This window comes from Leptodactylus fuscus, chromosome 5, assembly GCF_031893055.1.
Source record: "Leptodactylus fuscus isolate aLepFus1 chromosome 5, aLepFus1.hap2, whole genome shotgun sequence".
NCBI classification, from domain to species: Eukaryota; Metazoa; Chordata; class Amphibia; order Anura; family Leptodactylidae; genus Leptodactylus; species Leptodactylus fuscus.
In genome coordinates this window covers 190345375-190417463 of record NC_134269.1, presented here as the reverse complement: position 1 = coordinate 190417463, position 72089 = coordinate 190345375, and the positions used below count along the sequence as shown (strand labels likewise).

Below are 72089 nucleotides of genomic sequence, written 5' to 3'. Positions count from 1 at the left end.
TCTATCTATCTATCTATCTCCTATATTTCTATCCATCTCCTATCTATCTATCTATCTATCTATCTATCTCCTATCTATCTATCTATCTATCTATCTATCTATCTATCTATCATCTATCTATCTATCTATCTATCTATCTATCTCTCTCTTATCTATCTATCTATCTATCTATCTATCTCCTATATTTCTATCCATCTATCTATCTATCTATCTATCTATCTATCTATCTATCTCCTATCTATCTATCTATCTATCTATCTCTTATCTATCTATCTATCTATCTCCTATATTTCTATCCATCTATCTATCTATCTATCTATCTATCTATCTATCTATCTCCTATCTATCTATCTATCTATCTATCTATCTATCTCTTATCTATCTATCTCCTATCTATCTATCTCTTATCTATCTATCTCCTATCTATCTATCTATCTATCTATCTATCTATCTATCTATCTAATATCTATCTATACATCCATCCATCTATCATCAGACATATATGTGGAGATTAATCTTTGTTTCTGGTGGTCTTCACTGTATATAAACTGGGTAAGAAATATACAAATAATACTTCATCAGTGAAATAGAGGAGTTTGCTTTTAGGACCATTATGTGGAAGAAGCTCCCTATAGACTAATACCTGGTTTGGAAGACAAGCCTGTATGTGTCCTGCAGAGTTTCTGCCTATCAGCAGTGCGGAGCAGGGTACCGGCTGGTTGACAGAGGTCTCAATGTGGGTCAGAAGGGGTCATGTCTCTCATTAGGGAGAGAAGGAAGTACAAGAACTTATTAGACCATGCATATAATATGCAAATAAGGCCTCATTGGTGAAACTGATGAATTTGCCTTTAGTGCCACCTTTTGGACCTTGTAGTGCACTCTTGCTGTAATACACTGAGGCTTTGGGGCAATTTAACCCTTGTATATGTGTCTGTCTATCTATCTATCTATCTATCTATCTATCTATCTATCTATCTATCTATCTATCTATCTATCTATCTCTCCTGTGCCCCGGCCGCTGCTTGAACCTGCCAGAATGTTCCCAGTGATCTGATATCAGGTAATAGTGACATTTCCCCAGCTCTCCATGAAAACCAATTAACCTTTCCTATTCTGGTGCGTGGTCCATGAAGCCATTATCATAGGTGACCTCATTAGCATGTCTGCTATATACCAGAGGAGGGATGTAGTGCTGGGGCTGTATCACACCACATCAGCTTAGATATATCAAATATAATATTACATAATAAGAAGTGTACTGCTCTGCAGACAGTATCACACATGGTAGGATTAAAGTGTCACACATGATAGGATCAGATACAGAGCTTTGCAGGCAGTATCACACATGATAGCATTAGATACACAGCTCAGTAGACAGTATCACACATGGTAAGATTAGATACATGGCTCAGCAGACAGTATAACACATGGTAGGATTGGATACACAGCTCAGCAGACAGTATCGCACATGGTAGGATTAGATACACAGCTCAGCAGACTGTATCCCACATAATAGGATTAGATACTTGGCTTGTCCTAAGGTCGCGGTGGATGATGGGGGTTGTCTCCCCTCTTGCAGGTAGGTTATTGCTGGGTATAATTAATGTTGGATCCTGAGAGCTTTGTTAAATGAACATAATAATGATTCTCCGGCACATTCACCTCTCCTGCCTGCCACGTCTCACATTTCACATTTTGTCTGTTGATGAAGCCATAAAACACCAAGAACAATGTCAGATCCCGCTGTATCCGAGACTGCAGATTAGATTTTATTGTGCGGCTAATGATACCGCGTTAATTAAACCTGACAGAACCAGCGCTGCCAGCGGTACAGAGCTGTGTACAGGAGATGAGCCGCAGGGCGCAGCCACACAACTAAAGGCTGGAAGTTCAGCGTCCATTAAGCTATAATACCTGATGATATAGCAGGTACTTCAGAGCTGTACTCACTATTCTGTTAGTATACAATACATTCCATTACTTATCCTGTACTGATCCTGAGTTACATCCTGTATTATACTCCAGAGCTGTACTCACTATTCTGCTGGTACAGTCACTATGTACATACATTACATTACTTATCCTGTACTGATCCTGAGTTACATCTTGTATTATACTCCAGAGCTGCACTCACTATTCTGCTGGCACAGTCACTGTGTACATAAATTACATTACTTATCATGTACTGATCCTGAGTTACATCCCGTATTATACTCCAGAGCTGCGCTCACTATTCTGCTTCACTAGTCACTGTGTACATACATTACATTACTTATCCTGTACTGATCCTGAGTTACATCCTGTATTATACTCCAGAGCTGCACTCACTATTCTGCTGGTACAGTCACTGTGTATATGCATTAAATTACTTATCCTCTACTGATCCTGAGTTACATCCTGTATTTCTTTTATTAATAAAATTATAAAACATAATATTAATAAACATTAAAAATAACAAAAATAAAGCACAAACACAACAAAATAAGTAACTATTCTATAATACAATATATACACTATATACAGGTTAGTACCTTGCCTGGTCCAGCCTCACTCAAACCAAACACTCCTCAACTGCACTAATCCCAGTAATGCACAATCTCTCCAGCTGATCCAGCTGCCCATAACACCAAGAAACAAAACACAAAAATTATATTATAAATATAAACTTATACAATACTATATATACACACACAAATAAACCCCCTTTTTTCCCCCCCAACCTAAGACATGTGCACTGGTCCAATGTTCAAAGTCTGCGTTATAGTCCAGTTCATGCCAAGAAACCCCCTCCCCACCATACTGTTATCCCCATATATACACTGTGCAAAACAAAGTTTTTATCACCCTTCCCCTAAACTAGATCCCATACCCACACCCAACCCAGTTCATTAAATCCAAATTCCCCTCCCCCTTTGACCTACCTCCCAACCTAACTACTATACACATATCCCTCATCATATCACACAAAAACGGTAAACACAAAGCCCATGTTCGACACCTTCAAGACGTACATCCCACTATACCAATCAAAACAAAACAAAATCTACAATGCTAACACCAGCCCATCACCAGGAGCGGAGATGAGAGGCTAAGGTAGAGTAAAAGAAAACCCCCCTCCAAAAAAGAGAGGCCCTCCCCTTCCCCAGCGCCTCATACTCCAGAGAGCGCACCTTCACCAGGTGACAAAGGATGTTCCTAACCACCTCATCCACCTGGAGGATTTTCCGTTGCATCGATACTAGACAACATGCATTCCACGTGTGGTACCTAACCATTAGACTGACTAAGAATAAAGTGCATCGGTCTCGACCACCCAGGTTTCTGAAGTTCCATAGGCCCACTCTGCATAAAAGAGACTGGGCAACCTGGGCCAACTGATGGAAGTGCCCACCCTGTTGTACACCTCTGTATTAAAGGGACTTGGAAGCAAGACGTGCTTCATGCTTTCCAGCACATTGCTATACTCCTTCCGGGGACAATCCCTTTCCTCAGAGCTTCTAGACTTCAGGTTGTCCCTCGCATACAGTTTCCCATGGAAGCAGCGCCAAGACAAGCCCCAAAACTTCAAGGGGATCCTGATGGAATTTAAAATTATCAAACCTACCCCGAGATTCCGGCTTGGGTAATCCTTGAGCACCAGTGGGTTCTGAAAATGAGTCGACAGGACCCTCTTGTCAACTAATTTCCTTGGCAGGGTCCTGATCTCCCACACTCCCAGACCCCACCAGTGAGCTACCTTCAGAACCAAGGTAACGTAAGACGGAAGATGCCCGTGTGGTGTGCGAAGATCCTGCACTTGCCCTCCTGTCTCCAATTCCTAGAACAAAGGCTGAAACCATCCCCTACAGGAGAAAACCCACAGAGGAGCCCTCTCTTGCCAGAGGTTTACAATGTTGATCTTAAAAAAGGTATTCACTAAGAAAACCACAGTTTACCATACACAACCCCCCTTGTCTCCTCCAACAGTAAGTAACCTCTCTGTTGACTAGGTTCAGTCTATTCCCCCATAACAACTGGAAGAACACACTATAGACCCGAGTCCAGAGAGGTTCCGGCAAGATGCACACACTACCCAGATATATCAGCAAAGGGATCAGGTAAGTTTTGATCGGGTTTATCCTTTCTCTTAGGGTCAAAGACCAACCCTTCCATTAGTCCACTTTCTGAGCAGTGATCTTAAGCCTGCTGTCCCAATTTTGCATGGGGTATCATTACCTTGACCAAATTCGATACTGAGAACTTTCGCAGATTGTTGGGGTCCTGGAAGGGTGTCTGGGAGATCAAAACCAAGATCTCCCCCTCCCAGCCAGAGACTCTCACACTTATCCTGGTTTATCTTGGACCCAGATGCTTCTGAGTAGCGATCAACCTCAGACATCACCCACTCTTCCTCCCTCTGTGAGGACACAAAGGTAGTGACATCATCAGCATACGCCACTACTATCTATTCGGACGTGCCAATAAAGCTTGTTTGATTCTTGATTCCCATGTGAATCTCGCAGTTCAGTAATGTTCATGTAAAGAATGTGGTGTATTCTATATAACAGTAATAATCCACTTTCGAGCACAGACCTCGTCTCTTGCTTAGACACAACTGGTTTCGGCCTCCACTGGTCTAATCCCTTGGCGGCCGCCCCGTACATTGTATTAGGGTAGTCATTGACCCCTAGTTTATTATTATTTCTGTCCGTGTAGACTGTAGCATGCAGGATACAGGAGTGTAATATGGACAGCTGTAGTACGTCATTGTTCAGATTCTACAGAGAAGGATAGCGATGCAGAGCTGTGCACATTGTGTGATGTGTAATTAGATCAAGGCTACACACAATATACAGGATACGTTATGTAATATGTCTAGAATATTCCTTCGCCAGGCGGTAATATCTAATGTCCTCACTGAGCTTCTACATTCCATGTGTATAAATTAGGTGGCAATAATGATTGTTTCCCTGCTAATAACAATATATCAGGGTCATTACTGGGGAATTTAGCTAATAGCATGGACATGCAATAATACTGCTACATAATCACTGAATAATACTGTGAAGGATCTCGTCTCCGCCCAAGCCACTTTTACCCAGCCTCTGGCCTACCTGGCCTTGCCACGGGCAAAACTGCGATCACCTTCTTACCTTTACCATTCGCTCTCACCATGAGAGAGGGACCGGGTCATAGGATAATATGAGACGAGCTTTGTAAAGTTTTATATTTATTAACCCATGAGGGTTGATACTAGACAACCAACATACATAAAGATATATGCTAGCGGATACAAGCTTGTATGGTTACAGTATGTTACAGTACAGTAAGATAAGAAGAATAAAAGAATAGAAACAGAATTATAATTGGGTCTCCGGAGTTCACCTCATGAAATCCAGGGCACAGTTCTTTAGAGTCCATAGAGTCCTCCCACGATGAGGTCAGCAAGGTGGGCAGCTTTCCCCCTCACCTTGTACCAGTATGACCATATACGGTCATAACTCTTTGAAAGTCTCCTATGGAGTCAGCTTGTCTTGGATAAATAAAACTGCCATACTGTTGTTCATTAATACTGCCTTATTGTCACTGAATATCATTGCTAAACATTGAGTGAATAATACCACCCTATGGTATCGTAATAACATTTCTATAAGGTGACTGAATATCATTTCAATAGAGTAACTGAATAATAACATAATACAATGGATAAATAATAATGCCATACTGTTATTTCTTAATCCTACCATATGGTGACCAAACAATGACACCTTACACTGACTGAATTATAGCACCATGCAAGGATTGAAAAATACAACTATACATTGACTAATAAATACCACCATATGGCGACTGAATAATATCACTATATGCTGACTGAATATTATCACAATGTAGTGACTGAATAATGCCATTAAACAATTCATGCATAATACTACCGTACTGTTATTAAGTAATACTGCCACATGGTAACCAAATAATAACATCTTATACTGACTAAAATATATCAATATAAAGGTATTGAAAAATCCAACTATACACTCAATGATAAATAACACAATACTGTGACTGAATAATGCTGCTATACACTTACTGAATATTCAGTACCTGAATAATACTTCCACATAGTGTTTGAACAATAACACCATGATTAATATCGCCATACCAATATCACTCTAGTTTCTGCGTAATACCACTATAAGGTGGCTGAATAATATCACCACACATACCTTGATACAATGTCTGAATAATGATGCAATACTGATATTTAGTAATACTACCATATGGTGACCAAATAATAGTACCACATACTGACTGAAGTATATCCCCATACAGTGACTTGATAATGGAACAATACTGTGATTGAATAACACTGCCATTTGGTGAGTGAAGTGTACGATTATTATCACCATATAGTGACTGAATAGCACAGTACACTAAATGAATAACACCACCACAAAGCTTTTCAATGATAGTTATTTTAGTGACTGAATAATACCAAGTATAATTGCCCAAAGGACAAATAAATCCCCTATGCCCCTATGAATATATAATTCTTCAGTCATAGCAGTATTGTTCAGTAACTGTATGTATATATTATTCATTCACTTTTTTATTCAGCATCTGGTGGTAGTTAATCTTTGTATGGTGTTTTCTACTTAGTCATCATATGACAGTATTATTTATTTTTATATAGTGCCATTACTAAGTCACTGTTAAAAAATAAAATCACAGCATCTCTGTTTGATAAACTGTAGCTTGTAAAACACAACTGTTTGCTTCATATTACAGATTTGTTTTCACACTTTAGCAACATTGTTTCCCTAACTCCTGCTTCTGAACCCTTGAGGGCGCCGCTTGTTGGCGAAGCATGTCATGAAAGTAGTATTTGCACTTTTAAATGTCAGTCTCTCTGCCTGATATTTGTGCCGTTTAGACTGCAGCTAATCGGCACAGATGAGGAGTAAAACACCGCTGGGGAAAATAACACGCAATCTTCTTAAAAAATTTACTTTTAATGAATAATACCACTATAATGTGAATAAATAATTCCACTATACAATGAATGAATAATGCTGACATATGGTGACTAAAAATACTGCCACATGGTGACTCCGTTATAACTCCATATGGAGGCTAAATAATACAGTGACTGTATGCTACCATACAGTGAATAAATATTATAGCCGTACAATGATTGAAGAATACAACCAAAAAGTGACTGAAAGCCAGAAGAGTGACTGTATTTCAATAGTTCCTGATAGGAAGTGTTTTGTTTGGGAAATGATGCATGGTATTATTCAGTCAACAAATGGTGGTATTATTTAAAAACTGAATGGCAGTATTACTCAGTCAATGTTCAGTGGTATTATTCATTCAGTGTATGGTGATATTATTCAGTTAGTATATGGTGGCATTATTTGGTTAGTGTGTGACAATATTATTCATTCAGTGTATAGCTATATTTTTCCGTCAGTGTTTGGAGGTATTATTCAGTCAGTGTAAGGTGATATTATTCAGTCAGTGTGTGGAGGTATTATTCAGTTAGTATATGGAAATATATTCAGTAAGTGCACGGTGATAATAGCATATGGCGGTTTTATTTAGTTAGTATATGACAATGTTATTCAATCACTATATAGTGTTTTTAATCAGTTTATGGAGGTATTGTTCAGTGTGTATTGTATGGCGATATTATTTAGTTAGGGTATGTCAGTATTACTGTATGACTGTATAATTCAATCATTGTATCATAGAGGTATAATTCAATCTTTTAGTATAGTGGTATATCAGTATTATTGTATCTTTTATATTATAATTCCTAGACTTTTTTGGATACTGTACTTTTAACACAGTGATTGAATAATGGTACTATACAATGAATAAATAATTAAGTCATATAGTAATTAAATAATATTGCCATATGGCCAAAAAATGCAGTGATTGAATAATACTAACATATAGTGACAAACATATACTGCTATATGTCAACTGAATAATACTAATAAACCGAGATAGGATAATAATGACATACAGTGATTTAAAGGGGATTTCCAGATTGTAGATATATTTAACGGATCTTTAGAATAGATCTCTAATATCATATTGGTCATGGTCTGATCGCAGAATATCCCTTTAAACTAAAATCATATTTGAAAAAACATAATTTAGTTTGTAATATATAATCCTGTCTTCCTGTAAATACCTCACAGAGCTAGGCCTTATAAGAGTCGTATGTCGCCCCCTACCCCTCATTACAGTAGATGGGAGGTCCTGTATGGAGAAAACTTCACCTTTTTTAGATTTTGGTTTATATTATACAGACAATCCAGAAACATCAATTCTAGACAGTGCACAGCAATGAAGTGGCCACTCCAATATATGAGAGGCTAAATATAGACCCAGGAGCACAGTGAGGAACACTATAAATGTTTACCGCCATAATGAGAGCAAGGGCTCGGAGCAAACACAAGAGAAGCGGGTCAGCGACTAACCGTAAGAAACTGCGAGACAGACAGAAAGAAGAAAAAATTATATAAATGCACAAGTGTTAACAATCCATGTCCTCATATAGAGCTGTATTATAGTAGTTATATTGCTGTACATAGGGGCAGTACTATAGTTGTTATATTGATGTATATAGAGGGAGTATTATAGTAGTTATATTCTTATACATAAGGGCTGTGGTATAGTAGTTTTATTCATATACATAGAGGCTGTATTATAGTAGTTATGTTCTTGTACACTGGAGCAGTATTGTAGTAGTTATATTCTTGTACATAGGAGCAGTATTATAGTAGTTATATTCCTGTACATAGGAGGCAGTATTATAGTAGTTATATTCTTGTAAATAGGATCAGTATTATAGTAGTTATATTCTTGTACATAGGAGCAGTATTATAGTAGTTATATACTTGTACATAGGAGCAGTATTGTAGTACTTGTATTCATATACATAGGAGGCAGTACTATAGTAGTTATATTCTTGTATATAGGAGCAGTATTATAGTAATTATATTCTTGTACATAGGAGGCAGTAATATAGTAGTTATATTCTTGTACATAGAGACAGTATTATACCAGTTATGTTCTTGTACATAGGGGCAGTATCGTAATAGTGTTTTCTTTATTTTACAGGTAACAGGTCAGCATTTGGCGGTTCCTTCAGCTGGAGTCTGCGCACTTACAGATAATTATGCACAGTGATAAGATGTTTTAGGCTGTATCACCTGATGCAGATATGAGCCGGGTATCGGGGTGTTCGGCTGCTGCAGACGTTACCTTAGAATGCACTTTGGTATTAAGAAGACGTTGTTCATGACATTCTCTGCTCATGAATTTTCATATCTGCACAGCTTGAACAACGGCTTGTAGAGAAAACAACATTATAGCTTGCCTGCGGCTGTTATACAATGTCTGTGCTCTGCAAACCTGATTATATCTCAATACCTCACTTACTAACTTGAGTTTACTACCTGTAACATGGAGGGTGTAAGAAGTGGGAAGGGGAAATATGCTGCGGGCAGTACTGGGGGAGAAGAGTCCTGGACACACTACAGCTGTGATACTGGCCATAGCCAAAATCATAATAACCATAACCATAACAGAATCCTAATATACTGTACACATAGCACACTACAACCCCAACATGTATAACCACTGGACATAACCTTAATACAATCCTAATATACGTTATACATAGAAGACTACAACCCCCAACATGATCTAAACATTCGACATGGCCATAATGCAATCCTAATATACTCGATACATCGCACACTACAAGCCCAGATGTGAACGACCACTGGACATAACCTTAATACAATCCTAATAAATTGTACATATAGAGCACTACAACCCCCAACATGACTGACCGTTGTACATGATTATAATACAATCCTAATATACTTTATACATAGCAGACTATAACCTCCAACATGACCGACCACTAGACATGACCATAATACAATCCGAATATACTTTATACATAGAGTACTACAACCCCCAACATGAATGCCCAATGGACATGAGGATAATACAATCTTAATATACATTATACATAGAGTACTACAACCCCCAACAGGACCGACCACTGGATATAGCAATAATACAATCCTAGTATAGATTATACATACAGCACTACAACTCCCAATATAAACGACCACTAGATAAGTCCATAATACAATCCTAAGATACTCTACACATAGAAGACTACAACCCCGAACTTGACCACAATACAATCCTAATATACATAGGAGACTTCCCCTTCCCTGCTCTCCTGCTGACATGTTATGTTTCCCGGCCACAGAGCGAGTAATGCAATGGGTGCTCACCGCACACTCCCAGAGCTCTGCAAAACATGATCATGCAGGGGTTGGGGGCAGCCGTAAGGGGCCATTATACTGTATGAGATTTCTGGTAAACCTAAAGCAGATGTGCCACAAAACAAGCCACTCAGTTTCAGATGTTTTTTTTAATGTGGTGGTTATTAGAGGAACAAACAGACAGTACATGAATTGTGCCGCATACAGGCCTTGTCACCCAAGGCCCCACACAAATCTGGAGTCAGCTCTGCTGATGAAGACTGTAAACCGTTGTCTAGTACACTATATGATGGTATTATTTATACAACTAGCCTCTGCCCGCAACTTTGTCTGCGTGTTGTTGGTTGATGATCCGCCGATATTCAGCAAATTGCTAATGTCAATGGTTCGCCTGCTCCAGCATTACGGCAGCTCTCAAGCTGTCCTGCTGCTGAACTCATTCCTCACACCGTGCCTGTGATTGTTCTGGCATCTCAACAGCTCGCTGGGATGCCGTATAATGAGCGTGTTGTTGGTGTTGATGATCCGCCTGCTCCGGTGTTTCAACAGCTGTCAAGCTAGCCTGCCGCTGAACTTGTTCCTTGCACTGTGCCCATGATTGTTCCGGCATCTCAGCAGCTCGCTGGGACTCCATATAATGAGTATGTTGTTGGCGTTGATGATTCCCCGCAGCTCCACTTGAGGAGAACTCTGTGACTTTTGGCTACCTTCATAGCTCTCATTGTTTGCGACAAATTAGATTTTCTTTTTCCCAGCATGTTTAAAATTGGCAAACTCCTAATGTGGATTAAAGGTATTTTCCCATCCAGTGTGTCAGCACTGCCTGGAGTAGATCAGATAATATGCAAATGCATGTACACAATGGACTCAGGGTTAGCTGTGTGTTAGAGATAACAGACCTGACTTTATCAGAACCTGAGATAAGATGCTGCCAAGAGAGTAATATAGTATGTGAACATAAATTCATAACAGTCGTGAAGCCATGTCATTTACCTGGATAAAAAGGGGCCTATGTGTTAATCGAGGTTAGAAACTATCTATGTGCCAAATTTAATTCAAATCCATACAGCTGTTGTTGTGCGATTGAGGAACAAACAGCCAAACATCCAAGGTATTTGTTTATACACCGTATGGTAGTAATTATACAATGTATGGTGATATTATTTATACACTGTATGGTAGTATTATTTATATGCTGTATAGTGGTAATATTTAGGCACTGTATGGTGGTATTATTTATACATTGTATGGCGGAATTATTTCTATAATGTATGGTGGTATTTATACTATGTATCTTGATATTATTTATACAATGTATAGTGGTATTATTTCTACATTATATGGTGGTATTATTTATGTAATGTTTGACGGTATTATTTATACATGGTATGGTGGTAATATTTATACACTGTATCATGGTATTATTTATACAGTGTATGGTGGTATCATTTATGGAACTTTAAGGATCTGACATTTTTTGGGAAAACTTTTTTCCTATACTGCATTGCAATCCAGCCAATGTAAAACCGATTATAAGATATTATAAAATTTTAGTATAATGTTATGTAATCACATTGCGGTATAATAGCGTGCATTTGTAGTGGTAGTGTGCCATAACATTAAATTATCTTTTGCAATTTTGGAGACTATTTGCCAAACCCGGTCCCTCTAGGGTTATGCACAACACACAGATAACAAGGATGGGCGGTAGGATGAGCACTCGTATGGAGTGGTGTGTTTTTTTATAATCTGTGCGTTTAAGTAGCTGTATTTTGTAAAGAAGTGGATCTTTGGAATATATTCCCGCAGCCCCGAGCGGCCATTGTTATTTCGGCGGCTCAGCCAAAGCTTCTGATCAAATTACTCTCATGCTGAAGGCTTTTCTTTTCAGAGAAGAACAAGAAACACAAAAAGCCTCAGGAAGAGAAAAAACATTCAAGCTCCGAATCGTCTCCATATTAAATGGTATTAAAATTGTTTTATCAACTATACAGTAACATAATTGCCCCCCTTCTTCCCCCCACTGCTCCTCCGCCCTCCCCTGTTGATAACAAGGAGGAAAAGCTAAAAAAACGAAAAATACAAAAAGATCCAAAAATGCAATATTATAACCTCAGTGGGGCAGCATCCCCAGCATACTCCCAGCATGCCCCCGGGTGGAAAATGTCGGGGTATTATAGTACAATTTTGGCAATTTCGGCCCACTCTGACTATTGTATGGTGATATTATTTAGAGACTGTTTAGACCTGACATTTTGCTACTGTGGTAGTATTATTTGTACACTGTATGGTGGTATTATTTAGGCACTGGATGAACTGGCACTGTGATGGTTATCTGTACCCTGTAATGTGGTATTATCTAGTCTCTGTATGGACCTGACAGGCACTTTGGTGGAATTGTATGGTGGTAATGTTTTTGTACATTGTATGATGGAATAATATAGGCACTGTATGGACCCAACATTTTAGGAGTATGTACACTGTATAATGGTATTGTTTAGGCACTGTATGGACCTGGCAATGTGGTAGCATTATTCCTGCTGTATAGTTGAATTATTTGAGCACTGTATGTTGGAAGTCTGTTAGCACAGTATGTTGATATAAGTAATCTTCTTTATGGATGTATTATTTGGGCATTGTATCACACTGTAACAATTGTTGATGGTGGTATTGTATGTGCACTGTATGCTGGCACTATGTAAGTATATAAGCATTGTATCATAATGTAATGATTGTTTATGGAATTATTGTATGTACACAGTATGGAGGCACTATGTAAGTATGTAAGCATTGTATCGTACTGTAATGAGTGTTTATGGTGGTACTGTATGAGTACTGTATGGTGACACTAGGTATGTATTTAAATATTATATCATTCTGTCATGATTGTTTATGGTGGTATTGTATGTGCACTGTATGGAGGCACTATGTAAGTATACAAGCATTGTATCATAATGTAACAATTGTTTATGGCATTATTGTATGTGCACAGTATGGAGGCACTATATAAGCATTGTATCGTTTGTAATGAGTGTTTATAGTGATAATGTATAAGTATTGTATGGCGACGCTAGGTATGTATTTAAACATCATATCACCCTGTCATGATTGTTTATGGTGGTATTGTATGTGCACTGTATGGTGCTTTTATATGTGCACTGTATGGTGGCACTCTGTAAGTATGTATGTTTATACGGCCATAAAGGGCAATTCACGCTCAAACAACAACTTCCAAAGCGTTATCTGTCTAGGTTTGAGGGGAGCAAATATTTTTTGTTCTATCAGTTTCTGAAAAAAAAAGCTAGAAGATGTAATTCTGTATGTCTCACCCCGGAGAACCGAAATCAGGTAATCTTGTAATTATTGACTTACAGTCACATTCTCACATCGGCCCTAATACAAACACATATAAAGGAGACATCTAGCAGAGCCGTGTGCTGAGTAATGGCCACTAAGTGAAGCGCGGGGAGGGGGAGAAGGAGGGACAACATGTACAATGAGTAATATAATGAATAGTAATTTACCAGCTCTACTAGTGGCAGTGTCTGGAATTAAAGGGGAACCCCGCAGCTTGTCATGTGTGTATTATTCCTCTCCATGGAACAGTAGATTGCGGGATGCACTTAAGAAATTTGTTGCGTTACCTGATGTGCACTTCTATAGATCAAATTACACCGGAGCATTGCCGGGATAGTGAGATCTGACACCATCGCCGCTAATGCCTTCTTAATGTTTACAGAAGCCGCGTGAGATCGTGTTTACGAATCCAGAAAACTGTAAAATATATCTCCTTTAAGGTGATTGAGCTTTCAAGACAACACCTGACTACTTTCACATTGATCTCCAATCTTTCCAATCGCCGGAATAAAGAAATGTCGCCAAACAGCGTCAAAGGTTTTCTTAAAAAGTGGAAGAAACTTGAGAAGCGAGAAAAGTAGTTTTTTAGTCATACTGTATCTCTTCCAGGCTGACAACCAATATGGCGGCTATAAACTCTTCATGGATGACAGTCAATATGGCCAATATTATGGCGTCTTTATTGGTTGTCACCCAGCTTTCCTTGACTCCTGAGCATGCTTCATGCTCCCTTCATCCCGCTCCCTTATCTAGCCACAATCCTGATGTCTAAGTATGCTGGGTATATTGTGGCTGATTGTTGATAATCTTGCTGACTGTTTCCAACAGCAAGCAGCAGAATTATGAATTCAGCTCTTTTATGGATCGAGTTGGGGAAGAGGGGCTCAGTTTTTTTGGGTAAAAGGGAACTTAGTCCGAATTTTGATATGAGTTCCATGATCTTCAAGCTGCAATCATCTCTGCAATCTCTAGTACACAGTGTAAACGGGCTCTCTGCTTAGTCCGCTAAGGGCAATAAAATTTTAATTCCCTACAGAGGAAATGAGACACATTTGCTAATGTATTACGCCACTCACATGTTATCTCACTGCTGACACCTCTACTAATCAATCTCAGGGTTCACTCTCCCTGCAGCACTCCCACAGGCCAACTGAGGTATTACACATTTCCTAATGGCCAATCACTTTTTAGCTAATTACATGTTCTCTTGCTGCTGACACCTCTGGTGATAAACTGTGCTCTACTGATCAATCTGCTAATGAGTGTTCACTTGCCCTGTGGCATTCCCACAGGGGAACTGAGGTATTACACATTTCCTAATGGGCAATCACTTTATAGCCAATCGCATATTCTCCTATTGCTGACACTTCTGGTGATATACTGTAATCTACAAGGCAACCTGGTAGTAAGTGTTCAAGCTAATCACGTTATTTCACTGCTGACTCCTACAGTGATAATCTGTAATCTATGAGACAATTTGGCAACAAGTACTTAATTTCCATGCAGCACTCCCACAGGGAAAATGAGGTATTACACAGTTCCTAGTAGCCATTTACTTTTTAAGGAAAATGCTGATCATATCACCACGGCTGGTGATAAACTGTAGTCTATGAAGCAACCTGGTACCAAGTTTTGAATTTCTCTACAGCAACCCCACAGGAGAAATTAGGTATTACACAGTTTGTACTAAAATTAACAAGCTGTCTGCATAATCCACATACATACTTGGTCATCCAGTGTTAGAGGCACTCTTTGGAGCTGCCGTTTATACTGGCTAATACATAAGGGTTCAGAATGGGACCCCCATTAAATCTCTAATAAGGAATCTGAAAATTAATTTTTGACACTACAGTAGACACTTTAATGACATCATTGACTTTAATGGTGATGCTATATCCCCTGTGATCAGCTGTAATATATAAGGGGACCATGCAGCAATTATTCTAGTTCCCTGCAGCACCTCCACAGGCTAAATAAGGTATTACATAGTTTCTACTGAACTGAATAGGCTATCTGGGTAATACATAGAAACAGTGGTCCTCCAGTATAAAAGGTGTTCTTTGTAGTTGCTCTTCATGCTGTATCACAGATGAAGGGCTAGAATGAGGGACCATACATTATTATTATTATTATTATTATTATTATTATTTTTAATTAAGAGTTTTTTAGACCAGATGCTCTCTTTAATGGTGTCAGTGACTTTACTAGTGAAAGTGATATCACCAGCAATCAGGTATAATATGTAAGGCTTTCTGGCAGAAAGTGATCAATTTCCCTATAGCACCCCTACAGTGGAAATAAGGTATTGCATAGGTTCTAATGAAATTAATAGATTGGGTCCTCCAGAGTAGCTGCTCTCCATGCTAGCTAAAAGATAAAAGTTCTGAATTGAGACTCCCCCCCATTAATTCCTTAATAGAGTATTTGTACACTATTTTCCCAGTCCAGACACCCCCTTTATTGGTGTCACTGGTGTGAAGTGGAGACTGTATTAGTAAATCTAATCCCTGCCGTTATTGTTTGTGCTGGAATCTCGCACTCCTATAATTTAATTAGGATTTGCGGTTTCTCATATATTTGCTGGTTACATGTACATAACAGGCTATATCTACCCCTGAGATATCTGAGCGGCGAACTACACGAGCATATTGTGAGCGCCGTGCCGGAGACCCTGCAGATTTCCATGGAAATGCCTGTATTCATTTATTTCATTATTTCATTCAGATGTCAGATTACAGATATATAATTACACGGGGCTGTGCGGCGTGACAGGAGCAGCTGCCAGTGACGGAGTTCAGATCAGCAGTGTCACCGGCTCAGGTTCATATAGAAACGCTTTAAGTTATTACAAGGTAATTGTATATAATAAAGCCGGGAACATTATAAGCTCCAAAGTTGTTCCCTGGGGTCCCGTCCGACCTCCCTCGGGTAAAATTCTTAGAAAGTGGACCTGACAGCCATTGAAGCCTTTGATAAATGAAATAATGGCTTCTTCCCAAAGGACGGAGGTTGACGCTCACCTCTTAATTAGCTGCTAATTGTAGGGACTGCAGAAGATGAGGGGTCTTTCAGATCTGCAAGGCGTATGGAGATTATAAGAGGGCAGGTGCATATGTGAGATATACCCTGCACTTTCTACAACACAGACACTAATTCAAGAGTGTGAACCCAAAAATTTTTGGATGCAGCTTTGGATGTGACAGGAGTATAAAGTACGATACATATGTAACCATATACATGACATATCTCAAATACGGCAAATTTTGAGGGTCCTAAGTAAACTAATGTCTGGGGAATCAGACCCATCAGCCAAAATTTTTAAGCCATACCTTCTCTTTTCCCAGAACTGCCAGCCTCTCTATTTGCATGTCTAAATATCTTCCTTTATTGGCCTCCTTACAGTATGTTGCTCCCTTTACTGGCCTCCACGTAATATATTGCCCCCTTTTTTGTCCCGCATAGAGAATATTGCCCCCTTTTCTGTCCCCCCACAGAGTATGCTGTTCTCTTTTCTGTCTCCCACCCAAAATATTGTCCCATTTTTTTTGTCCCCATGCAATGACAAGTCAGGTCTCTACCTACTGGATTATTCCAACAGGTAGTGGACAGTATTTTACTCACCCACCCCTACTCTTATCGAGGCCCATCTGTGCTTCAGCCTCTAGGGGGCACCACATATAATGTCTGAATGCTGAACAATCCTGACGTTGTTCAGCGTCCCAGAGTAATATGTGGCGCGTCATGGAGGATGAAGTGGAGCGGGAGAGATCAGAGAGTAGTAAATATCGGCCATAACCCAATTTATAAGACAAAAAACCTCCGCAGCCCTGACCACCTAGAGAAAACCAGAGTGACCAGCAGCCAGTATCTAGCAATGGTCGAGTTTCCTGACCTCTGGGGCTTTAACTAAAGTGTCTTGTCATTGAAACACCTCATATGACTACTGAGCCCCAATCACTGTGACCCAGCATCACAGGGGGCCAGAAGATGGTAAAGGAGAAGACCCCAGAGTATAATAGTGATTCAAATGTGACGAATCCCAAAACTTTTCAGGTTTGACCAAACCCAAAATTTTGGAAAATTTGTAATAAACCCCGCTTGTTAGGAACCAGTTGCCCCATCTCGCCCAGTAACAATGGCCGCCCCGATGAGGCTATAGATAATACGGCCGCAAATCACTTTTTATTAAGCTATAGATTTTCTGTCATGGGAAAGAAGATTCAACAAACGAGCGGACAGAAGCGAGCGGCGACGAACAAGCGCTGAGAGGCAGCAGGCATTCAAGAGGAAGGCAAACATGATTGAAAACACTGGAATTTCATTAGATTCTTGTCGAGCTTCTAAAATAAGAAACCGCACAATGAGGTCCGGGCTGATACACAGCCAAAGCAACAAGAGCCCGTGGAGGATTACTGTAGGGGAAGAGCTAGAGAAAGATTGCAAACTGCCAAGGATATCCAGTGGTTTATATTAAAGGGTTAATCCAGAAGCCATAGATCCAGAATGGAAGGCACTAGACTATTCCTAGAGGTTAGCAGGGCTAATACATAGCTTCCCATAGAATGAATACAATGCAAGAAACACAGTAAAGACTGACACACATATGGTCCAGTGGATGGTTGGAAGAAGGATATAATTCTGTGCAATAGAGCAGATATATGTGGATGGGACATATACACAGGATCTGATTTTACGAATGGAATGAAACAACTTCAGTAAAGATTGACAAACACGTGGTTTAGTGGGTTATTTGAAAAAGAGAAACTAGAGAAATAGTAATATGTGGACGGGGCTCAGTAGTAAAGACTGACAAATAGGTGGTTCAATGGATCACTATAACAAGAAGCATAATAATAATTCTACATAATAGTGAGGGTATGTGTCATTCAGAGTCAATGGAAAGCTGGATGACCCCCCCAACAAAGTATTTCCCTATGAAATAAACCATCAGAGGAGTCGTCCTATTCCGTCAAGTTTCCAGCTGTATCTATGGGAAAGCTGTGTGATAACCAGAGTAGCCAACATTATAGCTCCCACTGGCTTGATTTTCAGCTTTTCCAAACTCCTGCATGGCAAATTTTTCTACTTGAATCTTCCTATAGTAGTAAATTTGCAGTTTCTTCTTTGTTTTGGATTTAAAGGGAGTATCACCGGTAGCCAACATATCAACCCAGGTGACCCTAATCAATCTACCTGTGGAGATGGGTGTATATGTTTCGTTCTAGTCACCGACCCCCTTTAAGGGATTGCACAGAATTAGAAAAATATGGCTGCATTTCTTTTTTTTCCTAGAAACAGCACCACACCTGTCCAATGGTTATGTCTAGTATTGCAGCTCAGTTCCACTTAAGTCAACAGAACAAAGCTGCAATACCATACACAACCTTTGGACAGGTGTGGCGCTGTTTCTAAAGAAAATATGATAATTTTTTAAATTTTAATCCAGGTCACTGTGAATCATACAATTTACTGAGCGTCATCTCTGTAGAACACGACGCAAGACTTTTGCAGGTGAGATAAGAACTGTATTAATATTCCATATTCGTCATGATGGACCCCAAGACGCCCGCACTTGCATCATTTGTCTGTAACCTAGTCTTAGTCACACACACCATTGACGTCTACATCGATCATCAGGGATTGACTCATTAGAATGAATATTGCATTCCCAGCCAACTGAAACGTTAGGATAAGATTCATTTAAAGGATATCTCCACACCAACTTAAAAAAATAAGGGGTGACTGTAGTTATCCCCAATATCTCCCACCCCCAATATGACAGTCACCTGAGCCCAGGAAGCTGAGATATGAGCAGCTGATTTCATGATCTACACCAGCCATAGCTGTCCTTGCACTGCTGGTGACTACCAGGTTCCCCCATGTCACAAGCAGCATAGGGACAGCTCAAGCAGTTCTGTAATGTCTGACCCCTTATATCTTACCTTCTGGCGGGGAAGGTGTTAACTAGTTTTTCATGTATTTTTATACACAATGTTTTTTTCCGCTTCTACATGAAATATTGGTTTTTAGACTTTTGTTTTTCACGGTTCATGAGACAAAAGTGTGAGATACAAGAGAAACAAAGACTCTGAGACTTCTAAGGAAAGCGATAATCTAAAGTGTAGCAGAAGGAGAGATACGACAAGCTGCAGGTTAATAACATGATCCCCTCTGGAAAGAGCAGAGAAAACATCATGGACGCCTTAAAGGAAGTGTATAACATGTCCTACCACAATGCATATACGAGCAGGACTGAGACACTGCTCATCCTCAGCTCCTGATTCATGAATAGAATTCTAGAACTGCAGTAAAGACTGACACATTACTACATAGAGCAAAGATGGTTGTGTAAACCTGGATAACCAATATGGCCACTATCACAGCTCCCACCCAGCTTTCCCAGGTTCCTGCATGGCATATTCTTCTAGCTATTCATTGGATTTTGCAGTGCTTCAGACTCCCCATGTATCGTGCTATGTCACTATAAATATATAAAATGTGATTTCAATTGTGAAAAAAAGCTACAAAAATTTAATAAATCAAGACACACATAAAGCGCCAAATTGAGACTAATGGGCGTAATAGGACCTGAAATGCGCTGCCGCCCTGTCTATGGCACTTATGTTACCCTGTGATGGATGGCAGGGGATGCAGGAACGTATGTAACGCCTGTAATAAACACTGAACATTTCTATAAATGAAGTACGCAGCGCGCCCGCAGGCCATGAATCATTTATTATAAACATCTGTAATTCGGCAACACAGTTTATTAGGCTGACAGGCGTGGAATACTGAAAAATGGGAAGTGTAGAAATATGGAACATGGATATCATATTGGAGATTACATGTAACTGAGAGGGGGAGGAACCACATCACCCCCACATGAGCAGGCCAAAAAGTCTCCATATGAGAGTGCGATAATGTGCTCAAATAACACCATCATATAATAGTACTGATACCTAGAAAGTATGTAAAACCCTATAACTGTGCCTGCAACAGAGCCAACACAGTATCCATCACAGTGCCTAAATAGTATGTAAGAGCTTGTGGAGCTCGAAACGCGTTGTGCAGTATATCCTGGTTCAATAAAGATCATCTATGTCGTTTGTGGACCAAAGAGCGCAGAATTCCATATCCATTTCCAGTTGTTGGTTTCCAGTTCAAATAAATAGTATGTAAGACCCTATAACAGTGCCTGAAACAGAGCCGATATAGTTCCCACCATAGTGCCTATGTAGTAGGTAAGACCCTATAATAATGCTTGCAACACAACTAACATAGTGCCCACCATATTGCCAATATAGTATGTAAGACCCTGTAAAAGTACCCATAAAATATGTAAGACCCTATATTTTGTCTGCAACACAGCTGACATACTGTAAATATAGTATGTAAGACCCTATAATACTGTAGTACCTGAAAAACAGCTGACACAGCGTCTACCATAGTGTCCATATAGTATGTAATACTTTATAATAGTGCCTATATAATATGTAAGACCCTATATTAGTGCCTGTAACACAGCTGGCATAGTGCCTATATAGTATGTAATACTTTATAATAGTGCCTATATAATATGTAAGACCCTATAATAGTGTCTGCAACACAGCTGGCATAATGCCTATATACTATGTAATACTGTATAATAGTGCCTATATAATATGTAAGACCCTATAATAGTGCCTGTAACACAGCTGGCATAGTGCCTATATAGTATGTAATACTGTATAATAGTGCCTATATAATATGTAAGACCCTATAATAGTGTCTGCAAAACAACTGGCATAGTGCCTATATAGTATGTAATACTGTATAATAGTGCCTATATAATATGTAAGACCCTATAATAGTGTCTGCAACACAGCTGGCATAATGCCTATATACTATGTAATACTGTATAATAGTGCCTATATAATATGTAAGACCCTATATTAGTGCCTGTAACACAGCTGGCATAGTGCCTATATAGTATGTAATACTGTATAATAGTGCCTATATAATATGTAAGACCCTATAATAGTGTCTGCAAAACAACTGGCATAGTGCCTATATAGTATGTAATACTTTATAATAGTGCCTATATAATATGTAAGACCCTATATTATTGTCTGCAGCACAGCTGGCATAGTGCCTATATAGTATGTAATACTTTATAATAGTGCCTATATAATATGTAAGACCCTATAATAGTGTCTGTAACACAGCTAGCATAGTTCCCACCATAGTGACTATATAGTATGTATGAATCTACACTAGTGCCTGTAACACAGCTGAGATAGGTGCCCATCACAGTGCCCTAAATAGTATGTAATACCATATAATAGTACCCATATAATATGTAAGACTCTATAACTGTGCCTGCTGCCCAGCTGACATAGTACCTATATAGTAAGTAAGACTTTACAATAGTGCCTGTATAATATGTTAAACCCTATAATGGTACCTGCAATATAGCTGGTATAGTGCCTATATAGTATGTAATACTTTTTAATAGTGCATCCTATTAATATTATAAATGTGAAAGTTTGTGGGTTTGTGAGTATTGGATGTTCGGATGTTTGTTCCTCAATCACGCAAAACCCGCTCCACCGATTTGGCTGAAATTTTCCACAAACATAGCTAATACACCCGATTGCGCAATAGGCTACTTTTCGTCACAATAGCGCACATACGTTTGTGCCAGGACCCCCACAAAACCCAAACTCACATCACCATCTCTGCAATCTCACACACTTTGGACCATAGCAAGCCCCAAAATTCCTATTACCCTCTACAGCTTAGCCCCTAACCCCACACAATCACATATACAGATACTTTACCACTTTACCCCTCACCTTAACGATACTCCAGGAGGCTTTCTTTAACGCTCCGGAGCAGCCATGTTTGCCGACCCCCACCGCTCTGACAATCCGCGACACCGCCCACCCATGTCAATAACCCTAGGAGGTCTAATACATGCAAAAAAAAAAGTTTTAAAAAAGTAAAAAAAAAATATTTAAAAAAATTAAAAAGGATTAAAAATTCAGATCACCCCCCTTTCCCTAGAACACATATAAAAGTAGTTAAATACCATGAAACACATACATGTTAGGTATCCCCACGTCCGAAATCGCCCGCTCTACAAAGCTATACAAATATTTTTCCTGTTCGGTAAACGCCGTAGCGGGAAAAATGGTCAAAAGTGCCAAACCGCCATTTTTTCACTGTTTTGATTCTGATAAAAATTTGAATAAAAAGTGATCAAAGCAATAACATTTCCCGAAAATGGTAGAACTACAAAGTACACTCTGCCCCGCAAAAAAAGACGCCCTATACATCCCCATACACGCACGTATAAAAAAGTTACGGCTGTCGGACTATGGCGACTTAAAAAAAAAAAAAAAAATTTAACACAGTTTTGGATTTTTTTTAAGGGGTCAAAATGTAAATGAAACCATATAAATTTGGTATCCCCGGAATCGTAACAAAACACAGAATACAGGGGACATGTCATTTTGGTTGCACAGTGAACGCCGTAAAACCAAAGCCCGTAAGAAAATCGCAGAAATGCATTTTTTCTTCAAATCCACCCCATTCTGAATTTTTTCCCTGCTTCCCAGTACATTATATAGAATAATTAATGGTGGCATCATGAAGAAAAATTTGTCCCAGGAAAAATTAAGACCTCATATGGCTCTGGGAGCGGAGAAATAAAAAAGTTATGGGGTTTGGAAGGAGGGGAGTCAAATCAAAAAATGCCATCGGCGGGAAAGGGTTAACTTAAAATACTTCTGTCCCAAAGTCACTATGTAAAGTTTCTCACGACACCGTATAGCAGCTCAAATAAAAGTTAACTTCAACACAAAAGTCTCACGTATTCTCAGAATTACAGAAAAAACAAGATACAAACTTACATTTCATATCCCATCCCTTATACACAGTATGAAAACCTTACCCACGCCTGTACATACTCACTTCTACAATCACCGCAGACGAAGTCGCGGGTACCAGCTAGTATATAATATGTAAGACCCTATAATGATGCCTGAAACACAGCTGTCATAGTGATCTCCATATTACCCATATAATATGTAAGACCCCATAATAGTGCCTGCAACACAGCCAACATAGTGCCCACCAGAGTGTCTACATAGTATATAAGAATTTATAAGGCCCCACATTGCGGAAACACAGCTTTTTTTTGTTGCAGATTTTACTGTTGTTTTTTGAGTCAAAGTTAAAAGCAGAAGTTAGAAGTATAAGAACTTCCTAACTATATTTCCCATTACTTCTGTAGCCATTCTTGGCTTTGGCTCAAAAAACCGCAACAAAATCTACAACAAAAAAAGCTGAGCTTATGTTACATGGGGCCTCAGCATTATAGTGCCTATAAAATATGTAAAACCCTATAAAAATGCCTGCAACACAGCCAACATAGTGCCCACCATAGTATAAAAGACCCTTTAATAGTGCCTGAAGCATAGCAGACACAGGGCCCACCATGGTACCCATATAGTATGTAAGACCGAATAATAGTGCCTGTAACAGAGCAGACACAGGGCCCACCATGGTACACATATAGTATGTAAGACTGAATAATAGTGCCTGTAACAGAGCAGACACAGGGCCCACCATGGTACCCATATAGTATGTAAGACCGAATAATAGTGCCTGTAACAGAGCAGACACAGGGCCCACCATGGTACCCATATAGTATGTAAGACCAACCGAATAATAGTGCCTGTAACAGAGCAGACACAGGGCCCACCATGGTACCCATATAGTATGTAAGACCAACCGAATAATAGTGCCTGTAACAGAGTAGACACAGGGCCCACCATAGTACCCAAATACTATGTAAGACCGAATAATAGTGCCTGTAACAGAGCAGACACAGGGCCCACCATGGTACTCATATAGTATGTAAGACCAAATAATAGTGCCTGTAACAAAGCAGACACAGGGCCCAACATGGTACACATATAGTATGTAAGACCAAATAATAGTGCCTGTAACAGAGCAGACACAGGGCCCACCATGGTACCCATATAGTATGTAAGACCGAATAATAGTGCCTGTAACAGAGCAGACACAGGGCCCACCATGGTACCCATATAGTATGTAAGACCAAATAATAGTGCCTGTAACAGAGTAGACACAGGGCCCAACATGGTACACATATAGTATGTAAGACTGAATAATAGTGCCTGTAACAGAGCCGACACAGGGCCCACCATGGTACACATATAGTATGTAAGACTGAATAATAGTGCCTGTAACAGAGCAGACACAGGGCCCACCATGGTACCCATATAGTATGTAAGACCGAATAATAGTGCCTGTAACAGAGCAGACACAGGGCCCAACATGGTACCCATATAGTATGTAAGACCGAATAATAGTGCCTGTAACAGAGCAGACACAGGGCCCACCATGGTACCCATATAGTATGTAAGACCGAATAATAGTGCCTGTAACAGAGCAGACACAGAGCCCACCATGGTACACATATAGTATGTAAGACCAACCGAATAATAGTGCCTGTAACAGAGTAGACACAGGGCCCACCATAGTACCCAAATACTATGTAAGACCGAATAATAGTGCCTGTAACAGAGCAGACACAAGGCCCACCATGGTACCCATATAGTATGTAAGACCAAATAATAGTGCCTGTAACAGAGCAGACACAGGGCCCAACATGGTACACACATAGTATGTAAGACTGAATAATAGTGCCTGTAACAGAGTAGACACAGGGCCCACCATAGTACCCAAATACTATGTAAGACCGAATAATAGTGCCTGTAACAGAGTAGACACAGGGCCCACCATAGTACCCAAATACTATGTAAGACCAAATAATAGTGCCTGTAACAGAGCAGACACAGGGCCCAACATGGTACACACATAGTATGTAAGACTGAATAATAGTGCCTGTAACAGAGTAGACACAGGGCCCACCATAGTACCCAAATACTATGTAAGACCGAATAATAGTGCCTGTAACAGAGCAGACACAGGGCCCACCATGGTACCCATATAGTATGTAAGACCAAATAATAGTGCCTGTAACAAAGCAGACACAGGGCCCAACATGGTACACATATAGTATGTAAGACCAAATAATAGTGCCTGTAACAGAGTAAACACAGGGCCCACCATGGTACCCATATAGTATGTAAGACCAAATAATAGAGCCTGTAACAGAGCAGAAACAGGGCCCAACATGGTACACATATAGTATGTAAGACTGAATAATAGTGCCTGTAACAGAGCAGACACAGGGCCCACCATGGTACCCATATAGTATGTAAGACCAAATAATAGTGCCTGTAACAGAGCAGACACAGGGCCCACCATGGTACCCATATAGGATGTAAGACCAACCGAATAATAGTGCCTGTAACAGAGTAGACACAGGGCCCACCATAGTACCCAAATACTATGTAAGACCGAATAATAGTGCCTGTAACAGAGCAGACACAGGGCCCACCATGGTACCCATATAGTATGTAAGACCAAATAATAGTGCCTGTAACAGAGCAGACACAGGGCCCAACATGGTACACATATAGTATGTAAGACTGAATAATAGTGCCTGTAACAGAGCAGACACAGGGCCTACCATGGTACCCATATAGTATGTAAGACCGAATAATAGTGCCTGTAACAGAGCAGACACAGGGCCCACCATGGTACCCATATAGTATGTAAGACCAAATAATAGTGCCTGTAACAGAGCAGACACAGGGCCCAACATGGTACCCATATAGTATGTAAGACCAAATAATAGTGCCTGTAACAGAGTAGACACAGGGCCCACCATGGTACCCATATAGTATGTAAGACCGACGAATAGTGCCTGTAACAGAGTAGACACAGGGCCCAACATGGTACCCATATAGTATGTAAGATGGAATAATAGTGCCTGTAACATAGCAGACACAGGGCCCACCATGGTACCCATATAGTATGTAAGACCGAATAATAGTGCCTGTAACAGAGCAGACACAGGGCCCACCATGGTACCCATATAGTATGTAAGACTGAATAATAGTGCCTGTAACAGAGTAGACACAGGGCCCAACATGGTACCCATATAGTATGTAAGATGGAATAATAGTGCCTGTAACAGAGCAGACACAGGGCCCACCATGGTACCCATATAGTATGTAAGACCGAATAATAGTGCCTGTAACAGAGCAGACACAGAGCCCACCATGGTACCCATATAGCAGGGGTCCTCAAACTTTTTAAACAGTGGGCCGGAGGCAGAGCAGGTCGCACAGACATCGGGAGCAGTGCCCTCCAATATGTAAAGTGAAGTGCGCTCCATGGCCTGGCCGAGCTCCCCAGGAGCTTCATTATAAATGCACGCCTGCCAGCGTTGTCGGCGGGGCCAGACAGAAGTGCTTGGCGGGCCGCATGTGGCCCGCGGGCCGCAGTTTGAGGACCCCTGACATATAGTATGTAAGACCGAATAATAGTGCCTGTAACAGAGAAGACACAGGGCCCACCATAGTACCCATATAGTATGCAAGACCTAATAGTGCCTGTAACAGAGCAGACACAGGGCCCACCATGGTACCCATATAGTATGTAAGACCGAATAATAGTGCCTGTAACAGAGTAGACACAGGGCCCACCATGGTACACATATAGTATGTAAGACCGAATAATAGTGCCTGTAACAGATTAGACACAGGGCCCACCATAGTACCCATATAATATGTAAGACCGAATAATAGTGCCTGTAACAGAGCAGACACAGGGCCCACCATGGTACCCATATAATATGTAAGACCGAATAATAGTGCCTGTAACAGAGTAGACACAGCGCCCACCATGGTACCCATATAGTATGTAAGACCGAATAATAGTGCCTGTAACAGAGTAGACACCGGGCCCACCATGGTACCCATATAGTATGTAAGATCGAATAATAGTGCCTGTAACAGAGCAGACACTGGGCCCACCAAGGAACCCATATAGTATGTAAGACCTAATAATAGTGCCTGTAACAGAGTAGACACAGGGCCCAACATGGTACCCATATAGTATGTTAGACCGAATAATAGTGCCTGTAACAGAGCAGACACAGGGACCAACATGGTACCCATATAGTATGTAAGACCGAATAATAGTGCCTGTAACAGAGCAGACACAGGGCCCACCATGGTACCCAAATACTATGTAAGACCGAATAATAGTGCCTGTAACAGAGCAGACACAGGGCCCACCATGGTACCCAAATACTATGTAAGACCGAATAATAGTGCCTGTAACAGAGCAGACACAGGGCCCACCATGGTACCCATATAGTATGTAAGACCGAATAATAGTGCCTGTAACAGAGCAGACACAGGGCCCAACATGGTACCCATATAGTATGTAAGACCGAATAATAGTGCCTGTAACAGAGCAGACACAGGGCCCTCCATGGTACCCAAATACTATGTAAGACCGAATAATAGTGCCTGTAACAGAGCAGACACAGGGCCCACCATGGTACCCATATAGTATGTAAGACCGAATAATAGTGCCTGTAACAGAGTAGACACAGGGCCCAACATGGTACCCATATAGTATGTAAGACCGAATAATAGTGCCTGTAACAGAGCAGACACAGGGCCCTCCATGGTACCCATATAGTATGTAAGACCAAATAATAGTGCCTGTAACAGAGTAGACACAGGGCCCACCATGGTACCCATATAGTATGTAAGACCGAATAATAGTGCCTGTAACAGAGCAGACACAGGGCCCACCATGGTACCCATATAGTATGTAAGACCGAATAATAGTGCCTGTAACAGAGAAGACACAGGGCCCACCATGGTACCCATATAGTATGTAAGACCGACTAATAGTGCCTGTAACAGAGCAGACACAGGGCCCACCATGGTACCCATATAATTTGTAAGATCTAATAATAGTGCCTGTAACAGAGAAGACACAGGGCCCACCATGGTACCCATATAGTATGTAAGACCGAATAATAGTGCCTGTAACAGAGTAGACACAGGGCCCACCATGGTACCCATATAGTATGTAAGACCGAATAATAGTGCCTGTAACAGAGCAGACACAGGGCCCTCCATGGTACCCATATAGTATGTAAGACCAAATAATAGTGCCTGTAACAGAGTAGACACAGGGCCCACCATGGTACCCATATAGTATGTAAGACCGAATAATAGTGCTTGTAACAGAGCAGACACAGGGCCCACCATGGTACCCATATAGTATGGTAAGACCAAATAATAGTGCCTGTAACAGAGTAGACACCGGGCCCACCAAGGAACCCATATAGTATGTAAGACCTAATAATAGTGCCTGTAACAGAGTAGACACAGGGCCCACCATGGTACCCATATAGTATGTAAGACCGAATAATAGTGCCTGTAACAGAGCAGACACAGGGCCTACCATGGTACCCATATAATATGTAAGACCGAATAATAGTGCCTGTAACAGAGTAGACACCGGGCCCACCATGGTACCCATATAGTATGTAAGACCGAATAATAGTGCCTGTAACAGAGCAGACACTGGGCCCACCAAGGAACCCATATAGTATGTAAGACCTAATAATAGTGCCTGTAACAGAGCAGACACAGGGCCCAACATGGTACCCATATAGTATGTTAGACCGAATAATAGTGCCTGTAACAGAGCAGACACAGGGCCCACCATGGTACCCATATAGTATGTAAGACCGAATAATAGTGCCTGTAACAGAGCAGACACAGGGCCCACCATGGTACCTATATAGTATGTAAGACCGAATAATAGTGCCTGTAACAGAGCAGACACAGGGCCCACCATAGTACCCAAATACTATGTAAGACCGAATAATAGTGCCTGTAACAGAGCAGACACAGGGCCCACCATGGTACCCAAATACTATGTAAGACCGAATAATAGTGCCTGTAACAGAGCAGACACAGGGCCCAACATGGTACCCATATAGTATGTAAGACCGAATAATAGTGCCTGTAACAGAGCAGACACAGGGCCCACCATGGTACCCATATAATTTGTAAGATCTAATAATAGTGCCTGTAACAGAGAAGACACAGGGCCCACCATGGTACCCATATAGTATGTAAGACCAAATAATAGTGCCTGTAACAGAGTAGACACAGGGCCCACCATGGTACCCATATAGTATGTAAGACCGAATAATAGTGCCTGTAACAGAGCAGACACAGGGCCCTCCATGGTACCCATATAGTATGTAAGACCAAATAATAGTGCCTGTAACAGAGTAGACACAGGGCCCACCATGGTACCCATATAGTATGTAAGACCGAATAATAGTGCCTGTAACAGAGCAGACACAGGGCCCACCATGGTACCCATATAGTATGTAAGACCGAATAATAGTGCCTGTAACAGAGCAGACACAGGGCCCACCATGGTACCCAAATACTATGTAAGACCGAATAATAGTGCCTGTAACAGAGCAGACACAGGGCCCAACATGGTACCCATATAGTATGTAAGACCGAATAATAGTGCCTGTAACAGAGCAGACACAGGGCCCTCCATGGTACCCATATAGTATGTAAGACCAAATAATAGTGCCTGTAACAGAGTAGACACAGGGCCCACCATGGTACCCATATAGTATGTAAGACCGAATAATAGTGCCTGTAACAGAGCAGACACAGGGCCCACCATAGTACCCAAATACTATGTAAGACCGAATAATAGTGCCTGTAACAGAGCAGACACAGGGCCCACCATGGTACCCATATACTATGTAAGACCGAATAATAGTGCCTGTAACAGAGCAGACACAGGGCCCTCCATGGTACCCATATAGTATGTAAGACCAAATAATAGTGCCTGTAACAGAGTAGACACAGGGCCCACCATGGTACCCATATAATTTGTAAGATCTAATAATAGTGCCTGTAACAGAGAAGACACAGGGCCCACCATGGTACCCATATAGTATGTAAGACCAAATAATAGTGCCTGTAACAGAGTAGACACAGGGCCCACCATGGTACCCATATAGTATGTAAGACCGAATAATAGTGCCTGTAACAGAGCAGACACAGGGCCCTCCATGGTACCCATATAGTATGTAAGACCAAATAATAGTGCCTGTAACAGAGCAGACACAGGGCCCACCATGGTACCCATATAGTATGGTAAGACCAAATAATAGTGCCTGTAACAGAGTAGACACCGGGCCCACCAAGGAACCCATATAGTATGTAAGACCTAATAATAGTGCCTGTAACAGAGTAGACACAGGGCCCACCATGGTACCCATATAGTATGTAAGACCGAATAATAGTGCCTGTAACAGAGCAGACACAGGGCCTACCATGGTACCCATATAGTATGTAAGACCGAATAATAGTGCCTGTAACAGAGTAGACACAGGGCCCACCATAGTACCCAAATACTATGTAAGACCGAATAATAGTGCCTGTAACAGAGTAGACACAGGGCCCACCATGGTACCTATATAGTATGTAAGACCGAATAATAGTGCCTGTAACAGAGTAGACACAGGGCCCACCATGGTACCTATATAGTATGTAAGACCGAATAATAGTGCCTGTAACAGAGCAGACACAGGGCCCACCATGGTACCCATATAGTATGTAAGACCAAATAATAGTGCCTGTAACAGAGTAAACACAGGGCCCACCATGGTACCTATATAGTATGTAAGACCGAATAATAGTGCCTGTAACAGAGCAGACACAGGACCCACCATGGTACCCATATAGTATGTAAGACCGAATAATAGTGCCTTTAACAGAGCCGACATAGTGTCCACCATAGTACCCAAATAGTATGTAAGACCCTGCCTGTAACAGAGTAGACACAGGGCCCACCATGGTACTCATATAATATGTAAAATCTAATAATAGTGCCTGTAACAGAGCAGACACAGGGCCCACCATGGTACCCATATAGTATGTAAGACCGAATAATAGTGCCTGTAACAGAGCAGACACAGGACCCACCATGGTACCCATATAGTATGTAAGACCGAATAATAGTGCCTTTAACAGAGCCGACATAGTGTCCACCATAGTACCCAAATAGTATGTAAGACCCTGCCTGTAACAGAGTAGACACAGGGCCCACCATGGTACTCATATAATATGTAAAATCTAATAATAGTGCCTGTAACAGAGCAGACACAGGGCCCACCATGGTACCCATATAATATGTATGACCCTGCCTGTAACAAAGCCAACATAATCCCTGTAGCTGTCACTGTTATGGGGGCAGGGGTGTAGCTATAGGGAGTGCAGCACTAGCAGTCGCTACTTGGCCCTGAACCCTAAAAAGTCTCTCTCGTACACAAAATATAGTACTATTCTAAATGGCACAAGGTGGGTAGGGGGTCCCCATTACAATTGTTGTATTGGAACCCAAAGTTATGCCTCAGTACTGTTGGCATTGTTATGAGGCCAAGTTCACATTCCAAAATCAATGAGATTCTTACAATAAGTGCCAATAAAAATGTAGGATAACATCAAACATGGCCTTCTGATGAAGCCATTTGCAGCGAAACGCGCGTCAGGCGTTTAGCTCTTATCCTTCCTGCGGTGTAGTGTGATCTCCGTTGGTGGCTTATCTTTTATTATACCACTATGTCTGTAGGTATGTATATTTGACTGGTTATATATGTATTTGGATTATTACTTTGTGTCCTTTGTGGGGCGTTACTAGTTTATTATTATGTAACTATATGTAGGTCATTTATGTAGACCATTTTATGATATTGTATTTACATCTTTACATATTGCTTGGGACATATTATCCACATCCCTGCAGGGGGAAGGTTAGCGGTATCTATCCACTATATTGTAGTGGGTGTTCCTTTGTTTGTCTCTCCCGGTGGATATTTTGTGTATTATTTGTGAAGATTTTTTGTGTCTTTTGGATTTTGAGTAAACAGTTATTATGTTTATATTTTATATCTTTAGTTTTTCTTTAGTTATTAACATCAAACATAAACATATACTGCAGTGTTGTGCCCTCCTCTTCTGTTATATCGGGCTATCCCCCTGTAAAAAACCCCTCTCTTCTCTTATATCAGACTGAATCAAATCAAATCAAATAGGCTTTATTGACACGTCCGAATAGATATTTGGCATTGCCAAAGCTAGTAAAGTGTATGTGTGTGGGGGGGTTTGGAGTCGGGTGGGTGAGTGGTGGGTATGGGGGAGGGGGGTTGGGGTATAACAGTCTGTGGAGTCTCGTCTTCCTATTAGTTGGTGACCGCTATATGGGGAGTTGGGCTGGGGAGGGTGGTTTGGGGTATAACAGTCCGTGGAGTCTCGTCTTCCTCTTAGTTGGTGACCGCTATATGGGGAAGTGGGGTGGGGCGGGCTGTCCTCCTGTAGAGCTCCCTCTTATGATTATGATCTTATATCAGGCTGATCCCTTGTAGAGCCCCCTCCTCTGTAACATTGGGTTGTCCTCCTGTAGAGCCCCCCTCTCCTCTTATATCAGACTGTCTTCCAGTAAAGTCCCCCTTCTCTTATATCAGACTGCCCTCCTGTAGAGCCCCTCTCCTCTTATATCAGACTGTCCTCCTGTAGAGCCCCCCTCTCCTCTTATATCAGACTGTCCTCCTGTAAAGTCCCCCTTCTCTTATATCAGACTGCCCTCCTGTAGAGCCCCTCTCCTCTTATATCAGACTGTCCTCCTGTAGAGCCCCCCTCTCCTCTTATATCAGACTGTCCTCCTGTAAAGTCCCCCTTCTCTTATATCAGACTGCCCTCCTGTAGAGCCCCTCTCCTCTTATATCAGACTATCCTCCTGTAGAGGCCCCCTCTCCTCTTATATCAGACTGTCCTCCTGTAAAGTCCCCCTTCTCTTATATCAGACTGCCCTCCTGTAGAGCCCCCTCTCCTTTTATATCACTGTCCTCCTATAGAGCCCCTCTCCTCTTATATCAGACTGTCCTCCTGTAAAGTCCCCCTTCTCTTATATCAGACTGCCCTCCTGTAGAGCCCCCTCTCCGCTTATATCAGACTGTTCTCCTGCAGAGCCCCTCTCCTCTGTTATCAGACTGTCCTCCTGTAGAGCCCCCTCTCCTATGTTATATCAGACTGTTCTCCTGTAGAGACCCTCTCCTCTGTTATCAGACTGTCCTCCTGTAGAGCCCCCTCTCCTATGTTATATCAGGCTGCCCTCCTGTAGAGCCCCCTCTCCTATGTAATATCAAACTGTTCTCCTGTAGAGACCCTCTCCTCTGTTATCAGACTGCCCTCCTGTAGAGCCCCTCTCCTATGTTATATCAGGCTGCCCTCCTGTAGAGCCCCCTCTCCTCTTATATTAGGCTGTCCCCCTGTAGAGCCCCCTCTCCTATGTTATATCAGACTGTTATCCTGTAGAGCCCCCTGTCCTCTGTTATATCAGACAGTTCTCCTGTAGAGCCCCCTCTCCTCTTATATTAGGCTGTCCCCCTGTAGAGCCCCCTCTCCTATGTTATATCAGACTGTTATCCTGTAGAGCCCCCTGTCCTCTGTTATATCAGACAGTTCTCCTGTAGAGCTCCCTCTCCTCTTATATCAGGCTGCCCTCCTGTAGAGCCCCCTCTCCTCTGTTATATCAGACAGTCCTCCGGTAGAGCCCCTCTCCTCTTATATCAGGCTGTTCCCCTGTAGAGCCCCCTCTCCTCTGTTATATCAGACAGTTCTCCGGTAGAGCCCCTCTCCTCTTATATCAGGCTGTTCCCCTGTAGAGCCCCCTCTCCTCTGTTATATCAGACAGTCCTCCGGTAGAGCCCCTCTCCTCTTATATCAGGCTGTTCCCCTGTAGAGTCCCCTCTCCTCTGTTATATCAGACTGTCCTCCTGTACAGCTCCTCTCTCTAATATGTATTTGACTCTATCCCCCCTGTAGCCCTCTCTCTGCACTGTAGCTCCCCTGTACTCCCCCCCCCCATGTAACTGTAGTCCTCCTGTATACCACTCTAACCCCTGTACCCCTCTTTCCCTTTATATAACTGTATATGACTGTGTCTTCCTGTACCCCCTCTCTCTCCCTGTATATCACTATCTCCCCCTGTATCCCCTGTAGATGACTTTGTCCCCCCTGTGGTCCCTCTCCCCCCCGTATATGACTGTGTCCCCTTGTAGCCCCTCTCCCCCGGATACGACTCTGTCCCCTCTGTATACCACTGTCTCCCCCTAGTATATCACTTTGTCTCCCTGTACCCCCTCCCTCCCCTGACTACCACTGTCACCCCCTTGTAGCTCCTCTCTCCCCTGTATACCACTACTACCCTCCTGTATATGACTCGCCCCCCCTCCTTCCCCATACCACTCTGTCCCCCTGAACCTCCTCACTCCCCCCGGTCCCCGGTCTCAGGTGTGTCCTCTCGGTGCTGCCCCCTGGCGGCCGTTCTCTCCACATTATAAGGCGGCGCTTATTACCGGCTCCAGTCTCCCGTCCAGCTCCGTCCTGCCCGGCGGATGGTTCCAGCAGTCTCTGTTGTAGTCGCCGCCGGAGTCTGTCCCCAGGTCCCGGGCTGTCTGGGCGGCCATGACCTAAATGACCGTGGACGGGATGAGTTTCCACAAGGAGGACTGTGTGAGCCTGTGCCAGAAGGCGCTGCAGATCGTGTCCGAGCTCTGCCTGGGGGGGCAGGTGGAGTGGGACAAGTGCACCGGCATCTTCCCCCGGAGCAACCAGGGAGCAGGCAATGCAGGTCAGTGCCAGCCGAGCCACAGGTGCCCGAGCCCGGGAACCAGCTCCAGTAATAACACTTCCCGACATCTGTGGATCCTGTGCTCTAGTGCTTGTACCCCCTGACAGCTCTATACTCCTGCACCCCACTGCTTGTGCCCCCTGACAGCTCTCTCTATACTCCTATGCCCCCTAACACCCCTATACTCCTGCACCCCACTGCTTGTGCCCCCTGACAGCTCTATACTCCTGCACCCCACTGCTTGTATTCCTGCACCCCAGTGCTTGTGCCCCCTGACAGCTCTATACTCCTGCACCCCACTGCTTGTACTCCTGCACCCCAGTGCTTGTGCCCCCTGACAGCTCTATACTCCTGCATCGCAGTGCTTATACTCCTGCACCCCACTGCTTGTACTCCTGCACCCCACTGCCTGTGCCCCTAACACCCCTATACTCCTGCACTCCAGTGCTTGTGCCCCCTGACACCCTTATACTCCTGCACCCCAGTGCTTGTGCCCCCTGACAACTCTCTCTATACTCCTATGCCCCCCTAACACCCCTAAACTCCAGCACTCCAGTGTTTGTGCCCCCTGACACCCCTATACTGCTCCACCGCAGTGCTTGTGCCCCCTAACTCCCCTATGTTCGTGCACCCTGTTGCTTGTGCCCCCTAACACCCCTATACCTCTGCACCCCAGTGCTTGTTCCCCCTGACAGCTCTATACCCCTGCAACTCAGTACTTGTGCCCCCTGACAGCTCTATATCTCTGCACCCCAGTGCTTATGCCCCCTGACAGCTGTATACCCCTGCACCCCAGTGTTTATGCTGCCTGACAGCTCTAACTAGATATCGAATCTTGCTGCCCGCATCCTATTACCTCTGCCCCTCTTATTCTTGGCCGCCGATAAATTGTATTTGCACCCCAATACTCATTCCACCAACTTGCCTCCTCATCCAGGACTTCCAGGGATTTTTCTCCATACCTAACACCAGATGTTCTCCATCCCTTCCATAAACTCTCTTCACTACAAAGCTTACAGCCCTCTAGAGCCCCCATTCTATCTACCCAAATCCTCTGTATGAGGGGCCACCACTATATGCAGTCATTGCACCTTTACTTCAGAAGCCTTGCCTGTACTCCAAAAAATGTGTCCACTCTACTCTCTGTCTGCTCTCTATAGTCTCTACCTCTGCTCTGATCAGTAACTATTCAGCCTCTCCACTATTGTTCATGAGCATCTCCTCAGCCGCCCCACCATTGCTTCCCAGTATTCCCCCAGCTTCTTCACAGTTGCTTCTCACTATCTCTTCATCCCTTCCAACTGACTCCAAGTATCTCCCCAGCATCTTCACCAATATTATCCAGTCTCTCCCCAATCTCATCATCACTGCTTTCCAGTATCTCCTCAGCCTCCCCACTACTTCTCCTCAGTCTCTTCACCACTGCTCTTCAGTATCTCCTCAGCCTCCTGACCACTACTCTCCAGTATCTCCCCAGCCTCTTCACCCCTGCTCACCATTATGTCTTCAGACTTCTCACCACTGCTCCCCGGTATCTCCTCACTACTGCTCCTCACTATCTCCCTAGTCTCCTCAATGTGGCTCCCCAATATCTCCTCAACCACCTCACCACTGCTTTCCAGTATCTCCTCAGCCTCCTCACCACTGCTTTCCAGTATCTCCTCACTACTGCTCCTCACCAGTGTTCTTCACTATCTCCTCAGCCACCTCACCACTTCTTTCCAGTATCTCCTCAGCCTCCTCACCAGTGTTCTTCACTATCTCCTCAGCCACCTCACCACTTCTTTCCAGTATCTCCTCAGCCTCCTCACCAGTGTTCTTCACTATCTCCTCAGCCACCTCACCACTTCTTTCCAGTATCTCCTCAGCCTCCTCACCAGTGTTCTTCACTATCTCCTCAGCCACCTCACCACTTCTTTCCAGTATCTCCTCAGCCTCCTCACCAGTGTTCTTCACTATCTCCTCAGCCACCTCACCACTTCTTTCCAGTATCTCCTCAGCCTCCTCACCAGTGTTCTTCACTATCTCCTCAGCTTTCTCACTACTACTCCCAGTATCTCCTCAGCCTCCTCACCAGTGTCCTTCACTATCTCCTCAGCTTTCTCATTACTACTCCCAGTATCTCCTCAGCCTCCTCACCAGTGTTCTTCACTATCTCCTCAGCTTTCTCACTACTACTCCCAGTATCTCCTCAGCCTCCTCACCAGTGTCCTTCACTATCTCCTCAGCTTTCTCATTACTACTCCCAGTATCTCCCAGTTTCTGTGATTGGATTCAGCTGTGTGGTTCTGTGCTGGGAGATTTCAGCTTTCTCTTTGCTTGGGAATCTTCATAGCCCACTCCCCCCCCATATTAATAATGGTATATTCCAGGGTGGTGATAGTATACCAGGTCAGTGCACCCCTAGGTTGGGACTACATGCCCGGTCCACAGCCCACCCCTCATTGTGCTCCCAGAATGGTCATATCTATGAGATCCCTATGGACGTGATATAATCCTGTGACCCTGCCTGGCGCTCCTGACTGGACAGCAGCATGGCTACAGCAGGCATCTCATTTCAGTAGAGCACTGCGGCTGTCAGGGCTTGCTGGGACTTCTAGTACACTATGTGAGTTTTTGTGAACGAGCTGGAGCATGGACGTATCGTCGAGTGTCGTCGAAGAGCTGTGAATGGAGCAGGGGACAGGGATGTGAAAAGGGGGTGGGACTATCTAGTTATGGGAAATTTTAGAATCTGATTTCTGGGGCGGAGGATTTGGTCCATGCATTCCTTGCGCTAGTGAGGACGAACAGGACGGAAATACATGTGTTTTCGCTCACTCTAAAATTTGTGTGTCTCCACTCATTTTGCCACTTCTTGTCAGGGCATGCTGTTAGTTGTAGTTCTGCCACACCTGCATATCCAATTTCTTAAAGGGGCTCTATCAGCAAAATTATGCTGATAGAGCCCCACATATGCGTGAATAAGTTATATTAAACTACTACAGTAGTAATAGCAGCATGCTACTGTGCATGCACCCGCGCCATTTTTTATCAATGGCAGTTCGCGAGCGCTGGAGGAAGACGGGACCCGAAGACATCTCTGGAAGAGGAGGCTTGGCTGAAGATGACGTCGGACCCTGAATGCCGGCCCACCGTGCACAATAGATAAGTTTAACATATTCTTTTTTAGAGTTTTATTTTAAAATGGGGGGGTAGAGGCTATTCACGCATATGTGGGGCTCTATCAGCATATCTATCAGATACCTCCATATCCAGGTGGACCCTTACACTCAATCTGTGTATTACATTGATTTTAAAAGGGATCTTTCACCACTTTCACCAATTCCAACTCTTTACCTCTTTCAATAGCTGGCACTCTACTGATTCTGGCACAGCTGAAATTTTTCCTCTAGCCTCCTCCATTCCGGAGTAATCAGTGCTGTTATTTTCAGTACCAGATATATTAACTAATCTCTCTACTCTTAGGTGGGAGGTCCCAGACTACCTGCTCCAGCCAAAGACCGCCCACCTAGAGACCAATTAGTATATAGAGTCCTGAAACTAACATCATAGATTACTCAGGAACGGTGGGAGCTAAAGAAAAATTTCCAACTGTGCTGGAATCAGTGGAGGGGCAGCTAATAAAGGATGTAAAGATTTGGAAGAGTTCTGAATGGTGAGAGGTCCTCTTTAAGTGTCTACCATGTAACATTACCCTTCAGTAGTAGTGGACCCTACTGAGAAATTGTATGGTAGGCTACAGCTTCCACCTCCCACCACGTGCTTACAGCTAACGACCAGGGTTTCTTAGAAAGCTGGGAGGCAATTGTTGCTCTCACTACTTCATTAATATGTTATACCCATCTTTTCCAGAAAGCTCAAGAAGATTCTGTATTCTGGAAAAACTGGGTGACATATAGCAGAGTTTATACCCAGCTTTTCAAGGTTTCTGAATGGCAAAACTGCCTAAATTCAAAGGAAAACTAGAAGAGGATATATATCAATGTATATCTAGGGAGATTTGCCATTCTAGACTCTAGGAAAGATGGGTTACAGGTAATGTAGCCAAGTTTATACCCAGCTTTTCTAGGTTTCTAAATGATAATCTGCATAGAAGTGCAGAAAATCTAATGGGGTGATGTATCGTTTTACATCTAGGCAAATTTGACACTCAGGATTCTAGGAAAGCTGGAAGGCAAACACATTTACAGCACTCGTATTAGATTCTGTTCTACTTTTACGGTCTCCTGAATGGTAGGTTTACACCAATTTCCTCTTACTAGGCTGATTTTGCCATTCAGGAATCTGGGAAAGCTGGGTGGAATGAGTTATGACCAGAGGATGGTCAGGTTATTGGAAACACAGAAGCCATTAATTGTAATAAATGTGCTAGGCTCAGTACAAATACTCATCACCAGGGGAAGTGACAGGACGGCTTTGTGGCGGTGACAGCGCCGCCGCTCGCAGATCAATGGCCGTCTGATGGATTGGAGGACTGCTTGCTGTTATCAGGACACAACATATGTGATTTATATGTGACACAGAGAAACAGGATGGATGTGCCAGACTATGCCGGGAGGCGAGAAATCATGAGGGAAAACCGCATCATTGACAGCAAGCAGAGAAGTATATGTATTATATATGTATAGATACAACTGTAACAAATGCACAGCTGTGAGAAGTTTCCAGGCTTGTGTCCCCATTCACTGACAGCAAGCAGAGCATATTGGTGTGAACAGATAACAGGATTGTGTGCAATGATACAACTGTAACAAACGCACAGCTGTGAGAAGTTTCAGGTGTATACAGGATTCCAGTGTCCCCATTCACTAACAGCAACTAGGTAATGATGAGGGACTAACACATAAAGAGCTGGATTTCTACAATGATTAACCCTTATTTACTTGAAATTGCAAAACACCTTGAAATCTAATTCTAGGAAAGCTGGATGACAATGTGACTGCCATTACTCCTCAGCTGTCTTGTATTATGCAGTGGTATAGAAGTTGCTGTCCATTCTGCCTCTTCTAGGTTAAATCTGTGTGAAAGCTGGGTAACATCTCCACTGCCCTAGATTGCTGGTTGGTAATATCAGTGAATGTAGAATTTGATGTTCAGGAGTCTAGGAAAGTTGGGTGACAATTCTTGATAGAGCTCTGATAATGGATATATTGGGTGCTACTCAGCTTTACCATTTCTAGGTTACATATATTTCTGGGACAGCTGGGTGATAATATGGCAGCCACTGTTTCTTGGGGTGACCACCCATCTTTATTGGATTACTAGGGAGTTGTGTGGAGTTGATGGCTCATAATTATCCTCACTTGCTGTTCAGGACACGGGAAAGCTGGGTGTCACCCTTTGTAGTGATTGCAGTATTATAGTAGTTCTATTCTTGTACATAGGAGACAGTATTATAGTAGTTATATTCTTGTACATAAGGAGCAGTATTATAGTAGTTATATTCTTGTGCATAGGAGCAGTATTATAGTAGTTATATTCTTGTACATAGGAGCAGTATTATAGTAGCTATATTCTAGTACATAGGAGCAGTATTATAGTAGTTATATTCTTGTACATAGGAGGCAGTATTATAGTAGTTATATTCTTGTACATAAGGAGCAGTATTATAGTAGTTATATTCTTGTACATAGGGGTAGTATTATAGTAGTTATATTCTTGTGCATAGGAGCAGTATTATAGTAGTTATATTCTTGTACATAGGAGCAGTATTATAGTAGCTAGATTCTAGTACATAGGAGCAGTATTATAGTAGTTATATTCTTGTACATAGGAGACAGTATTATAGTAGTTATATTCTTGTACATAGGGGGTAGTATTATAGTAGTTATATTCTAGTACATCAGGGCAATATTATATTATAGTAGTTATATTCTTGAACATAGGGGGCAGTATTATAGTAGTTATATTCTTGTACATAGGGGGCCGTATTATAGTAGTTCTATTCTTGTACATAGGAGCAGTATTATAGTAGTTCTATTCTTGTACATAAGAGAAGTATTATAGTAGTTATATTCTTGTACATAAGAGCAGTATTATAGTAGTTATATTCTTGTACATAGGGGGCAGTATTATAGTAGTTATATTCTAGTACATAGGGGGCAGTATTATAGTAGTTATATTCTTGTACATAAGAGCAGTATTATAGTAGTTATATTCTTGTACATAGGGGGCAGTATTATAGTAGTTATATTCTAGTACATAGGAGCAGTATTATAGTAGTTATATTCTTGTACATGGGGAGCAGTATTATATAGTTATAGTCTTGTACATAGGAGGTGTATTATAGTAGTTATATTCTTGTATATAGGAGCAGTATTATAGTAGTTATATTCTTGTAGATAGGAGGCAGTATTATAGTAGTTATATTCTTGTATATAGGAGCAGTATTATAGTAGTTATATTCTTATACATAGGGGGCAATATTATAGTGGTTATATTCTTATACATAGGAGCAGTATTATAGTAGTTGCTTTTTTTACTGATGTTTTCACCACTTGCTCATTTTGATGTGGTATTTGTCTTATCCAGGCTGCTGTAACACACTAATTTCCCCATGGTGTGACTATTAAAGGATTATCGATTATCAGAACAGAATTTTTGAGAGCTCAGTACAAGACATGGGCTTCATCATTAATAGTATGTGCGCTTAAAGGGGAGTTTATTGTGTATTATAACGCTCCTTGGATCCACTTAGGTTGCCATGACAGCAAGAGTTAATTATGGGGCCTTACCACAGGAAGCGACATTCAGCGGCCATGTTGGTGTCATTTACAGTTAACGTTTGGGAATTTGTGACCTTATAACCTCATCACTGGAGACGGTTGCCATAGCAATGGTTGAAGAGAGCCACTACCCATGAAGAGGCATTTAATTACATATGATGGTGATTTACATGGGACTGCAGCAAATTAAAAGTCACAAGTTACCATAAAGACCTAATGTTATACATGTACTATTAGAGATGGAGACAGCCTATCACAAAACTTCCCTAAACTGCCTAAGCATGGGCAGGGCTTCCTCTTCCCTTTCCCCACCCCTGCTTAGATAGGCTTTATTTAATAGCTTTGAAAGTGACAATATTCTGTGAATCTGTGAATTTTCCCATTGGAAGGAATCTTTATAAATGACTTCTAGTCTTTCTCACTCCTGATATGCGGTATTATTCATTATTCTCTTTTCCCTGTATCAGTGGCCTCGGAGCTGTAATCAGATACTTCAACATTTTTCTAAATCCTCTAGAACGTAATAAAATGTCTAATTAGATCTTCTGATGACAGCGGGAAAAGGTCAGAGAAATAAACCGGAGAGAAAATGGCAAGTAATTGGGGGGAGAGATGTGGAACTGTGCCGAAACGAGAAGTCGAGGAATATATCATCATATGGCTATATAAAGGACTGGAAACTCATTCCCTCTACATTGGAGCAGTAGTAGTTATATTCTTGTGCATAGGAGCAGTTTTATAATAGTTATATTCTTTTACCTAAGTGGCAGTATTATAGTAGTTATATTCTTGAACATAGGAGCAATATTATAGTAATTATATTCTAGTACATAGTAGCAGTATTATAGTAGTTATATTCTTGTACATAGGAATAGTATTATAGAAGTTATATTCTTGTACATAGGAGGCAGTATTATAGTAGTTATATTCTTGTACATAGGAATAGTATTATAGAAGTTATATTCTTGTACATAGGAGGCAGTATTATAGTAGTTATATTCTTGTACATAGGAGCAGTATTATAGTAATTATATTCTAGTACATAGGAGCAGTATTATAGTAGCTATATTCTTGTACATAGGAGTAGTATTATAGAAGTTATATTCTTGTACATAGGAGTAGTATTATAGTAGTTATATTCTTGTACATAGGAACAGTATTATAGTAGTAATATTCTTGAACATAGGAGCAATATTATAGTAATTATATTCTAGTACATAGGAGCAGTATTATAGTAGTTATAATCTTGAACATAGGAGCAATATTATAGTAATTATATTCTAGTACATAGGAGCAGTATTATAGTAGTTATATTCTTGTACATAGGAGTAGTATTATAGTAGTTATATTCTTGTACATAGGAGCAGTATTATAGTAGTTATATTCTTGTACATAGGAGGCAGTATTATAGTAGTTATATTCTTGTACATAGGAGGCAGTATTATAGTAGTTATATTCTTGTACATAGGAACAGTATTATAGTAGTAATATTCTTGAACATAGGAGCAATATTATAGTAATTATATTCTAGTACATAGGAGCAGTATTATAGTAGTTATAATCTTGAACATAGGAGCAATATTATAGTAATTATATTCTAGTACATAGGAGCAGTATTATAGTAGTTATATTCTTGTACATAGGAGTAGTATTATAGTAGTTATATTCTTGTACATAGGAGCAGTATTATAGTAGTTATATTCTTGTACATAGGAGGCAGTATTATAGTAGTTATATTCTTGTACATAGGAGGCAGTATTATAGTAGTTATATTCTTGTACATAGGGGGCAGTATTATAGTAGTTATATTCCTGTACATAGGAGGCAGTATTATCCTATTAATATTAAATGTGAAATGTTTGTGGGTTTGTGACTTTGGATGTTCGGATGTTTGGCGGTCAATCACGCAAAACCCGCTCCACCGATTTGGCTGAAATTTTCCACAAACATAGTTAATACACACAATTGCGCAATAGGCTACTTTTGAACACAATAACCCACATATGTTTTCCACACGAACCCCACAAAAAACAAACTGACATCACCATCTCTGCAATCTCACACACTTTGGACCATAGCAAGCCCCTAAACTTCACATTACCCCCTACAGCCTAGCCCCTAACCCCACACACTCACACTCACATATACTTTCCCACTTTCACCCTCACCTTCACCATCCTGCAGGAGCCTACCTCTGTCACTCTCCGGACCAGCCATGTTTGCCGACCCCCACCGCTGGGAGGATCCTCGGCACCGCCCACCACACTACTCCACTAGCTTCACAGGAGCATGCGCACTTTGCACACATAAACAACGTGTTACTAGCACGCCACCATTTTGCGCGTCCACCTTAGGCCGCAGCACACGAAATCCTGCCTCCAGCCTGCAACAGTACCCGACGCCGCTATCACCTCCCTGCTATTTCCTCTGCATGATCCATCCACCAGCTCGACACTGGTAAGTTCACGTACGCCATAGCCCTTCCCTTACACAATCGCACATACACTGCGCTACCCCCGTCATGTCTCCGGTTTCTGCCAACTTTGCGTCCTCCACCGCCTTCTCTTACCTGTCCCGCGGCTCCCGTCTGTCCCTCACTGCGCGTAGGCATCCTCCTGCTCATCTCCGCCGCCTACACTGGGCTAGGCTGCCGCCGCGAAGGTTCCTATATCAGCCGCTAGCTCTCCCACGCCTCCCACACAGCTCAGTGTGTCCAGGCTGCTGCAGGCTATGCTACGTAGCCTGCAATAGCGCTGGCACGATTATGCAATACATAGCAATACATTACGATTGCAATGCATTGCATTGTTCAGGACACTCCTGCTGGTGTACAACGGTATTGTTTTGCAAGCTGCTGGATGCAGTCTGCAAACCTCATTAGCATTAAAATAAAAAAATAAAAAAACAATACTGTGAAACACACACATTACCTATCCCCACCTCCGAAATCCCTCACTCTACTAACTGAACTAAACATTACGCCTGCATACACTCACACTATTAGGCAATGCATTGCAATACATTACTATTAACTATTACTATTATTACGTTAACGCCATGTAAACCCGATCGTAAAATTTCACCTGCGACTCCATTTACACACTTCTACAATCACCGCAGACGAAGTCGCGGGTAGCAGCTAGTAGTAGTTATATTCTTGTACATAGGAGCAGTATTATAGTAGTTATATTCTAGTACATAGGTGCAGTATTATAGTAGTTATATTCTTGTACATAGGGGGCAGTATTATAGTAGTTATATTCTTGTACATAGGAGCAGTATTATAGTAGTTATATTCTAGTACATAGGTGCAGTATTATAGTAGTTATATTCTTGTACATATGAGGCAGTATTATAGTAGTTATATTCCAGTACATAGAGCAGTATTATTGAAGATACATTCTTGTTCATAGGATCAGTATTATAGTAGTTGCTTTTTCACTGCTGTTTTCACCACTTGCTCACTTTCCTGTGGTATTTTGCACCTACAGTATTCTTTTTTGTTTTGGTCTTTTCTTGTGGTTTGATTTGATACTTTCAGAATTTGTACTATTTTTTTCTTTCTTGCTCCTCTTCTCTCAGACAAATAACTGTAATCAAATTTGATGAATTATGATGTGTGATCTCTACTTCGTCTTCCAGTATCAGTCTGTTCCTTCTGTTTAACCCTTAAGAAGTCCAGGATTAGAGAATTATAGCTGCTTATAGGTTGTGTGTTTCTCAGCTGCAGTTTTTGGGAGGAAGTAGCGGTTCTTTTTTAATCCTGAACAACTCCATTTTAGTGATTTTTGTTTTTTGGGTTATTTACCTGATCTCTTATATTTACCATGCAGACATATCGGTCAGTCTCCTGGCGGTCGTGGTCAGCTTCTGCGGATTGGCGCTACTGGTGGTCTCGCTCTTTGTCTTCTGGAAACTGTGTTGGCCCTGTTGGAGGAGTAAACCTGTCACAACTGTGGCTAATGGTGTTCCCCCATGTGTGCCCAGCGCCCCCCCTGAAGTGACGGAACCCAATGAGAAGAAGGAAATTAAGCAAAACGGAAAACAATCGGTAAAGATGCAGGAGGCCGCCATGAAGATCAGCCACACATCGCCCGACATTCCGGCTGAGGTGCAGAATGCCTTGAAAGAACACCTAATGAAGCACGCTCGTATGCAGCGTCAGATCACTGAGCCCACATCATCGTCACGGTAAGAGTCCAATATAACCATTTTTTTCTTTTTAGCTAACTTATTTCTTTGTACTGATATCCCCCATGTCCCCATGACAACACTTCTAGTCCTCTGCCTTGGCAATTCAGGGTTGTCATAAGGATTCGTGAAGGATGAGGATCACAATCCAACTGACTGGTATCTGGCTATTATTGTGCATAGTAATTACTATGCATGCAGTGTCCCTATGACAATTTTTTTATGACTAGCTTTCCTCTTGCTTTTCAGTGTTGTCATAGGGACCATGAATCCAAAACCCATATAATGCCCCTTTAGTGCTTTCATAACGTCCCCTTAGTGCCCCTGCATTGTATAATACCCCCTTTGTTCTCCCATACAGTATAATGCCCCCCACATAGCATTATGCCCCTGTTGCCACCACACAGTGCAATGATCCATAAGCGCCTCACTTACTGTAATGACCCCCTTACTTCCATCACATGGTATAATGATTACCTCAGTGGCGCCCACATAGTATAACGCCCTCTCTGTGCTCCTATACAGTGTACCGCCACTGTAATGCCTCTCACAGTATAATGTCCCACTTAGTGACCCACACAGTATAATGCCACCTTTAATGCCTCTACACAGTGTAATGACTCTCTTGGTATCCCCACACAATGTAATGCCACCACATTTGCCATCAAACACTATGATGATCCCACACAGATTGATGCTTTTCAGTGGCCCCTATGCAATATGATACCACCAGTAGAGACAGTGGATGACTGTTGGAGCCATTTTTTTTTTATTTTTTTAAACTCCAACTTATGTGACTACCACTACCTCTTCACAATGAATCATCACCCACATCTCTAGACAAGCTGGTGGCCACAATGGTAGTCACCCAGCTTTCCTAGAAACAGATATAACCTAGAAATGCCTGAAGGTGGGGATGTGTGAAATACTCCAGATTACAGTGTTGTGGTTGTCCATGTTTCTCTGCCTTGTTAGTAGGGTGAGAGGAGCTCCGCTGGGGTTTGTTGTAGCCCCTGTTCCTCTTAATCACCTTACTTGAGACGTCTATTTACCCACTGAGTGCTCTTACTATCTGCGGCGATCTTCCCTGTACATGTTGTGCTCTTATTTACTTCACTGGTCCGTTGTCATGCCGCGGCGGCAGCTCACCATAATTAGAACATCGTGTACCTCTCCTGCCCGTCTTCTAATTGGAAACAATGGGTCACTGAGATGTAAAAGAAAACACAGAATTTCTCTCCAGTCTCAATGTCACCGCTATCACAGAAACATGGGAATTTATTACTAGGATAGATGCTGAAGTTGTGTGACTCAGTCGTTGTACAGGATATTTATAGTCTTAATGTTGGCACGTGAAGGAAATGTGGCTCAATTGGGCACACGGTATTTCCTTACTATGCCGGTGTTACATCGTGGTGAACACATGGAGCTGCATCTATCATGTGACAGTCATGTGCTAGGCATTGTGTGGGGCGGGCATGACTACGACTACAAAGTCATGTGACTTCTGCGTACTTAACGACAGGCCCTTTTTTAAGGGACAATCTCACAAACTAAATCACAAAAGCAGCACTTTAGGCAATGGTGGGACTAAGGATATTACATTTTACTGTGAATTGAGATGTACATGACTAGAGGGGGACGAGAGGGGATTGTCCATTTTTGGGTAGAGTTTACATAACATCACTCCTTTTGAAGGAAGAGTTTCCAGCGATGTGATTTCTGAAAATTTGTGACCATACTGGTAAAGTTGGGACAATGTTGACTCCTTGACCCCTTTTTAACAGAGACCTGCTTATTTAGGGGGCATTCACACTACGTATACTGAAGCTTATTCTGAACGTAAAACACGTTCAGAATAAGCGGCGTATAAAGCAGCTCCATTCATTTCTATGGGAGCGGGGATACGAGCGCTCCCCATAGAAATGAATGGGCCGCTTCTTTCACTGCGAGCAGTCCCATTGAAGTGAATGGGAAGTGCCGGCGTATACGGCTCGGCATGAGCAGAGCTTGCCGTATACGCCGGCACTTCCCATTCAGTTCAATGGGACTGCTCGCAGTGAAAGAAGCGGCCCATTCATTTCTATGGGGAGCGCTCGCATGCCGGCTCCCATAGAAATGAATGGGAAGTGTTCGGCAGCCCTGCTGTAACGCCGGCGTGTATGGCTGTGATACACGCTGGCATTACGTAGTGTGAATGCACCCTTAGGTGGTTTCCACTAGTGTCATAGCTCCTATTGACAGATGACATTGGCTTTAATGTTATCCAGCGGCCTTCCAACCAATTTGTATTTGCACTAGGATTGGTTGCTATGGGAAACTGAGCCTGTTTTTTTTTTTGTACGTTTCGTAAACTTGCCCGTAGCAACCAATCAGAACGCTGCTTTTATTTTTCCAGTGCAGTTAAAGAATTGAAAGCTGATCTCTGATTGGTTGCTATGGGCAACAAAGACTGTCTAATCAGTGAAGCCCTTTTATGGGATTGTCGAAACTTCTAGCTAAATGTGCTCATAGACTGAAGCAGTGTTGTCAAGGCCCATCCCTTATATGAAGACCATTGCGATGGTGTTCCCCTTTAAGCTCTGCAGTGACACTTTTGAGAGTTCAGAGCGCGCCGTCTGTGTATTTGTTGCTTCGTATAATTAATTTTTAGGAGTGATCAAAACATATAATTTTCTGCAGCGTTAGTCATTTTTAAGTGTCTGTGATTTGTGCTGCTCGGCGGACGGGCGGCGGCGGCTTACCAGAACTGTGTCGTGTCCGGAGCAAAATAAAACCAGAAATTAAGTGACTTAATTAAGTGAATCCATTCAATAGAGTTTAGTCTGTTATTGGGGGTTTTATAAATAAAGCTCCATGTAAATGGCATGCAGTGTTATATGGTGGCCATTCTCCTCCTCTGTCTATGTGCCGCTTTAATTCTGGAGGACTCATGTCGTCCTGGTGGTACACAAATGGCTGTCCATTTCAATAGACACTATGGATGCAGCTCCTTCTGGGAGGTGCCTGGAGCAGAACCAGGGGAGATCATAAGAGATGCCCTCATAAGAGATCATAAGATCATAAGATAAGATAATCCTCTTAAGAGATCATAAGATAAGATAATCCTTTTTCAGATCTGATCACCTCAGCGGCTCTTTTTTGTCTCATCCTTTAGTTAAAAGTTCCGGGAACTTTCTGATATACCTTTGTGTGTCTCCACTTTCGGTCACTAAATAGAAACCGTCATTGTTACATTCTAAAGACCAATCCTGACCTAATAATTCTCACAGCTGAGGGTTTGTTACAGATGTATCAGCAGCAGTATTACTGTTTCTCCTGCTCCGATACTGTATCAGGGCAGGTATAATGTATCTGGCTATATAGCTTACAGAAAATCCTTTATACTGGATGCAATTGTAACAAATCATGGAGAGTCTTAAAGTACCAGAAGCCGAGTGAAAAATGATATTTTGCATCTTGAAAGTGGAGTGAGAAAATACCAAATCTAGAGTCAACTCTTTACAAAGTTGCACATTCATTTGAACGCTTTCCTTTACACTTGAGGAATAACAAAGGCCCACCCCTGAACTACTGAAGCCCCTCCCTAGCTTGCACAGGTGGTTCAAGTGATATATACAGAGATGTCATTAGCATTGTAATAAGGCAAATGTTTCCCTGAATGATATCTTCATGTTCAGATTCTGTCCTGACCAAGCTGCATGATGCCCTCTCTTACCCCTGGTAGGTCTAGAACTCCACTCATAGTTCACTTCTCCGGCACCCAGAGCAATGATCACTTTTTCTATTGCAGATAGACATGCCCCAGAAGTTAATTCCCCTTATATTTAAGGCTGTATTCACACGGAGGAATCCGCGTCCCATTGTTTTCAATGGGAGGCAGAGATCGCAGCAAGATGCGGAAAAAAGAAGCTGTGGCTCGAGACTCCCTGCAGATTAGACCCATTCATCCGGGCCTAATCAGCATTGGGATGCCACTACGGAATGCCGATACACTGTACCTACATCCCGTCATGGCGAAAACGCCGGCGGCGGAAAATGAAGAGGAATTCCTAACAATTCCCAAGTATTTCAGGCTTTTTTTCCTATTCCTTGCAAAATTTCAGCTGCACAACATGAACATTGAATAAAACACTTTATGAATGCCGAGCGAGGCATCACACCGCATAGAAAACATACTAAGAGAAAAGCAAAAAAAAATAAAAATAAAAATTAATTAAAAGGTTGGCAGAATTTTCTCATTCAGGACCTGTGGGGGGAGGGGAAACACATGACTACGACTGCACAGGGTAACGAGAGATTGCTGACAGACGTGAAATGTTTATGAAAACTAATTACACAGAACACGGAAAGTTCAGAGAACCTGAGAACAATGGCGGGAGGTAATTTACACTCTGCCTATGCAATTTCTTTATGCTAATTTGACAGACAAAAGAACAAAATTAATAGAATGTGGAAAGATCTATAGATGGGAGGGGGGGTCGGTTTTTACTCGTCTCTTTGGCGTGCGTTTTGTACTGTCTGTTTTTGCAGGTACAATATAAGACTGTTATTCATGGGGTCATTGGAGGTAAATGGGGCGAGGGAGCAAAGATGGCAGATATGGTAGCACCATTTCTGTGTGTGATGCCTGCTGATCGAGAGCTTTTGGCAGTAAAATCACATGGCTTCAACAAGTCCAAAGAAAGCAAGTGACCTTGCGACTAGCATAAGAAGTCTTACTGTGTCCACCATATACATTTTTTTTTTTAATGAAATCTAAATAAGTCCAATATTCTATCAGAACATTTTCCTAAAACAACTTTAAAAGGGTCAGATCTCTGCAGATAAAGAGCTCTGAATCTGCCTAAAGATAAGTTGCACATGCACCATTTGAGAGAACCAGGCGGTTAATTGAAAGTGGAGGGATCTATAGATGTGGAAGGATCTATAGATGTAGAATGAGGGGATCGGGTTCTCTGCTCATCTCTTTGGAGCATGCTTCATACATTCCAATAGGTACAATAGAAGAGAGGTTATTCATTCAGTCATTGAGCCCTCGGGGTCATTGGAAGTAAATGGGGCGAGTGAACTAAGATAACAGAGGATCATGCCTCTATTTATGGCCGACTGTGGCAAAAATTCGTACCAATACTACCATAAAAAGGGGTCAGAACTCTGATACAGAGCTCTAATGTGCAACATGATAGTTGCATAAGTACCACCTGGGAGGACTGGGCAGTTGTGTAATAGAGTTGATTATTGAGAGTAGAGTGTGAAGGGAGTTGCACTATTTCTCTTGCACTCCATGATGTCCATCTGGGGGAAGCTGAAATAGAAGGGCAGGGTGACCTAGCTGCTACTGACTTCTGGCTAGGTACTAGGTTGAGCACGCTGGGTGGTGTTATGAAATGGGAGTCCAAGAGTTAGGAGGTAAACAGTAGTGGATATTTTTTTAACTTTTTTTTTTTCACTTTCACTGCAGACACAATTCTTTCAGGAGACACTTACCAAGGCAAATGCAAGTATCCAGCGTAGACTTCAGCATGGGTGTGGAGCCACTACAAAGAGGTGAGACCACCACAAGCATTGGCAGGATCAAGCCTGAATTATACAAGCAAAAATCTGTCGACTCTGAAGACAACAAGAAGGAAGATGTCAAGACTTGTGGGAAGCTCAACTTCGGACTTCTGTACGACTATGAGAACGAGCTGCTAATTGTTAAAATTCTGAAAGCCCTAGAGCTGCCGGCTAAAGACTTGTGTGGTACATCCGATCCCTATGTCAAGATCTATCTCCTCCCGGACAGGAAGAAGAAGTTTCAGACTCGAGTTCATCGGAAGACTCTTAACCCCGTGTTTGATGAGGCTTTCCAGTTCCCGGTGGCTTATGACCAGCTCAGCAATAGGAAACTGCATTTTAGTGTGTACGACTTTGACCGCTTTTCCAGACATGACATGATCGGGGAAGTGATTCTTGATAACTTGTTTGAAGTCTCAGATCTCTCGAGAGAAGCCACCGTGTGGAAGGACATCCACTGCGCCACGACTGTAAGTGCCCATCATATTATCATGCACCATTTAGCTGTTTCTCAGTTTCTTATGAACTTCTGCCACTCAGCAGTTTCCACTCAGGGGCGCCTTTAGGCATCTTTGTATCAAAATGTAAGATTTTGAAAAAAAGTGTACAAAAAGTCTGACAAAAGTATAGTTGACACTTAATACACTCTCTAAATATAAAACAAAGGGGCGGAAGCGACGACCTAAGCACTGTGCCACTTAGATTCTGTTTGGTATTGCAAGCGAGCAGCATTTAGATCACACTCCACTGTCCAAAGTGGGCCAAGCAGAGCCCAACAGAGACAAAGGGGCACAGCACATAACAAATCAACGAATCAAAACTTCTGATTTGTCATCATAGGATATTTATATACTACTTACAGGTACGTCTACATGTACATGTAGGTTGTAGAGTTGATAGAACTCCAATTGCTTTGTTTTTCCACAGACCAGTCCTGACTCTGACTATGACTATGACTCAGTCATAAATGGCTGATAGCCAACTGTTCTTAGCTGTTCTAATGAATTCAATAAAAATTAACAATTTTAGAATAAATAATAATTAATCATTTTACTTTGAAGCTGTAGTCATAGTCAGTAATTTTTATTCCGACTCTACCCAAAAGTGGCCCTGACTGCGACAACACAAACAACATCATTAGATTTACAACTGCTTTGGTAGAAGAGACTCTTCCGCATATGTGACGTTTAGAGATGACATATCCTGCTTCATTAGTAAGGGTGTGTTTAAGTCCTTGTATTACCCTCCTGGGGTTACTGCAAGGCTATATAGTGGGTTAAGATACCAACAGAAGACTGTTAGAGCTCCTTCCTTTTTTCCTGCTTTTTTTCTTCCTTTTTTCACTTGTTGCGTCTTCCTCATATATTTTTTTCATGCTCTCACTTGTAGCTCCCTCCTCCCTACCCAGACACAGTAAAACTTTCCTGCTTCCTGGTCATGCTGTGTACAATGCTATCGATCCCACACACATCTAGGAGAATGAAATATTGCTTTACAATGAAAGGGGGAAGGGGGGGGCTCGGGGTATTTTTTTGACCACTGTGTATGGATTTACCTTAGACTTTGCCTCCTCCTATTCTGACTGTTCCCTAATCACTTGTAAGGTTTTTCCTTTTTCCTGTACATTTTCTTCCTGGTGTTTATACGGATTATCTGCGGTTTATGTTTCTTGCTTCCCTGTGGATGCTGGAAATACGGTATTGCATTAAATCGGCTTAAAAGAACAACAGCGGTGGGAGAAATGTCTAATATCGTTACAGGGCATTATAGGTTACCGCTGTTTAAAGTGTATTGCATCCCCCGTCTGCTTGTACAGGTCCTGGGTAGCAGCTGCCATGACCTTCCCTGGAACCTGTATACAAATTCTGTACAATTTTTCATTATAGAATCCAAGGCTTGTTATGACCTACTCCCTGGCACCTATACATGCAGAAGGGAGCTGATTGACCAAACCTGTGGATCCACCAAGTTTTGGAAGAGTGTGTCTTTAAGATTGAGGCCCCATGTTGAGGAAACAGGTTTTTTTTGTTCCAGATTTTGTTGCATTTTTTTGAGCCAAAGACAGGAGTGGATTGAGCAAAAGGTAAAAGTAGAAGGTTTTCCTATATATTTCCCATTCCTTTTGTAGAGATAATCATCTCACAGTACAGTAGCTGAGGATGTGATGATCTCCTTGGAGGTGGGACCAAATTTTTAAGAGGTGTGGATGATCTCCTTGGGGGTGGAACAAGATTTAGTCTGGGGAGACATACTCTCTGACTGCTAGAGCTTTTTAAGATATAATAATTGTCTCAGCATACAGTAACTGAAGATATGGATGATGTCCTTGGGAGTGGAGCCTGATCTCTTTGGGGATGGAACAAGATTTCTTCTTGGTGGACATTCTCTTCTTGCCAGAGCTCTGAGATATGATATTCATCTCAGAGTACAGTAGCTGAGAATGTGAATGATTTCCTTGGGGGAGTGGGGGGGTAAGACAATATTTTTTAGGAGTATAACTAATCTCCTTGGGGGTAGGACAACATTATTAGGGGGCGCAGCTGCTTGATATAGACTTCATGTAGAAACTCCTGAGATTGCTTCCATAGATGGTTATAACTAAGGACATCTCCTATGCTTGGCAGATTGAAGAATATCAGATGCTCTTGGCCCTTTAAGAGTGAATAATAATACTTATATATACCACATGTGACTTCTGCTCATTAGTGAAGATTGATAGGACTTAGTTCCCCCTTAGAGATATAATGACCCTTCATTGTCACCTTTCTAATTGCATATCACTACACAAGCCTCTGACAACACCAGACTAAGAGCGGCAATTTTCAGCTTCATCTTCTGAATTATTAATTGTTGTATGTATCCCAGAAGACAGGTGCGGGTTGCCACCGGGGTCCTGTAATAATACGGCTACTTATAGAGCACACAAAGAATGTTGTTATATATTGCCTGACATAGCTTGCAGCTCCAGAAAAAACTTTTGCCACCCGACCATTGCAGTCTTTTCCATGTAGGTTACATACAACAAAACTGAGCAACAGAAGTCGCCATATAGTTGCAGTATTATACATGCTCCAAGGCATGTACAACATGTCACCTGTCTCCCCCTACATAATTACACTGCACTTCAGAGACATCAGATGTGTACGGTTTGAAAGCTAATAAGGGAGATGTTTTCTCAAGACTCCTTATTAAAGGGAGTGTGTTACCAGCACCCAGCACTACAGATAGATAAACTATGGTCTCCTGAATCAAATGGTGTTTTCTCCTTGTGAATCACTGCCTCTGTTATTGAGATATTGCTGTTTTTCTTGATATTCGCTATCATTGGAGCAATAGCCCGCCCTCGTTGCACCAAAAAGCTCTTTGTCATGTTTCCAAAAGACTGATGAGTTGGCAATGGAGGCAAGGATTCACAGGAGAAAACGTTGTTTGTTTCTGGTGACCCTAAAAGTAGATGAGGGTCTGGTATGGTATGACTGCTCTTGAAAGGGGTTTCCCATCTCACCGTTTCAGCAGTTTGCATGCAGTCACTTCTTCTCACTTTCAGTATTTCTCCTCCCCCACCCCCAGCTTGCTGAAGGACACTATGAGGTATCAAAATACTTATGCAGATCAGATAATACGCAGATGCTTGTTCAGAACTGACTCAGTGTTATCTGTGTGTTTACATAGAGAGATAACAGACTTGGCTTTATCAGCAAACTGCAATTAGCTGAACTGATTGTCCTGCCAGCACTGAGTACGTGATGTCACTTGTCCTATCTCACGGTTATAGCAACGCAGTGTAAACAATGGGAGATATAAGTTCACATATTAGGCAAACAAAGCATCCTTGAGATGGGACAACCCCTTTAAAGCAGTTGATTCCGCAACAAGATCGAGCAGGACACTGATTTTTTTTTTTTTTTTTAATGGGAGGCAGATTTGGGATAGAATCTGACATGGAATGGGGCGCTGAATCCGGTCTCAAATCTGTGGCAGATTCCTCCACGTGAGCCTAGCCTTATGCTCTCTGCTGTCAGATGGGCAGTTCCTGTCTGTCTGTCTCCAACCAAGATTGTGATTGTGCTGAAGCTATTTCTGTGCCTTCCTACCTCTTACCCATTTAACTGCAAGCTATACATCAGTAAAAAGCAGGATGGAAGGCATTATGACTACACAAATCAAACTGCTCATGGTTTGTAGTCTGTTGCCATGGAAATGCATAGATAGAGCTTTAATTTGAAAGACCATGTGTAGTTTTTACTTAGATTTTTTTTTACCCTATAGAAACCACAGCCACATTGAAATCTGATTTGCGCATTATCATACATGTTTTCAGATACAAGTTTTGGAGGTGATGGTCATGAGGTCTTCTGTCTCCCGACCAGTATTTTGGCCAGGCGAGAGAATTAACGTGATTTGAAGCTGAAATCTTTGATTTATTTGGTCTTTGAGCATAATTTAGATTCAGTCTATTGGAGGGAGGGAGAAATTCCAGGAGGAAATCCTGTGATTTCTCTACAAATATGTTGAAATTGAATTAGAAGGCGGCCATATGTTTCTGTGAAGTCTCTCCCTCAATGTTTGCTGATAAAATCCGCTCAGACTTCTCTATTTTCGAGCTGATTAGGAAATTTATGAATGTTCCAGCAGGCGCGGAGTTGACAGCTGTCGCCGATTGTGCGCTTTGCTTTTTACGTGCTTAGTAAATGTTATATGAGAAGTTATTTCAGTCTAAAAGGGACCTCTGCCATTTTATTCAGGCTCCAAATCCTAATATCTGATCACAAGTTGATTAAATTGAGGGCTTTGTATCAATACACTTTTATAATATAATGAGGTTTGAGGCACAGAATGCCTCCATGATACAAGCCCCATGTGCTGACCTATGTTAGTGCATTGTTGAATGGAATGATCACCATATAAATATACACCGGTAACAGAAATAGTCACAGCTCCGCCCCTGTTATTCGTGTTATAGAGTAATCATGTGATAATGTAATGTACTTTAAATACCCATGTAATAATCCTTTAATTTCCCCAGAATTACCTATGCTGTAACATGGGGTATGCTGTATTCACAAGACAACACACCCTGTTATCTCACAATCCCACTGACCAGTCTCATTAATGTTTAAAGGGAAAGTCCACCACTCTCTATTACTCCAAATGCCCTAAACTGAAAAATTAAGCAAGTTTATAGATAGTTTTAATTTTTTTAAAATCTACTGTTTTGCATATCAAAATCCAATGGAGAGTATCTCCATGGTAACAGACTACAACTAAACATGTAGTCTGATGCTACTTTAAGGCCTGGTTCACATCTGCATTCGGTTTTTCTGTTCGGGCAATCTGCATCGGAAACCCCCAAATGGAATAGGGACACATTGAAAAGCGGTGAGCTTATGAAAGCACATGGATCCCATAGACTATAATGGGGTTCCTGTGTCTTCCAGGGGTGTAGCAATACAGTTTGGGCTACAAAAAAAGTCTGTGGTCAAGATACACTTCTTCTACCCTCTCTTCCCTGTCTGGCACTTTGAGGACCATTGAGTAGGTACAGATGCTCTGTGACTGGAGCACATATCCAGCTGAGTGCCAGGCTCCCTTCCTGAGGCCCAGTAGTAGAATTACTGCTACAAACAGGTCTGTGGTCAGGACCCGCTTCTTCTGCCCTCCCTTCCCTGGCTAGCTCTTTGAGGACCATTGAGTCAGGTGCTTTCTTATGCTCTGTGACTGGAGCAGATTTCCGGCTGTCAGGCTCCCTTCCTGGGGCCCAGTAATAGAATTAGGTCTGTGTTCATGATACAGTTGACCTTTTAATGGAGCAGATTCCTCCGGAGTGCCAAGTTCCATTCCAGGTTGGGGCTAGATAGGATTACTAACAAGTCAAGATCCACTTCTTCTGCCCCCTCATTCCCTCACTGGCACTTTGAGGACCATTGAGTAGGTACAGATACTCTGTGACTGGGGCATATTTCCAGCTGAGTGCCAGGCTCCCTTCCTGGGGCCCACTAGTAGAATTACTGCTACAAATAAGTCTGTGGTCAGGATACATCTTTCATTGGAGTAGAGTCCGTCAGAGTGCTAGGCTCCATTCCAGGCTGGGGCTAGATAGGATTACTAACAAGTCAAGATCCACTTTTCCTGCCCTCCATTCCCCTGGCACTTTGTTGACCATCTCATGGATGCAGTTGTTCTTTTAACTTCATCTTTAACTGAAGCACATTCCGCTCTACGTCAGGATTTCTTCCATGGGTACTCTTAGGAACTCAAGGCCTGTGGTCAGGATTTGCTTCTTCTGCAATCCCCTGACTACAACTTTGGAGACCATGGAGTAGATACAGTTGCTCTCTTTTGTTCTGCTTTGTCTGGAGCATATTCCCCAGTGCCAGGCTTCTTTCCATGGGTAGAGCAATACGATTAGGTCTACAAACGAGTCTGTGGTCAGGTTACATTTCTTCTGTCCTCCTAATTCTTGCTTTGATTGGAACATACTTCCACCTGAGTACCAAGCTCCCTTCCAAGCAATAGTAAAGTTAGTACAACAAACAGGTCTGTGATCAGGATTCCTTTCTTCTGCCTCCCTTTCCCCGACTGGCACTTTGGGGACCATCTCATGGATGCTCTTTTAGCTTCATCTTTGATTAGAGCAGATTCTACCTGAGTCAAGACTCATTTCTTCTGCCTTCCCTTCCCCTTGACTGGCTCTTTGGGGACCATTTACTAGATACAGATCTGCTTTGATTGGAGCATATTCCTGGCCGAATGCCAGGCTCCCTTACGGTGGTATGGTAGTACAATTACTGCTACAAACAGGGCTGTGTAGTTTATCCAGCAAAATATTGAATCTGAGGCATCCAGGGAGCGATGAGTGGATATTACAGAGCAGCAGCCTGGAGACATCACAAATCTCCAGACATCCATCAACTGAACCAAAACCCACATCTGTGCCCCCCTCCGAGGCCCAGCCTGTATCTTCTGTTTGTGCTTGTCAAGGAGGGTGGGGTGAGATTCCTTTGTAAATCTTTCACTTGTAGTAAACCTCACATTGCTAAGAATTTCTACCATTGATCTTATATGTGAAATTCTGATAATTCAGAATCCTCATTTTTGGGAATCCTGGACTATAGGATTCTCTATGGCGGGAGGTGGCTAAATTGGTCATGCCTCTGAGGAGTATAGATCTGTCTGCTAACACCAAGACCTAAGACTCTGTATTGCCAGTCTGTCTGATAGTCCGGCATGCAACAAAAGTGGCGCAGACTAGAAATTTGTCTTATTAGTGAACAGATTCCCGACTATTGAGTTCTCGATTTATTGGAAACTTGTTATTGGCCAGCACAGACTAACTGTAGGAAGATTAGTATAGTCTATTGCTATCTGTTATCAGCCATTTCAGCCTTGGGAGAAGGCCTAACTGTTATGTACTTCAGTGTCATGACTGATAGAAACAGCCAACTCTACCCCCCCCCCCAACTCCCATAATCGCTAGTTCTCCACCTGTATGGTGTAGGTTCTAAAACTCGCACTATTACAGTATCATGCCTGGATATGAGGAACATAAAGTCAAGTAAGCAGAACACAGTGAAGACTACAGCCCATTACCGTATACAGTTCTTGTTATAACTGGAATAATTATCCTCTATTCACCGGCGATGCAACAAAGTAACAGGTGCAAATATGGACCATTCCAACTGCTGTGGTCCTCGGGGGGAGCATTGAGAGAATGTCAGGATCGTTTGGTTTCTTTTTCAAAAGTTCATCTCTATAAATTAAAGCGTCCTGATCTCCAGAGTTTCCAGAGAGAACTCAATGGATCTTTTGACTTTTGTTCCACTTTAAAAAAAATTAAATAAGAACGTACCCCAAAAATAATGACATTGTGAGGAGCCAAAAATATACATTATATATTCTGTATAATATGTACTGATTATAGCCTGAAGATACAGAAATGTACAGAAAAAAGTAGAAATTCCATGTATATAGAGCGCGGTATTGTAGTACTTATATTCTTCTACATAGGAGCAGTATTATATTAATTATATTTTTGTACATAGGGGGCAGTACTATAGTAGTTATATTCTTGTACATAGGGGCAGTATTATAGTAGTTATATTCTTGTACATAGGGGGCGGTATTATAGTAGTTATATTTTTGTACATAGGGGCAGTATTATAGTAGTTATATTCTTGTACATAGGGGCAGTATTATAGTAGTTATATTCTTGTACATAGGGGCAGTATTATAGTTATATTCTTGTAGATAGGAGGCAGTATTATAGTAGTTATAGTCTTGTACATAGGGAAAGTACAGTCATGGCCAAAAGTTTTGAGAATGATACAAATATAAATTTTTACAAAGTCTACTGCTTCAGTTTTTCTAATGGCAATTTGCATATACTCCAGAATGTTATAAAGAGTGATCAGCTTAACAGCAATTACTTGCAAAGTCAATATTTGCCTAGAAAATGAACTTTATCCCCCAAAACACATTTCAAGATCATTGCAGCCCTGCCTTAAAAGGACCAGCTAACATCGTTTCAGTGATTGCTCCATTAACACAGGTGTGGGTGTTGATGAGGACAGGGCTGGAGATCAATCTGTCATGATTAAGTAAGAATGACACCACTGGACACTTTAAAAGGAGGCTGGTGCTTGGCATCATTGTTTCTCTTCTGTTAACCATGGTTATCTCTAAAGAAACACGTGCAGTCATCATTGCACTGCACAAAAATGGCCTAACAGGGAAGAGTATCACAGCTAGAAAGATTGCACCTCAGTCAACAATCTATCGCATCATCAAGAACTTCAAGGAGAGAGGTTCCATTGTTGGCAAAAAGGCTCCAGGGCGCCCAAGAAAGACCAGCAAGCGCCAGGACCGTCTCTTAAAAGTGTTTCAGCTGCGGGATCGGGCTACCAGCAGTGCAGAGCTTGCTCAGGAATGGTAGTAGGCAGGTGTGAGTGCATCTGCTCGCACTGTGAGGCGGAGACTCTTGGAGCAAGGCCTGGTCTCAAGGAGGGCAGCAAAGAAGCCACTTCTCTCCAGAAAAAACATCAGGGACAGACTGATATTCTGCAAAAGGTACAGGGAGTGGACTGCTGAGGACTGGGGTAAAGTCATTTTCTCTGATGAATCCCCTTTTCGATTGTTTGGGACATCTGAAAAACAGCTTATTCGGAGAAGATGAGGTGAGCGCTACCACCAGTCTTGTCTCATGCCAACTGTAAAGCATCCTGAAACCATTCATGTGTGGGGTTGCTTCTCAGCCAAGGGAATCAGCTCTCTCACAGTCTTGCAAGAATGGACTGCTATCAGTCAGGATTTGGTCCAGAAGTTGATTGAGAGCATGCCAGGGAGAATTGCAGAGGTCCTGAAGAAGAAGGGTCAACACTGCAAATATTGACTTGCTGCATTAACTCATTCTAACTGTTAATATAAGCTTTTGTTACTCATAATATGATTGCAATTATATTTCTGTATGTGATAAAAACATCTGACAAACACACATAAAAACCAGAGGGCAGCAGATCATGTGAAAATATAAGATTTGTGTCATTCTCAAAACTTTTGGCCATGACTATTATAGTAGTTAAATTTTGGACATAGGAGCAGTATTATAGTAGTTATATTCTTGTACATAGAGGCAGTACTATAGTAGTTATATTCTGGTACATACGAGTAGTATTTTAGTAGTTATATTTTTGTACATAGTGGGTAACATTATAGAAGTTATATTCTTGTACGTGGGGACAGTTTTCTAGTACCAGTTGTACTTGGGGACAAAAACTTTATTGACTGGTATATATTTGACAGTGAGCTCTTCCTTAGTGATACTTTATAGATTTGCTTCTGTATATTACTTGCCATTGTCAGGAGATTCAGTATAATTACCTTTGATGGGAGAATCTATTGCATGGAGAGCTGACAGCAGTGACTGATTTTCTCTGGATTCTTCCGCACTGACAGTCGACATCTCTCTTGACTCTTGAGGACTATAAGGTTTCCATATTTAGAGCTGATACTATATATTGCGGGATTATTAATTAGTATTACTTAGTGGAGGTGGATGACAGCTATGACAGAAGACAAGGACTTCCTGATTACTCTGCAATCTGCCTCCGTCCCTAAAGACTTCTCTATGATCCTGCCAGTGGCAAAATAAAGACAGAACTCTGAGAATAGTAAAATATACATTAACAAATGGCAAAAATAGCTGTGACTTTAGAGCCTGAGCTAGACAACGTCTACAGCAGGTTATTCTGAATTTAAAGGTATTGTCCTGAAGTAGAAATAAAAGCTCTGTTTTTTTTTTCTAGAAACAGCACCCCTTTCATCGTTGTGGCTGTATATGGTATTACAACACATCCTAGTCACTTAAATACTGCAACACAAGTCATGCCAATTGATTAGAATGGACCTGAAAATATATTTATATTCACCACATTCCTCCTACGCGCTTATATCTGATTATATGGCGTATGCCTAGTCTGAATGATATCTGCAGGGTATTAACCTGGATGATCATAAATCACTGTTTAATCAGGGTGGAATTACCGACTCTGCTGGCGCTGCAGTAGGAGTTCCCCTGATTAATGGGTTGGCTGATTGCTGCTGTCATCTGATTGGTCGGTGAGGAATCTCACTGATTAGCATACGGCGTAATTTTACCTTCATGATGGTGGGAAAGCCGTGAAATCATCAAGATCGCTGTTTAATTGTTTAACAATGCTAAAAAGTCAACTGGGAAAGAGGGTGCCCCCAAATATTATAGATATTTTTGGAGATTTAAAAAGTTTAAATAAATGTTCATATAACTGATGGGGGCGCTATTCAGCACATCTTTTCATTGTCTTCATTGGGATCAGTATTGTGTATATTGGGAAAACGAAAAAGTAACCATGTTGTTGTCTTTGGCCCATTATGCCCAATGATTATGTTTTTGGAAATTTTTTTGTTTTCTAGGAAAGTGTTGACCTCGGAGAGATCATGTATTCCCTCTGTTATCTGCCCACGGCTGGTAGGATGACTCTGACGGTTATCAAATGTCGAAATCTGAAGGCGATGGACATCACGGGATCATCTGGTATGTCACCCGCGAAAATACCTGACAAGGGAAGATGATTATTGTTATTAATTTCATGGATTGTGACACGATCTAGATAAAAAGTGTCTAACTTGTCATGTGCTCAGATTTGTTGCTACGTTCTTATTGCATTCCCCGTTGCATCAGCTTTTCTATTTCCCTTTTCCCCTCTCCCCTTTTCCTTTCTTTTTTCCCTTTTCTTTCCTTTCTCCACTTCCCTTCCTTTGAGACCATTTTCCTTTTTCTTACTTTTCCTTTTCTTTACTTCCTTTTACTTTTCCTTCCTTTTCATCTTCACCCCATCGTTTCCTTTTTAATCGTTTCTTGTTTTTTTATTTTACTGTCCTCTTGCTTTTCCTATTTTCCTTCCCTTTTTCTTGCTCCCTCTTTTCCTTCTGCCATTCTCCATTTCCTTCCCATTCTGTCCATTTTGCGTTTTCTTGCTTTTCATTTCCTTTACTTCCTTTTTTCTTTTTTCTCCTTTCCTTCCATTTCCTTCTTTTTAACCTTCACTTCCCTTTCTTTTCTTTTCCTCATCTTCCCTGTTATCCTTTCCTTTCTCTTTTTCTTTGCTTTTTGTTTTGATTGTCCTTCCTTTCTTTTCGTTTCCTCTTTTTCCTTTTCTTCTTTTTCTTTCACCTCTCACATCCTTCTTTTTCCTCTGTTCCTCAGCCTCTTTTCACTTTGTTGATGTTGCTTTACTTCCTCTCCTTCTCCTATTTCCTTCATCGTTTTCACTCTAAGTTGTGTTCTGCATTTTTAGTTTTCTGTTGTTACAATGAAGGAACATAAGATCTTGTGACTGGTCAAGTGCAGTAATAGGAGATGATTCCTACAGGATATTTAAAGGGGGTTTCCTATTACACATATTAAAAGCATTTTACGGAGGATCTTTAACCAACATCAATATTTGCCGCTCCACTGATACCAGTACAGATGACATTTTTTCTCTAGCCAATACTGTTCCTGAGCATATGCTAATTAAAATGCTTCAGCCCAATACCCGATAGTAGAAGCCTATTGGGTGCTGAAACAACACTGATTTCTCAGGAACGGTGGGGGCTAGAGAAAAAATTAAGTGTGGTGGAATCAGGGGAACTGCACCTATTGAAGGATGTAAAACGTTGTACTTGGTGGAGGTGATGAAAGGTCTTCTTTAATAAGACATATTATGAATGTAATCCTGTTGATCTGACCCCCTAGGTCCCAACAGTTAAGCGGTGAATAGTCCCTTATTTTTGGTGGAGAGCTGCCCATGTACGTGAGCTTACTCTCTATGGGACAGAGCAGGGTTTGCAGCCACTTTTCTTTTCTTTGTGAACCAGGAGATCACAAAACCCTTTTTTTTTTAATCTTTCAGACCCCAGTGATCACATTTATGGCAAGTATGTGGCTTCAAATATGATTTATTGCAGGGTTAATTGCAGCTTTATTGCTCATCAATGGGGACACTCATTTTACAGCAGGTCTGGAGTGTTGTCAGGACGGACCAATGGCCGTTCCAGGGGCCAGGCATGGGTGGGCAGGACACGTCTGATTTTGGTTCATGTGGCCAGGGCAGGCGTTCCCGCATTGTGTGCAAGTTACACAAGCAGGACTGGGGTGAGGCAATGCGGCAGCAAATGTCAGAGGCCGAATCTGTGAATGGCCAGCAGATAACTGAATGAAAGGAAAACTTAACTCCGACATTTCAGCTGAAGACAGCGTGGACAATAGGACTCTGATTACATAATGTTCCTGCCTCCGGTTACCATCAAAGCCTCCAAAGAAGGGGGCAAAATGACTTAAATCATTGTGAACAGGTCCAAGTGAGTGACAGCAATTTATATAATCAATGAGAGATGTAATTATACTGAATAAAGAGAACATGTCTGCAATGCCAAAAAAATGATGTGCAAAGGTAAATTAGTCTGAACACAACGACCACCTACAACTACCTGCACTTCAGCTCCCCCGCCATGGAAGAGACTTCATTAATTCTTACCCTTTTCTGTGAAAAGTAACATTCGTGGTCTGACCATCTGCAGTAGTTCTCCAATCTGTAATGTGTATTTCTTCTTGTATGGGCATAATACACACAGTAATGTCACAATACAGAGATAATATACACAGTGATGTCACAGTACAGGGATAATACACACAGTGATGTCATAATGCAGAGATAATACACACAGTGATGTCACAGTACAGGGATAATACACACAGTGATGTCACAGTACAGAGATAATACACACAGTGATGTCACAGTACAGGGATAATACACACAGTGATGTCACAGTACAGGGATAATACACACAGTGATGTCATAATGCAGAGATAATACACGCAGTGATGTCACAGTACAGGGATAATACACACAGTGATATCACAGTACAGAGATAATACACACAGTGATGTCACAGTACAGGTATAATACACACAGTGATGTCACAGTACAGAGATAATATACACAGTGATGTCACAGTACAGAGATAATACACACAGTGATGTCACAGTACAGGGATAATACACACAGTGATGTCACAGTACAGGGATAATACACACAGTGATGTCATAATGCAGAGATAATACACGCAGTGATGTCACAGTACAGGGATAATACACACAGTGATGTCACAGTACAGGGATAATACACACAGTGATGTCATAATGCAGAGATAATACACGCAGTGATGTCACAGTACAGGGATAATACACACAGTGATATCACAGTACAGAGATAATACACACAGTGATGTCACAGTACAGGGATAATACACACAGTGATGTCACAGTACAGAGATAATACACACAGTGATGTCACAGTACAGAGATAATACACACAGTGATGTCACAGTACAGGGATAATACACACAGTAATGTCACAGTATAGGGATAATACACACAGTGATGTCACAGTACAGGGATAATACACACAGTGATGTCACAGTACAGAGATAATACACACAGTGATGTCACAGTATAGGGATAATACACAGTGATGTCACAGTACAGGGATAATACACACAGTGATGTCACAGTACAGAGATAATACACAGTGATGTCACAGTACAGGGATAATACACACAATGATGTCACAGTATAGGGATAATACACAGTGATGTCACAGTACAGGGATAATACACACAGTGATGTCACAGTACAGAGATAATACACACAGTGATGTCACAGTACAGGGATAATACACACAGTGATGTCACAGTACAGGGATAATATACACAGTGATGTCACAGTACAGATATAATACACACAGTGATGTCACAGTACAGGGATAATACACACAGTGATGTCACAGTACAGGGATAATACACACAGTGATGTCACAGTACAGATATAATACACACTGTGATGCCACACTACAGGGATAATACACACAGTGATGTCACAGTACAGGGATAATACACACAGTGATGTCACAGTACATGGACAGTGTTATCAGTAGAGATATAATGTACACAGTAATAGTAAAGTACATTGCACTTTTAATAACCTCCAAGTGATCTGCTTTCTATTTTTTATGTTTTATTTCCATAATAATTTCCATTACTGCACCTCTGAGTGGAGATGTAGAAAATATGTCTTTACAACTGCATAGGCAGCTTGTGATATATTGCAGAGTTATGTGAATGTACTTCCATAAATATATACCAAGGCCATGCTATATTTCACCAGTTTGGGCCATGATAGGGGGGAGGTGCAATGTTGCTATGAAACGATATCACATTCCATCAACTATCACTGTAATCCAGCATTAGGTTAAAAAAACTCCAGATATAAAGATGCCGTGGCTATAGATGTCAGTACAGTCACCTTAACATAACTTTCTTGCTCAGAGAGATAAGCTTCTGCACCATGAAGGGATCTATAGCAATGGTGCAATGAACATCTCCGAGTGAAATGCTGAAAAAGATATAGGAATTATTATATTCACACAGCCTGAAAAACTATATTTATGCACAAGACTATAGCTACTATAATACTGCTCCTATGTACAAGAATATAACTACTATAATACTGTTACTATGTACAAGATTATAACTACTATAATACTGTTCCTATGTATAAGAATATAACTACTATAATACTGCTCCTATGTACAAGAATATAACTCCTATAATACTGCTCCTATGAACAAGAGTATAATTACTATAATACTGCTCCCTATGTCCAAGAGTATAACTACTATAATACTTCCCCTATGTACAAGAATATAACTACTATAATACTGCCTCCTACGTACAAGAATATAACTACTATAATACTGCCTCCTACGTACAAGAATATAACTACTATAATACTGCCCCTATGTACAAGAATATAACTACTATAATACTGCTCCTATGTACAAGAATATAACTACTATAATACTGCCTCCTACATACAAGAACATAACTACTATAATACTGCCCCTATGTACAAGAATATAACTGCTATTATAATGTTCCCTATATAAATTCTATATTGTCTTTTCTTGTTTCTATATCATTCTTATGTTCCTCCTAGATCCATATGTTAAGGTGTCACTGATGTGTGAAGGCCGCAGACTGAAAAAACGTAAAACCACTACAAAGAAGAACACATTAAATCCGGTCTACAATGAGGCCATTATATTTGACATCCCACCTGAGAACATGGACCAAGTCAGCCTCTCCATAGCCGTCATGGATTATGATAGGTAATCGTCCCCGTCACTTTGAATGAAAGGATAATTCACATTTATTTCCTGAAATCTCCTATAATCCTTTGTTTTGTGCATCTCTCTCGGAGGATTAGTCTGCAGAACATGAATTTTCACTCCTTGAGTTTTCATTTATTTCACCAAATTTATCTAACTGTGCTTTACCTCACAGGGTGGGTCACAATGAAGTCATTGGAGTGTGCAGAACTGGAGTGGATGCGGAGGGGCTTGGCAGAGACCACTGGAATGAAATGTTGGCTTACCCAAGAAAACCAATTACCCACTGGCACGCATTAGTGGAGGTAACGAGGCATCACATTTTCATCTGTGACACGTTGCGTCATCCGATCACTCCATTCTGATGAATTCAATAAGACAGATGGCTCTTAGTTTTGGTAGCAGCCATAAATCACGGTAAAAACTCGTCACTATCACGATTGGCCTCACCGTATCCCTGTAAACAAAACATTAGCAAAGCAGGATTTTGTTTCGCTACTTTTTCCCCCCAATAGGTAGACCACAACGTATGGGTGATGCCATGAAACACCAGGGTGGTGTTATATCTGAATAGGGAAATTGAATGCCCAAAGTAACCAATCACATTGTTTCTTTTATTTCCAAGATGGTCTCTTGGAAGATGAGAACTGATTGGTTACGGTGGAGCACCTGTGCATTCTTGAAAGTTTAAGGAGCAGAGCTTTGTAGTTGGTAGGACAAACTAATGACTTTGACTCCTCTATTTTTCCACAATCTAACTACAACTACAACTCATGCTCTGACTTACACTCCCTTATAAGGGCTAGTTCACATGGGGTCTTTTGGCAGCAGATTTTGACGCGGAATCTGCCTTAAAATCTGCTGCGAAAAATGGCTCCCATTGACTTCAATGAAGGCCACTCGCTTCTTTTTTCCGCCAGCTAGTAGCGGAAAATAGAAGTGAGCTGCCCTATCTTTCTGCAGATTCCACGGCTGAATCAGTCATGGCGCGGGGCTCCGGCGCATTCATTTGGGCCTAATCCGGAGCGGAATGCTGTGACAGGATGCCAGGGTACTGCACCGACATCCCGTTGCGGCAGCCACGGCAGAACCCCGTGTGAACTAGCCCTTAATGGCCATGATCAGAAAGACACAGTAAAGCCTCCATTTATTATTCCCTCGGGTCTGAAGGTTTGACCAACCCAACATTTGTGGGAAAACTCAAAACAAACCCAGCTCATTACCAGTCGGTTCACTCATCCCTACTCAGATCCTGTACAGGGACAGAAATGACTGGGTTTCTTTTAATTTTTGGAGAAACCTCAAGGATTGAAATTTCCAAAAATATACAAAAGAAAATTAAAAAATATTTAACAAATGTTTTGTTTCCAGATGCCAGGCAGAGCAACCAGTTTTGACAGTCAAGGATCCTGTTCTTCTCCAAAGCCTCCCTTGACACCTTAAAACAGCCAGTATGAGGTCTTATACGTCAACCACTTGCCTAACACACGCATGATCGTGTCAAGAAGCTCGGTGTACAGTAACCAATTAGAAATGAGTTTATTGTTCAATGTGACAACACTCATCATCTCCAGCAGGAGACACTCAATGTCCCAGCGACAGACGCAGAAGATGGGGCCTGGATCTGATGCCGACACGAGAATTGTGAGGGTGCTTTCATTATTCCTTGTTGGTGGGTCTCCCTGAAATGTGTTGTAACTAACACAAGCGCACTCAGGAGTAATATTTCTATGTCGTTTTATATATCAATATATGTCTGACCAAACGAGAAGACGCCTGTAGGGGAAGCAGTGCATTGTGGGTGTAGAGATACGCTCACTTTTACGACTCCTCCCAAATCAATGGGGCTTAACATCAAACCAGCAGTAGAACTTTGACCACATTGAATGAGAGTTCTGCCTTTACGTAAAGTTAAATAAATATTATGCAGAGTCAAAAATGCCTAAAAAGAAAAAAAAATTGAGACGACGGCCTACAAAGCACTAAATTATTTATAGTGTCATTTACATATTTTTGTAAATTTCCATTCATCGGTATAAGGGCTGGGCTCAGGGGAAATGCTTAGCTAGACTTTGTATTTGATGTTTCCCTATAGACTTTTTGTTTTTTTGGGTTAGCAAACTGAAGTTTGTTTTCTCAGAGTTGAAACTGAGGATTGGAATTTGGGAAAAGAAGGAATCATAAATGTATCTAGAAAAATTTTAGAACCCATTTAGAGGTTAGCGTAATATTTGTATATCACTCTAACCTTTATATGACATGTATATATTTTTTAAAGATATTTTTTGAAATTAAGGATTGTAATTTGGGAAAAGGAAAAAAAAATTAAATATCTTTAAAAAAAATTTAGGAGCTATTTAAGTTATGGTTATATACAAAACAGGGAGTCTGTCAGGTCCATTATGTGTGTAAAACCAATGAAAGTATCGAGTTGAGGGACTTAAGCACATGTTCCATACATCTTTGTGGCTGCAGACTCGTTTCTGAGAAAATCAGTTTTGATACATTATGCAAATGAGGTTGCATGTACCCCAAGTGCAGTCCCAAGGTCAGCAAGTGCTCTGGTTTTGCCCAGTACCAAATCCATTGTCTTGCTGAACATCTCCACCATTCTGCCATCTTGCTGACTCCAACATTGAAATCAGACTGCAGCACGTGTTCAGTAACGAAAAATAACTGCGTCACTTATGTCTGTGAGGCCATCCTACAACAGGGAGGGACCCCATACACCAATCTGGAGCCTAACAGAGATTTCAATGGGTGAGGACAAGGATGTCCCACATTGATGGAGACATCAAACAAGACCAAGGGGGTGACGATGATTAGGGTTAATCGACAGGACGTGGAGGACCTGTAGGGGTTGGAATGCCTTTGGGCCACTTGCATCTTATTTTGTTTAGTGGATCCATTTTTTTCTACCCTTTGGCAGTCTGCAGAGTTTCAGAGTTCAGTTGCCAGTGTTGGTGGAGATTATTGGTTCGAGCCTACAGTGTATCAAATGATGATTTGATGAGAAAAAGAGATGGAAATTTGCAAATATTCTTCAGCCCATTGGGGGTGCTATTTTTGGTGCTAAGTACCTTATTTACTCACTAAGTACCCTATTACCTTCTATCCTGGTATATTTCAAATGCCCTCATTTAAAGGGCGAATGTCCTTTTACCTTAGGAACTCAAGAACTTGAGTCCACCACAGCCAATAAGAGCCTTGCCCTTATTACCTAACCTGCGCCTCCTGTGTGGCTGCTATGCTTGCACCCAAAATGTAATGCTAAGTAACTGTGAATTTTAAGGAATATTATTAAAGTTTTCTGGCCATTCTAATTCCAGATCAAAAATATTATATTGGGCCATTTTTTGGGTGATATTGGGTCTATATGTTGCCATGTTGTTGTGATCTTGGGCAGAAGACTTTCTGTGCATACATTAAATGCCTTCTCAATATAGTTGGGTCTAGTTGAATCAACTTCAGTATTGGATTCTTCTAAACCCATGTTCATAATCATAAACTTATTAGATCTTACTCCTTCCTTTGAGACGGTCAATGTTTTTTTTTTACTTGTGGTTGCTCTAGATCCTATGGCCAGAGCCACTGGTGGCCCCAGTCCCTGCAAAGTGGATGGGATGTTAGTGAATCCTATCCACATGTTGAAGAAAAATGTGCACAGCGGACACACAAAAACGATGTAGTGGTTTCCTAAGGGTGAGTTCACACAGAGTTTTTTGGATCGAAACCTGAGGCGGAAGGCGCCTCAGATTCCAGTCCAAAAGCTGGGTAGCCGCGACTGAAAGCCAGTGCACTGCACCGGCATACAGTCGCGACTCTTCTCTCTGGATTAGGCCCAATTAATGGGCCTAGTCCGGAGGAGGGAATGTCTTCAAGCCAAATCGCGAGGCGACTCGGCCTGAAGAATGAGCACCTCGCTTTTTGAATGAGCATCTCTCTTTTTGAATGAGCATCTCCCGGAAAAAAACTCCTGAGCGGCTCCCATTGATTTCAACGGGAGCCATCTTTTTGGCCAGGATTTTGAGGCGGATATGGCCTCAAAATCCTGTCCAAAAAACTCTGTGTGAACTTAGCCTTATAGGTATAATGGAAGCAGAAAGTCTGCGGTTTTGAAATGAAAAGATCTATCTGTAGATTTGTGTGATATAATAGAAATCTGATTATATAATATACCCAAGTTATTTATTCTATACATTTTTATGCAGAACATGTGCAGTGCCTTATGCCTTAACCACTTCAGTCCACTCTAATAAAAAAAAAAAGTAAGTTTTTGCTTACAGATGCAACTATAAAATTATTTTCAGAAATAAATGCAGTTTTTCCAGTGAGACAAATAATCTGTTCTACGTATGAACAAGGTGCTATATTTAGCAGCCGCCACTGACCTTATGATTTTCTGGCACTTTCATGGGAGTACATTAGACCCATCGCCTATTATAGTGTTGTTGAAAGAGCCAATTAACACAGGGGCTGTCTGTTGCTATGACACGGGCCATTCAGTGCCTGTACAGACGATC

General features: G+C 41.6%; 1 protein-coding gene across 1 annotated transcript; it reads left to right on the top strand.

The window, feature by feature from the left end:
* Nucleotides 1–35096: 35096 nt before the first annotated feature.
* SYT10 (synaptotagmin 10) lies at nt 35097–69736 on the top strand. Its single transcript, XM_075274885.1, has 7 exons — nt 35097–35345; nt 45907–46264; nt 51729–52293; nt 62771–62891; nt 67395–67566; nt 67742–67871; nt 68938–69736. Exons 1-7 carry the CDS (start codon nt 35189–35191, stop codon nt 69007–69009), a joined length of 1575 nt encoding a protein of 524 aa, XP_075130986.1. The 5' UTR covers nt 35097–35188; the 3' UTR covers nt 69010–69736.
* Nucleotides 69737–72089: the final 2353 nt, after the last annotated feature.

What these genes read in the sequence shown, in the direction of transcription:
- SYT10 (XM_075274885.1), top strand. Translation starts at nt 35,189, where the DNA reads ATGACCGTGGACGGGATGAGTTTCCACAAGGAGGACTGTGTGAGCCTG. An exon ending in GAGCCCACATCATCGTCACG is followed by an intron (nt 46,265 to 51,728) that starts GTAAGAGTCCAA and finishes CTTTCACTGCAG; the next exon opens with ACACAATTCTTTCAGGAGAC. An exon ending in GGACATCACGGGATCATCTG is followed by an intron (nt 62,892 to 67,394) that starts GTATGTCACCCG and finishes TGTTCCTCCTAG; the next exon opens with ATCCATATGTTAAGGTGTCA.